This window comes from Hyla sarda, chromosome 6 (assembly GCF_029499605.1).
Source record: "Hyla sarda isolate aHylSar1 chromosome 6, aHylSar1.hap1, whole genome shotgun sequence".
Taxonomy (NCBI): domain Eukaryota; kingdom Metazoa; phylum Chordata; class Amphibia; order Anura; family Hylidae; genus Hyla; species Hyla sarda.
In genome coordinates this window covers 27,165,433-27,237,521 of record NC_079194.1, presented here as the reverse complement: position 1 = coordinate 27,237,521, position 72,089 = coordinate 27,165,433, and the positions used below count along the sequence as shown (strand labels likewise).

The 72,089-nt window shown below is 43.8% G+C and overlaps 1 protein-coding gene and 1 non-coding gene across 7 annotated transcripts in view; both read left to right on the top strand.

The window, feature by feature from the left end:
* Positions 1-31,587, top strand: part of NTNG1 (netrin G1) — a 330,399-nt gene extending 298,812 nt beyond the window's left edge. For all 6 annotated transcript variants that reach the window (XM_056523403.1, XM_056523401.1, XM_056523402.1 and 3 more), the window contains one exon: positions 30,050-31,587. In XM_056523403.1, the coding sequence (XP_056379378.1) occupies positions 30,050-30,273 (224 nt within the window). In that variant the 3' untranslated portion in view covers positions 30,274-31,587. The remainder of the gene's footprint in view (positions 1-30,049) is intronic.
* A 19,089-nt stretch (positions 31,588-50,676) lies between these two features.
* Positions 50,677-50,858, top strand: LOC130277954 (U2 spliceosomal RNA). Its single transcript, XR_008845648.1, has one exon. It is a non-coding gene; the product is annotated as a U2 spliceosomal RNA (small nuclear RNA).
* The last annotated feature ends 21,231 nt before the right edge of the window (positions 50,859-72,089 follow it).

Below are 72,089 nucleotides of genomic sequence, written 5' to 3'. Positions count from 1 at the left end.
AAGATTTTTTTTTAAATAGAAGTAATTTAAAGTAAATAAAAAATAAAAACTGCCCCAGTGTTTGGAACATTTTGTTCCGAATGCTGGGTGCGGGCTGCGGGGATTGTGACATCACGCCCATGCCCTCTCAATGCAAGTCTATGGGAGACCACTGCACCCAGCGTTCGGAACAAAATGTTCCGAACCCTGGGGCAGTGGAGTACCCCTTTAGCATGTTACAATCTAACATACTGAACTTTGTTTCCACTAAAAGCTGACATCAGGGCCGGTTGGATTACTCCATATACCAGTTTTTCCCAACCTGTGGCTCTTCAGCTGTTGGAAAACTACAACTCCTATCATACCCGGACAGCCTTTGGCTGTCTGGGCATACTGGGAGTTGTAGTATTGCAACAGCTGGAAATCCACAAGTTGGAAAAAATTGCTATATGCACTAGATTAAAGGGGTCCTCCGGAGGGGGAAAAAAATGCAAATCAACTGGTGCCAGAAAGTTATACAGATTTGTAACTTACTTCTGTTTAAAAATCTTAATCCTTCCAGTACTTATGAGCTGCTGTATGCTCCAGAGGAAGTTGTGTAGTTCTTTCCAGTCTGACCACAGTGCTCTCTGCTAGCAGCTCTGTCCGTGTCAGTAACTGTCCAGAGTAGGAGCAAATCCCCATAACAAACTTATCTTGCTTTGGATAGTTCCTGACACGGACAGAGGTGGTGGCAAAGAGCACTGTGATCAGACAGGAAAGAACTACCCAACTTCCTGTGGAGCATACAGCAGCTGATAAGTACTGGGAGGATTAAGATTTTTAAATAGAAAAATTTTAAAAATCTGTATAACTTTCTATCAGTAGTTGATTGTTTTGAAATTTCCTTCGGAGAACCCCTTTAATGTCTTTTTTTTTTGTTTCTTTTTTATTAGCTAGGACTCTAAATGATATGTAGGTAACAATGTCTGAAACTGTGACATACAGTTACAGATGTGTCCACATTTCCCATTTTCCAAATTAGGAGAATTCAAGATTTTAAGTTTTTCCCAATGCAAATTCAATATATTTCTGTGAAACACCAGCTAAATTCTATAGGCTGCAATTCTCTTCACAACCACCAGGTGATTACATAAAGACATATTGCATTAACAACTCCTGACAGAGTATTCAGAAGATGTAAGTTGGTGATCCGACGCCATTTATCTTTGTTTATGTGGATTCAGGAGGAAGTATAAGGAAGGAGGCTTGTGTATCACATATGGATGGCCGGCTAATTTTAGCCATTCATCACAGGACACTGAAACTAAAATGGGGCTTTGATCTAAATATTTTGTCAAACTTGATTTGGCATCATTCCGACCAATGTGTCCTTCTTTACCTTTCCTCTCGGCTCAACCTATCCTGCAATGATGAGTTCTGAAGAAGATTTTGCAATATCCTGTCTGGAGTTGTTTATGCTATATAATGTATTGGTCTATAGGTTGCCACCCAGTGGTTGTAATGTGAATTGCAACCTATTTTTATTAATTTTATTTTGTTTTACAGCCAGGTTTTACTCCCATATCTCAACGTATGGATTTTTAATGAGGAAAATTGGAGTCTGTCACAAAATTTGTCAAAAAAAAAAAAAATTAGGGTGGAAGGATCTGTACGTATGTACAATTTCTACATCTGTATGTGTTACAGTGTATATAGACTTTACAAAGGGAATAGTAATTGCAGTTGTTGTTCATCTGCCCTTATTGTGGTACCATAATAGAATTTAGGCAGGGCTGAAGACCAGTGCTTTTTAAAGAGGGTGCCTCCAGCTGTTGCAAAAACTACAACTCCCAGCCCTAATTGTGGTACCATAATAGCATTTAGGCAGAGCTATAGATCAGTGAATCTCAAAGAGTGTGCCTCCAGCTGTTGCAAAACTACAACTCCCAGCATGCCCGGACAGCCAAAGGCTGTCCGGGCATGCTGGGAGTTTTGGTTTTGCAACAGCTGGAGGCACACTGATTGATAAAACATTGCAATAAACCTTTTTTTTAAGGGTGCAATTAAAAGGGCACTTCTAGGATTTTTTTTACTATATCAATGTTTATAACCGGAATAAAATGCGCAGGCCGTGATTTTCAGCCTGGTTTAAAAAAAAGAACAAAAAACAAAAAAAAAACGGATACAGCAGGAGGTGGTTTTGAATTTCTCCCTGTATATCAAGCTGCCAGATCCACCCTGTTCTACTATAACTATTATTATTTCTGATCAGTTATCCTTCCTAAAGATCAGTTCTAATGTACGTCTGAAAGTATTCAGAGAATAAAAATATAAAAATACTCCTAAAAACTGAATTAGGCAGAACTCCATTACTTCCTCCATACCAGTCAAAATCAGAAGTGGATCCATAAGGGAGGAGAAGTGTAAGTCCTTCCTTTATACGTCCTATTCCTTTTCAATACACTTCTGGCTTTGACTCATAAACTGCAGTGGCAGAAATCCAAAAACTGCCAGAAAAAAAACCAAGTGGAGACTTATCCTTATGGTGTTATGATGTTTTGCTAAATGCAGTAGGTATCAGATGTCATACACTAAATGTATGAGACATTGGCACGCTCCACAAAATATCACAATGTTACAGCTGGACTGTATGAGAGAGAGGTTTTTTGTGAAAGAATTAACAAATTCTTTGTAAAATGCATTCAATGGGAATGGAGCGATATCACAATATAATAGAATGTGTAGATGCTGCCACCTAGTGCTGGATGGAACAAAATGCATCGCAGTGGAAAGTATAGGAACGTGCAGGTGATAGATAGATAGATAGATAGATAGATAGATAGATAGATTAGATATGAGATAGTTAGATAGATAGAGAGACAGATATGAGAGAGATAGATAGATAGATATGAGATAGATATGAGATAGATATGAGATAGATAGATAGATAGATAGATATGAGAAATGAGATAGATAAGTAGATAGATAGATATGAGAGAGACAGATATGAGATAGATAGATATGAGATAGATAGATAGATAGATAGATAGATAGATAGATATGAGAGAGAGAGATAGATAGATAGATATGAGATAGATATGAGAGATAGATAGATATGAGATAGATATGAGATAGATATGAGATAGATATGAGATAGATAGATAGATAGATATGAGAAATGAGATAGATAAGTAGATAGATAGATATGAGAGAGACAGATATGAGATAGATAGATATGAGATAGATAGATAGATAGATAGATATGAGATAGATAGATAGATAGATAGATAGATAGATAGATATGAGATAGATAGATAGATAGATAGATATGAGATAGATAGATAGATAGATAGATAGATATGAGATAGATAGATAGATAGATAGATAGATATGAGATAGATAGAAGATAGATAGATAGATAGATATGAGATAGATAGAAGATAGATAGATAGATAGATAGATATGAGAGAGACAGATATGAGATAGATAGATATGAGATTGATAAATCGATAGATAGAAGATAGATATGAGATAGATAGATAGCTATGAGATAGATATGAGATAGATAGATAGATAGATATGAGATAGAAGATAGATAGATATGAGAGATATGAGATAGATAAGTAGATAGATAGATATGAGAGAGATAGATATGAGATAGATAGATAGATAGATATGAGATAGATAGATAGATAGATAGATAGTTATGAGATAGATAGAAGATAGATAGATAGATAGATAGATAGATATGAGAGATAGATAGAGATGAGAGACAGATATGAGATAGATAGATAGATAGATAGATATGAGATAGATAGATAGATATGAGATAGATAGATATGAGATAGATAGATAGATATGAGATAAATAGATATGAGATATATAGATAGATATGAGATTGATAGATATGAGATAGAGAGATATGAAAGAGAGATAGATAGATAGATAGATAGATAGATAGATAGATAGATAGATGGATAGATAGAAGAGAGATGAGAGATGATAGATATGAGATAAATAAATAGATAGATAGATATGAGATAGATAAATAAATAAATAAATAGATAGAAAGATAGATATGAGATAGGTAGATGGATATGAGATAGATAGATAGATATGAGATCGATAGATAGATAGATAGATATGAGATAGATAGATAGATAGATATATGGATGATAGATAGATATGAGATAGATAGATATGAGATAGGTAGATATATGGATGATAGATAGATATGAGATAGGTAGATATATGGATGATAGATTGATCACAGACAGATGAAGTCTGATCATTTGATACTGCAGCATATTACAATGTATCCTCTGTGTTTCTTTGCAGACGTCACTGAAATAGCTAAATATATAGGTTTTTTGTTTTGTTTCCAGTAGTAATGCTTTGATCTGTTTTGGAGCATATGGCGCAGTCACAGACACATCACATCCATAAGTGACTAACTCTTCCATTACTATAATTGTTTCTCCTGTATTGCAAAGATTATAATAGGATTTGTGAGAAAATAATCCTTTTCCATAAGAGCTTTAGACAGCGCTACAAAAAAATAAATAAATGTGGAATGCCCAAAGGAGAAAAAAAAGTGTAGCTGTGACGTCATATTTGGGTAATAAATTGCAACTTTATTCTCTTCTCTTGCAACTTTATCTATAGGGAAATACACTGGGGATCAAAAGTTTGGGCACCCCAGGTAAACATTTGTATTAATGTGCATAAAGGAGCCAAGGAAAGATGGAAAAATCTCCAAAAGGCATCAAATTACAGATTAGACATTCTTATAATATGTCACCAAAAGTTAGATTTTATTTCCATCATTTACACAAAATGGCATCTGGGAAAGTTTGGGCTCCCTGCAGAGTTAATATCTTGTACTTCCCCCTTTGGCAAGTATCACAGCTTGTAAACGCTTTTTGTAGCCAGCCAAGAGTCTTTGAATTCTTGTTTGAGGTATCTTTGCCAATTCTTCCTTACAAAAGTCTTCCAGTTCTTTGAGATTTCTGGGCTGTCTGTCACGCTCTGCTCTTTTAAGGTCTATCCATAGATTTTCAATTATTATGAGGTCAGGAGATTGTGAAGGCCATGGCAAAATCTTCAGTTTATGCCTCTTGATGTAATCCCCGTGAATTTCGAGGTGTGTTTAGGATCATTATCCATTTGTAGAAGCCATCCTCTCTTTAACTTCAGCTTTTTCACAGATGGCATCAAGTTAGCATCCAAAATTTGCTGAAATTTTATTGAATCCATTTTTCCTTCTACTCGTGAGATGTTCCCTGTGCCACTGGCTGCAATACAACCCCAAAGCATGATTGATCCACTCCCCATGCTTAACAGTTGGACAGAGGTTCTTTTCATTAAATTCTGTTCCCCTTCTTCTCCAAACGTACCTTTGCTCATTCCGGTCAAAAAGTTCAATTTTAGCCTCATCGGTCCACAGAACTTGTTTCCAAAATGCATTAGGCTTGTCTATATGTTCATTTGCAAAGTTCAAACGCTGATTTTTGTGGTGAGGCCATGGAAGAGGTTTTCTTCTGATGACTCTTCCATGAAGACCATATTTGTACAAGTATCTCTTTATAGTGGAATAGTGTACCACAACTCCAGTGTCTGCCAGATCTTTCTGGAGGGATTGTGCAGTCAAACGTGGGTTTTGAATTGTTTTTCTCACAATCCTGTGAGCTATTCTGTCTGATATTTTTCTTGGTCTTCCAGCTCTTGCTTTAACTTTCACTGTTCCTGATGACTGCCATTTCTTAATTAGATTCCGTACAGAGGATATTGACATCTGAAAATGTTTTGCTATCTTCTTATAGCCTTCTCCAGCTTTGTGAGCGTCAACTATTTTCAGTTTCAGATTTCTAGACAACTGCTTAGAAGAACCCATGGTGCTGATTGTTGGGGCAAGGTCAGATGAGTCTGGGCATTTAATACCTTTGAGATTGACATTACCTGGTCTTCCCAGATGATGATTGAGAACAATCCATGACACTGGCAGGTCTCAGCTATGCAATGGGGGCAGTGCATGCTATAAATTCTGCAGGGTGCCCAAACTTTTGCAAATGCCATTTTTTTGTTTTCTGTCATTTTCAAAATGTAAATGATGGAAATAAAATCTAACTTTTGTTTACATATTATAAGAATGTCTAATCTGTAATTTGATGCCTTTTGGAGATTTTTCCATCTTTCCTTTGCTTCATTATGCACATTAATGCAAATTTTTACCTGGAGTGCCCAAACTTTTGATCCCCACTGTAGGAGACAAAAGGAGTGAGCACCCTGATCACAAGAGCTTACAATCTATGAGGAGGAGACAAGAGGAGCGAGGGCCCTGATCACAAGAGCTTTCATAATATTCCTTGTTCATGGTTGAAGGTTTGGTAAAGAGACTTCTATGACTTGTACAAGTGCAGACTCCAGTAGGTGGCACCAGAGAGTAAGCAAATTAGCATAGTTTTTCCCCAGAGGGGCCCTACACGGCCTATATTACTCCACATGCTGTATTGTAATCACCTCAAAGAGAAACATTTCCCCCTTCAGACCACTATGGTAGCAAATATTGCAATAGCATAGATTACTCCCCCCCCCCCCCATAGCAACAGTGTATCATATCTGTACATTAATCAATAAATCTGTTACAATATATCTAACACTTTTATGACAATGTGATAACTTTCTGTCATAGCAGACAGTTTATCCAGTGTTCCTGAGCGCTAAATAAGTGAGCGCACAAGCGAGAATAAACATATACGCCGCTCCGCACAAACCATGTTAGAGGAGATTTATTTTGTTCCGTAACTTGATTTTAGCTGTAAATATCAGGTGTCATTTCTCTCCTAATGGTGCCAGGGAGCAAAAACATTCTTTCATTCTTTCACACTATTATAACAGTGATCTTCAAACTGTGGACCACCTGTTGCAAAACTACAACTCCCAGCAATGGCTTTTCAGCAATTCTAGTATGGTAGCAGGGACTACTATCAAAGACAGGAGTCCCTGCTCCTATGCTTACTGAACAGCCAGACACATGTTGTATGCCTGACTGCTCAGCCCCTAGGTCAGTGTTTCCAAGCCAGTGTGCTTCAAGCAGGTGCAAAACCACAACTCCCAGCAATTGCTTTAGCAATTCTAGTACAGGATCAAGGAATCCTATCAAAGACAGGAGTCTCTGCTTCTATGCTTACTGAATGGCCAGGCATATGCTGTATGCCTGACTGATCAGCCCCTAGGTCAGTGTTTCCCAGCCAGTGTGCCTCAAGCAGGTGCAAAACCACAACTCCCAGCAATTACTTTAGCAATTCTAGTACAGGATCAGGGACTCCTATCAAAGACAGGAGTCTCTGCTCCTATGCTTACTGAATGGCCAGGCATATGCTGTATGCCTGACTGATCAGCCCCTAGGTCAGTGTATCCCACCCAGTGTGCCTCCAGCTGTTGCGAAAATACAACTCCCCAGCATGCTCAGACAGCCGAAGGCTGGGAGTTGTAGTTTTGCAACAGCTGGAGGTCTACATCTTTGGAGACAACTGTATTATATCAGCGGGTACGAAGTGGATGGGCAAAATGTACTGAACCAATGTTTCCTAAGCAGCACAAATCTGCAGGTGCTAATTTGCATATGCTTAAAAAAAAAGCACCGCAGTATTAATTACTGAATCGTTTCTATATAGTCATCTTAAACCTACTTCGAGGTCCATACAACCAGTTTGCAGCTGGGGAGCCGTAATACGGGAGCAGAAGTGTCATTGAGAATAGTAGGGGAGCCGGCGCGGGGACATTTACGTATAGAGTGAGAAACATAAAAACTGGAGCCTCGAAGCAAAAAAAGCTTAATTAACAAGCATGAATATAAAACTAATGAAGTAAGATAGGTCAGCGTCCAATAGGCTGAGCTCATTCATGGTTATAATTGCAATATGACGATCGTCGGCAGAGAAGTCCATTGAAAATTAGGCCTTAGGGGGAGTGTAAAATCGTGGTAGAATTTATCTGGAATCAATTAATAAAGAATGTGATGGGTTAGTGTAGGGTAAGTACAGACCGCAGAGGTGGCAGCCGGGGGTTAATATCATGTTAAGGTTTTAAAGGTGTGAAATAAGCTATATATAGACATAGATACAGATGCGTTTCCACAAATATCATTAAGAAATCCAATTACCCGCAAATGCAAATTTAACCCCTTAAGGAGGAAGGTACTTTTTCTTATTTTTGCACTTTTGTGTTTTTTTTTTCCTCCTCCCCTTCTAATAGCCATAATGCTTTCCATTTTCCACTTACAGACCTATAGGAGGGCTTGTTTTTTGAGCCACCAATTGTACTTTGTAATGACATCACTCATTGTACCTCAAAATCCATGGCAAAATTGAAAAAAGAAAATGCTTTTTTTGCTAATTTCGGGTGCTTCCATTTCTACGCAGTGCACTTTATGGTAATTTTTTTTTTTTTTTTTTTTTTTTCCCTCCTTCTCTTTTCCTCTTTTTCTCTTTTTCTGGTTTTGTCCCCCCGGGACAAATTGGATGGCCCCTCATTTAACATCCGTAGGGATGTTTCTGAATCAGGAAGCAGGGGTCCACAATATATGTACCTCAGACACCAGGGCGCATGGTACTCGTGTTGGATTACATTACGGGCTACATGGTTGTTAATTATCACTTGGTATATTTAATATTTGTCAGAAGAAATGTTTTATGGTGTGTTTATTATTTTAAGAATTTTGAATGAATACACGAATAATCACGTGGAATATTAGGGGGTTGGGGGATCAAGTTAAAAGATTAATGGTAATGAATGCTGTAAAAAAATATTTACCTGGGATTGTGGGTCTTTTAGAGACACATTTTACAAATGATAGTAAAAATATTTTGAATAGGAATCGGTGGTCACACTGTTACCACTCAGTCTTTATTTCACATTCAAGAGGTGTATCGGTTTTTATTCACAGGAAGGTGAAGTGGGAAACATTGGATACATTTATAGATGCATATGGCAGATTTGTCGTTTTACATGGGAGAGTGGAGGGGTTAGTGTGCATTTTAGCTTTCGTATATGTCCCGCCCCCGTTTTCACCTAGGGTTCTAGAGGTGATATATGAGTACTGTTTGAGTAGGGAGAATTGTCCGGTTTTCATCCAGGGTGACTTCAACTGTGTTATGGAAGAAAGTATGGACAGATTAAGAAGGGGGAGTAAAGTAGTAAGAGGTATGGGGTCTCCTTTGGCAAAACTGTGTAGGGAAATGGGGTTTGTGGACCTCTGGAGGATTAGAAACCAAGGGAAAAAGATTTTTTCGTGCTGGAACAAATCATTCCACACTCTGTCAAGAATTGATTTGGGTTTGGGGAACAGAGAAAGTGTTAATAAAATAAAAAAAATTAGGGATCTGACTAGACGTATCTCGGATCACTCCCCACTAGAAATTATAATTGGGCTAAATAAGGGTTTAGACACGAAAATGCGAAAAATTAATCCGTATTGGTTGGAGTTGATAGACACCAGCAGTATTGAGAAGCGGATGGAGGAATTTTTTTGTATTAACTGGGACTCTGCACCAGATCAGATTGTATGGGATACTGCTAAATCATTTCTCAGGGGAGAACTGTTATGGGCCATATCGAAGAAGAGAAAAGAATTTAAAATAAAGGAAGAGTCGTTAGTAGAAGAGGTGGCAGTATTGGCAGTAATAGTTTTATTAGGAACCCTACAAATGACGAGCTGGAGGAGAAGTGGAAAAGTGCCCAAGATAGATTAAATAGATATTTAAGGGAGAAAAGCAAAAATAAGATGAATTTCTATGGGCAGCAGCGAGTGAAAGAACTAGGGAAACCCAATAAAATATTAATGAATATTATCCGGAATCAACAAAAAAATAATCATATTTCTGAAATAAAAGGTAGACAGGGTAATATGTGCAGGGAGCCTGAGGAGATTAGGAGGGAATTTGCTTTATTTTATTAAAAAAAACTCTATACATCAGAATTAATAAGGTCAAAGGAAGACATAGGAAAGTATTTGGAGAACATAGCCCTCCCAAAAGTGTCAGAAGAATGTCAAATTTCTTTAGAAGAACCACTGACCCTAAGGGAGCTCGAGTTGGCACTAGATTCAGTTAGGGGAAATACTTCCCCCGGGGGGGATGGATTTCCATTTGAAATCTACAGGAAATTCAGAAAAGTTCTGCTCCCCGCACTGCTGAGAACCATTAAAACTGCTGGTAGAGAGGGGAAACTCCCTAGATCTATGAGGGATGCAGAAATAATCCTATTACTGAAGGTAAATAAGGATAAAACCTTAATGGAGTCTTACAGGCCCATTTCACTGTTAAATACGGATACAAAGATTTTAGCCAAGACCCTTGCGTTGAGACTACAGAAGGTGATCACCGGACTGGTTCATGAGGACCAGTGTGGTTTTATACCAGGTAGGATGACAAAACACAATATTCACAGGGTGTTTTCCAATATTCTGCTTGGGGGAGGTGCAGGATCCCACTTCATCCTGTCATTAGACGCCGTAAAAGCGTTTGACAGGGTGGAGTGGGATTTTCTTTGGGGAGTTCTTGCTAGGATGGGTTTTGGGAGTGGGTATATAGATTTGGTTAAGTTACTGTATTCGGGAGCAGAGGCCAAGATATGGGTGGGGGGTGGTGTCTCGGAGAGCTTTGTCCTGTCACGTGGAACCAGACAGGGCTGTCCCCTCTCGCCCCTGCTATTTGCACTGGTGATTGAACCTTTGGCTTCTAAAATAAGATCTGATCGCCAGGTGGAGGGTTTCGGAGCTGGGGGGAGTGGGGACAAGATTTCTTTATACGCTGACGACATTTTGTTGTTCTTAAAGAAACCTGAGGTGGGGTTAGATAGAGTGATAGGGATAATTGAAGATTATGGTTCATACGCAGGACTGGCTATAAATTGGGGTAAATCGGTAATGTTGCCCATAGGAGGTAGGGAAGTTGACCCCACTCAAGTAGTCAGGGTATTAGAAAGGGGGGATAAATTTAATTATTTGGGTATACAAGTATCAGGAAATATAGTAGATTATCATAAATTGAACACCAAGCCACTGATCATCAAATTTAAAAAAAAGCTGAAATTTGGAACAATATGAGACTCTCTAGGGCAGAAAAAATTATTATTATTAAATCAGTTATGCTTCCGAAAATTTTGTATGTGTTCGGTTCCTCACCTGTATGGTGAGAGGGAAATGCCTTTAGGAAAATTATTGCAATATTTAATGCACTCATCTGGGGGAGGAAGAGGACACGGATAAAGGCCGAATATCTTTATCAGGCAAAAGACAGGGGCGGTATTGATTTACCAGATGTACACAGGTACTTTATAGCCAGCCAAATGTACTTTCTAGTGGAGTGGAAAAAGTTTGGCCTGTTTAGGCTTATCTTGGATAACACGAAAGGCAGATACGCAGACATCTTCCAGGTATTGGAGTCAGGGCAGCTTAAGGAGAAAAAATGGGGGAAGTATCCAATGATTAGAGGTCTGGATAGGACGTGGAACAAGTATAAAAAAGAACTAGGATTAGAAGGGATTCTTGACTCTGCCCCAGTCTGGTGGAACATAGAACTGAGGGGGTTGGGGAAAAACAGGTTATCATTATTTGGATGTAACAGAATAAGTGATTTTTGGGTAGATGGTAAAGTTAAAAAATGGGAAGTGCTAAAAGTGGAATTCGGATTGTTTGACTCTATGTGGCTGGAGTATTTAAGCGTAAAGAAGTCCATAGAAACCATGCTGAGGGAGGGGGGAAATGTAATAAGAACAAGTACCGCAGAATTTAAGAAATTAGAATTAGGTTTAATAAAGAGACGGGTAATGGCTTATTGTTATAAATTAATGAAACATAATAACCAAGGATTTTTAGAACATAAAAGTTTACGTCAGTGGCAGGCGGAATTGGGCGAAGTAAATAAATGCATTTGGAGCAAAATATTTAAGAATGTGAGATATGCCTCCCCTAATGCTGACCATCAAATCATTCAGCTGAATATTATTTATAGGCTCTACTTCACTCCAAAATTTCTGTTTAAAATAGGTAGACGTAAAGATAGTAGATGTCCGAGATGCAGTATGGAGGACGCAGGTTTCCTGCATATTATGTGGGACTGTGCATTAATACAATTATATTGGAGTCAAATAATTTCAGAGGTGGAGGAAAAAGGGAAATACAAGCTAAATGATAACTTGGCCCCGGCTCTTATGGGGGATGACAGTAATGTAAACCTGCCAAAGGGGGAAAAGAGGAAATTGTTGTCCAGGTTTTTTTCTGCCAGATTACTAATTATTCGAAAATGGTTAGCCCCTGATACTCCATCCATATACGAATGGAGGGAAGTAATTAAAAACACAGTGTAGGTCTGGTAGTATTGAGGGGAGGAGGAAATATTAAAAATTTTTATTTATTTATTTTTTTTTTCTTTTCTTGGGGGGGGGGTTAGGGTTGGGTATATTTATAGGCTTTATTAATTGGTATATAAGGCTGAACTTGTAGTCTATTTTGTAATTGAATGTTTTGTAAATTGATATATTTGAAATAAATAAAAAAAATGACAACTAATGTTTATTCTGTAGGTTCATACAATTACTTATATAGGTTTTGTTTTATTTTACTACTTTTGAAAGATTATAACCTTTTTGCACAAAAATAAGTATGCTGAAAATTGTCCTCTTCTGAACCCTATAACTTTTTTTATTTAAAGTGTACGGGGCTGTATGAGGGCCTATTTTTACATTGTGATCATTGGTATTTATGGGTACAATTTTAGTTTGATAGCACTTTTCGATCACTTTTTATGAATTTTTTTCAGGTATATGAAGTAAGCAAAAATCAGAAATTCTGGATTTTTTCCAGTTTTTTCAGTCCGGACATTTCCGCATGTGACGATATCACATATATTTATTTTGTTTACATTATTTTATTAGAAAAATTGGAAAAGGGGGGTGATACAAACTTTTATTGGGGAAGGAGCTTATTTACATTTTATTAATATTTTTCTTTACATTTAGGACTGTTCGGAAATGCGCCGTCTCATAGACAGCAATGCATATCCTTGCGGACTCTGCAGAAAGATGTCTATCCGTAAACAGGATTTCCGTATCAGAAACATCTTCCGTGAAAAGTCCGCTGTGTGCATAGCACAGCAGTATCTCATTAAAATCAATGGGGCCCTGCTGCTGCGGAATTCCTCAGAACAAATGTGTGAATATACCCTTACATGCATGCATCTTATGATTGCAATCACTGAACAATGCTGTGCCATAGCACAGCATCGATCAGCATTATCAGTGCTCCATTAGTACAGACTGCTGCCTGCAGTGTTGGAGTGCCGATTGCATAGACGGAAGCCAGGAGAGACCTCCGTCTGTGCTCTCAGCTGATCGGGACCCTGCTATTTGGTCGGGGTGGTTCCAATCATCTCCCGGAGCTAACCGGCAGCTATTTATAACACTTTTAGGCGCCACAATCTATTTTCCCATCTAATGTGAAACCGATCACTGGATTTTATGCTGTGCTCCATGTTCACAGGTCTAATCTTAAAGGGGTACTTCGCCCCTAGACATCTTATCCCCTATCGAAAGGATAGGGTATAAGATGTCAGATCGCGGGGGTCCCGCCGCTGTGGACCCCCGGGATCTCGGCTGCAGCACCCACCAGTTTCGGCTTCTGGCAGCGCTGGAGGCTCTCATCCTAACGCCTCCCGACCACGATGACGGGAGATTGTGACGTCACGACTCCGCCCCCGTGTGACGACACGCCCCACCCCCTCAATGCAAGTCTATGGGAGGGGGCGTGACGGCTGTCACGCCCCCTCCCATAGACTTGCATTGAGGGGCGGGACGTGACGTCACGATCTCCCGTCACCGTGGTCGGGAGCCGAAGCCTCCAGCGTTTCCAGAAGCAGCAACAGGTGGGTGCTGCAGCCGAGATCCCGGGAGTCCACAGCGGCGGGACCCCCGCGATCTGACATCTTATCCCCTATCCTTTGGATAGGGGATAAGATGTCTAGGGGCAGAGTACCCCTTTAATACAGGGATGGTCCAATTGTGTAAGGGCAGAGGGACATTCAATATATAACTAGATATTTAACTTTTTTTGAAAATTCTTTTCAAAATATATATATATTTTTTTTGATCAATATTGTGTTGCGTCTACTAGTAAGCTCAGCCCTTTGGGTTCTACAATGGATGAAGGAGCGAACGTCTGACATTCTATTGGGTAAATTAAGTTTTAATGAAAGGAAGGATGCCCCCCAGACCAGATATTAGAATAAAAGATACAGAAATACAGAAATATTGAGCAAGATGAGTAATAAACCAATATGGGGTCTAGGCTTAGATCTGCACTGAAAGCTGTTATAGTTTAGCCCCGGGGCCGCTGGAGCCCATAAACCATCATCCCTATACATCACTCTGCTGTCATATTATGAAATAATATAAATAATAAAGGACCTTTAACAGGTTTCATTGTGAATCTAAGGAAAGACACATTCAGCTGCATTGGTTGTACCAGTGTTTCCCAACCAGGATGCCTCTACAAATCCTTAACCCAGAAATAGTCATCCTTTAGCTCACGGAAGTGGAAAAACCAATGTTAAAGAAACCTCTAGGGCATTTTTTTCGAATCAGTGTGTTGCAAAACCACAACTCCCAGTTCTAGTACGGGAGCAGGGACTCCTATCAAAGACATAAGTCACTGCTCCTATGTTAACTGAAAGGCAAGGCATATGATGTATGCCTGACTGCTCAGCCCCAGGTCAGTGTTTCCCAACCAATGTGCCTCCAGCTGTTGGAAAACTACAACTCCCAGCATCCCCGGACAGCAACGGCAAATCCTCAACTCACAAATAGTCATCCTTCAGCACACAGAAAAGGAAAACCCCTGTGAAAGAAACCTCTAGGGCAGTGTTTTCTGAAGGCTATCCGGACATGCTTAGAGTTGGGAAAACACTGGGTTGGAGGGTACCAGCTCTAACCTGACAAAGTAGCTTTAGGATCAGTGAAGAGCAAGAGGCGTGGCAAGGACACTGGTAAGGAACGGAGATAGGAAAACCCCTTTAAATTTAGGTTAGTGACATGATATTGTACAGGACAAGTTCTCCCAGGGTTCGGAGAATCAAGATAAGTCCTGCTGCATCTGTACCTTTAATGTTCTCCCTATAGGCAAAATAGGCAGCCGCCTAGAGTGCCCTCTTGATGGGGCGCCACTCTGCACGCTGCAAGAAAGTTAGTAGCCAGACAACAGCCGAAGCACACGACCAGCCAGAACCACCCTTGTGTCACACTAGAAGTAAGGTGATTACATGAGGAGAGGGTTTGCTACAGTGTGTCACCCCAGTAGTAATGAGATTACATGAGGAGGAGGTTTGTTACAGTGTGTCACCCCAGTAGTAAGGAGATTACATGAGGAGGAGGTTTGTTACAGTGTGTCACACTAGAAGTAAGGTGATTACATGAGGAGGAGGTTTGTTACACTGTGTCACCCCAGTAGTAAGGAGATTACATGAGGAGGAGGTTTGTTACAGTGTGTCACTCCAGTAGTAAGGAGATTACATGAGGAGGAGGTTTGTTACAGTGTGTCACCCCAGTAGTAAGGAGATTACATGAGGAGGAGGTTTGTTACAGTGTGTCACTCCAGTAGTAAGGTGATTACATGAGGAGGAGGTTTGTTACAGTGTGTCACACTAGAAGTAAGGTGATTACATGAGGAGGAGGTTTGTTACACTGTGTCACCCCAGTAGTAAGGAGATTACATGAGGAGGAGGTTTGTTACAGTGTGTCACTCCAGTAGTAAGGTGATTACATGAGGAGGGGGTTGTTACAGTGTGTCACCCGAGTAGTAAGGAGATTACATGAGGAGGAGGTTTGTTACAGTGTGTCACCCGAGTAGTAAGGAGATTACATGAGGAGGAGGTTTGTTACAGTGTGTCACCCCAGTAGTAAGGAGATTACATGAGGAGGGGGTTTTATTACAGTGTGCCACCCCAGTAGTAAGGAGATTACATGAGGAGGAGGTTTGTTACAGTGTGTCACCTCAGTAGTAAGGAGATTACATGAGGAGGGGGTTTGTTACAGTGTGTCACCCCAGTAGTAAGGAGATTACATGAGGAGGGGGTTTGTTACAGTGTGTCACCCCAGTAGTAAGGAGATTACATGAGGAGGAGGTTTATTACAGTGTGTCACCCCAGTAGTAAGGAGATTACATGAGGAGGGGGTTTGTTACAGTGTGTCACCCCAGTAGTAAGGAGATTATATGAGGAGGAGGTTTGTTACAGTGTGTCACCCCAGTAGTAAGGAGATTACATGAGGAGGAGGTTTGTTACAGTGTGTCACCCCAGTATTAAATTGATTACAAGACAAGGAGGTTTGTTACACTGTGTCACCCTAGTGGTGTGTCAAAGGGCGGAGCCAATGGGCGGGGTCAAGGGGCAGCAAAATTAACTTTCGCCTAGGGTGGCAAAAGTCTTTGCACTGGCCCTGGTTAGCTCCCAATAAAGTATTACGTGTTAGATTTCGGCAATTAGAAATACGATCTTACAGGAAACAACAATTTTGTGTATCTTAGATACGTGTCTCAGGGTGGAGGCTATGCCCTTGAAAAACAAGTGTTAAGCACCACTAATTCACCGGCAGCTCGCAGCCGCTGTTTGATATTCCTGTCCGTATTGGAAATCCATCGGCGGCGCTTGCGTTCGCCCTCATTAAAGAGAGACAGAGAAAAAAAAAATGAAAATAATAAATAAAGAACACCAAATGCCACGAGAGAATATTCAGCGGGGAGCAGCCCTAATGAGGAGATAGAGGGAAACCAGATTCAATGCATAATTATTTTTAAATGAATGCTTTGCGGGGTCTCCATGTGTGAAAAAGAAGACGAAACGTGTTTGAACTGGGATGCCGATGCTGAACCTTGTCTCACAAGGAGCTGGAGGAGGTCGGGGGTTGGGGCAGGTGGGGGTGTTGTATCCACAACCTTGTTCTCTGTCACAAGGGATGGGGTCTTTTCATTGGACCCACACAGTAGCAGGGCACCTTGGGTATTCTGTCGGTCTAAAAGATGGTGCAACGAGGTCAATAATAAGATCATTTTCAGCTATAAGATAGTGAGAATGTCAGCGTAGCTTTCCCTCGTATACGAGAGGACACAGCTACATGTGTACCGCAGTGATCTCCAAATTGTTAGTGGTGCCATGGTGGGTGCTAGGAATACCTGATCACTTCGTGACGCCAGGGCACTGTTAGCCTATACACGTTCCAAGGTTGGAGACAGCTTCTCCTGGGCCAGACACAGGGAGTAAATGAGCAGACCGATGTCAGGTTATGGATGTCTGTCTTTAGATGGTCTTACATGCCAACAGTATGGTGCAGAGTCGAGAACAACCAGTCCTTTAGTGGGCCCAACATCTGTGCCGCAGGTCTGCCTGAGGAAGTCCGAAGCCCACAGGACATCCTTTGGTGCTGGGACACCACATGTGGACCTCCAACTGTTGCAAAACTACAACTCCCCGCATGCCGGGACAGCCGTCGGCTGTCCCGGCATGCGGAGAGTTGCAGTTTTGCAACAGCTAGAGGTCCACAGTTTGGAGATCACTGGTCTATAGCCTATTCTTAGTATCAACAAGATGGTGATCATTGGGGGCCCGGAACTAATGGCACATATGGCCAGCACTCCATTCATTCTCTAGGGGCCGCCAAAAAATTGTCAAGCACTGATGTCGGCAATGTTTTCTGTTTATGTTAAAGGGGTATTCCCATTTTATGAAGAAGTTTAGGCCTTTTTTTCCATATGCTGTATATGTTTTTTTTTTTTAGTTCAGCCCACATTTGCCATGATGAAGAAAGACTAAATGATCCAGCACTTGGAATATTTGCAGATTTTTTTTGTAAATCCTCTTTAAAATGGCATGGAACAACTTTAACACTTCACAAGGTCTGACACAACTTGACGCATTTCGAGCGCATGTGCTCTTTGTCAAAAGATATGTTCAATGGTTGCTAGCACATAGAAATAGATGGTTCCACAGATGAATCCAATGAATTAAAATGTCACACTGCTTGAAAGTCAAGCAGCCTCAATGTGAATTAAAACCAAATAGAACATATGTATCCATTCAAGTAACCCGATTCCGTTAGAGTGGCATAATAAAAAAAAATGTGTTTTACAATACAATAGGAGAGTTTGTCTGGGGATCCGTGCATGGGATGTAGCAGGTGAGCGGGACTTTCCTATATTTTCCCACATTTGCCATGATGTCTCTAGCTTTGCAGAGACAGGGGGAGTGGAGTCTCATCACTGCTCTTGATTTGAGTCCTATCTAAGTGCAGCTAGTGATAGATCGGTGACATAGAACCTATGTTCCCTCAATACCACTATAGAGTATCATATGAGATGCAGCTTCTGCTTCTTCTATTCTCCCTGTTTGCCCGGGAACTAATGCTGGAGGCTGTACTCAATTTATCCTCTATGGGGCCGCCAAACATTGCCGAGCACTGGCCTCAGTAATGTTTACTGTTTATGCTCAAATTAAAGGGGTATTACTATCATCAAGAAGAAGTTCAAGATTTTTTTTATATATATGTTTTTTATTTCAGCCCACATTTCCCATAATGCCTCTAGCTTTGCAGAGACAGAGGGGGTGGAGTCTCATCACTGCACTTGCTCTGAGTCCTATGTAAGTGCAGCAAGTGATAAATCAGTGACATATAGGCCATATTAGGACATCATCAGGCGTCAGCCAAATAGCCATCATTCCTCCTCCCTCATCCTCAAAATCCGTCCTCCATCAGAGTAATCTCACCTCCTCCGTCGTACATCATGTTAACCTCTGTCATTCCTCAGCCAAATCTTTCTCTCCTCCTTCAGGCATAAACAAAATCCTCCCACATTACACCCCAGCTTGACCTCCCTCATCCCTCAAACCCCAGACAAACCTCCATCATACCTCATACAAACCTCCGTCACACCTCAGACAAACCTCCGTCATACCTCAGACAAACCTCCGTCATACCTCAGACAAACCTCCGTCACACCTCAGACAAACTTCCGTCACACCTCAGACAAACCTCCGTCATACCTCAGACAAACCTCCGTCATACCTCAGACAAACCTCCGTCACACCTCAGACAAACCTCCGCCACATCTCAGACAAACCTCCATCATACCTCAGACAAGCCTCCGCCACATCTCAGATAAACTTCCGTCATAACTCAGACAAACCACCGTCACACCTAAGAAAAACCCTCCCTAAGCTCACAGCCAAACCTCCATCATGCCTCAGACGTCAGCCGAACAGCTGTTAATGTTTTCCTCGATTTGTAGAAATCTGAGAGTGCATGTGCAGCACTCTCCTGGCAGTGTAGGTCTAACGTTGGCAGCTTTAGGAGCGTAATTGTTCAGAGTAGTCTGTAGAAAACTCTGTGCGCATGTGTACATGGTTAGAGTAGGTAGCAGGCAGGGAGAGAGATAAACCATCATAGGGTTAGCGTAGTTTAACATTGTAATGTAGTTAGCATAGCTTAGGTTTTATAGTGAAAGGAGGTAGGTTATAGGTTTTGAAGTAAAGAGACTACAACTCCCAGCACGACCAGTGAATCCTTTCACTTTTTGTTAGCACAAAGCCTCAACAAAAATTGAAAAACGTGAAAGGATCTGAAGACTTTGCGAATGCATTGTAGTTATATTATCATTTTACTTTATGCGCCATGACTAACTTTTCAGAAATATTAGTCTATCTTTAGCTCCATAACTTTGTTTCGGACCTAATTTCCAATGCTATGTCATCCGTTACACCATTAGAGGGAGATCAATGCGGAGTTTGCCTTCGCTGATGAATTAAGAACTCGCCCCATAAAATAAACAAAGGAAGATTTTGTTACTGACAACGTCAAGGCTAATTGGGTTTAAGACGTCTTCCAGTAATCACAATTACCTAAGGAGCTGGTAGGGCAGATATTATGTGAATTAGTATAACGCATAATACATATGACAACAAGGTTCACATTCAATCGTTGTAAATTCTGCTTTGCTAATGTCCGCTATAGATTTTCGTGTCATTTTCGGTATTGCTGTGCTTGCAGTTTTTCCAGCCTCCATTAAACACCACAATCTGAAGACTCCGATGTAGATTTTAATTCTTCGATATCATTTTTCTCGAGGCTCAATGCGGTTTTGTCTGGAATGCAGTGATATATATATATATATATGTAAAATTATTTTATTTTTTTTATTCTCAATTGATGGAACATGCAAGCTTTTAAAGAATTATTTTGATTAATTTTGAAGAATTGCTATATTTTTCAATAGTGTTCTATGCGAAATGCGTTTCTGAAAAACAGTAATCCAAGGTACCTGGCAGTGATGGGTCGCTCCGTGCCAGATGACTGATGATTGGTACAGTTGTGGTATTTCGAGAAGTTTCAATTCAAGGCTTTTCACACATAGGGGAAAATGTATCAATCTGCCAAAAGTTTGTGCAAGTTTTAAAGGGGTACTCCGCTCCTAGACATCTTATCCCTTATCCTCTCATAGGGGATAAGATGTCTGATTGCGGGGGTCCCACTGCTGGGGACCACCTTGATCTCCCTACTGCACCCGGTGTTCGTTTAGAGCGTCAGGTACAGTGCCTGGAGGCTTGTGAAGTCATCGTCACGCCCCCTCGATGAAAGTCTATGGGAGGGGGCATGACGGCCATCACGCCCTCTCCCATAGACTTGCATTGAGATCGCGGGGGTCACCAGCAGCAGGACCCCCCGTGATCAGACAGCTTATCAGACAGCTTATCCCCTATCCTTAGGATAGGGTATAAGATGTCTAGGGGGTGACTACCCTTTTAAACGACTTTTAGCAGTCTGCACCACTCACACCAAGGGGGCAGAAAGGGGGTGTTGCTTGGCATGAAGGGGGCATGAAGCGGACATGCAGGGAGCGCTCCCTCATTTATATGTGATTTTAAGAACAAGGGAATATAGCATCAGACAGGGGACACCCCAGCACTCGGCTATCCCCGTACAGTGAGTGAATGAAGCTGTTGAGCATGTACAATTCCTTCTCATTCACTCGAAGAATTAGGGAGCGACCCCCTATCTTGAAATGATTGGGGATCCCAATGGTAGGACCCCAATGATCATGGACCTTCATTGCTTTTCCTGTAGATAGATGATAAGGTATAGCTTTGGGATAACCCCCTTAAGTCTATGGAAAGCCCTTTAATTTACTGTCCATGCCAATGAGCTTATACACTGCTCAAAAAAATAAAGGGAACACTTAAACAACACAATGTAACTCCAAGTCAATGACACTTCTGTGAGATCCCACTGTCCACTCAGGAAGCAACACTGATTTACAATCAATTTCACATGATGTTGTGCAAATGGAACAGACGACAGGTGGAAATTATAGGCAATTAGCAAGACGCCCCCAATAAAGTGGTTCTACAGGTGGTGACCACAGACCACTTCTCAGTTCCTATGCTTCCTGGCTGATGTTTTGGTCCTTTTTGAATGCTGGCGGTGCTTTCACACTAGTGGTAGCATTAGACGGAGTCTACAACCCACACAAGTGGCTCAGGTAGTGGAGCTCATCCATGATTGCACATCAATGCGAGCTGTGGCAAGAAGGTTTGCTGTGTCTGTCAGCGTAGTGTCCAGAACATGGAGACGATACGAGGAGACAGGCCAGTACATCAGGAGATGTGGAGGAGGCCGTAGGAGGGCAGGAGGACTGCTACCTCCGCCTATGTGCAAGGAGGAGCAGGAAAAGCACTGCCAGAGCCCTTCAAAATGACCTCCAGCAGGTCACAAATGTGCATGTGTCCACTCAAACGATCAGAAACAGACTCCATGAGGGTGGTATGAGGGCCGAACGTCCACAGGTGGGGGTTGTCCTTACAGCCCAACACCGTGCAGGACGTTTGTCATTTGCCAGAGAACACCGAGATTGGCAATTTCACCTCTGGCACCCTGTGGTCTTCACAGATCAAAGCAGGTTCACACTGAGCACATGTGACAGTCTGGAGATGCCGTGGAGAACGTTCTACTGGCTGCAACATCCTCCAGCATGAGCGATTTGGCGGGGGGTCACTAATGGTGTGGGGTGGCATTTCTTTGGGGGGCCGCACAGCCCTCCATGTGCTTGCCAGAGGTAGCCTGACTGCCTTTAGGTACCGAGATGAGATCCTCAGACCCCTTGTGAGACCATATGCTGGTGCGGTTCGCCCTCAGTTCCTCCTGATGCAAGACAATGCTAGACCTTATGTGACTGGAGTGTGTCAGCAGTTCCTGTAAGAGGAAGGCATTGATGCTATGGACTGTCCGCCCGTTCCCCAGACCTGGATCCGATTGAGCACATCTGGGACATCATGTCTCGCTCCATCCACCACAGATTGTCCTGGAGTTGGCGGATGCTTTAGTCCAGGTCTGGGAGGACCTCCCTCAGGAGACCATCCTCCACCTCATCAGGATCATGCCCAGGCATTGTAGGGAGGTCATACGGGCACGTGGAGGCCACACACACTACTGAGCCTCATTGTGACTTGTTTTAAGGACATTACATAAAGTTGGATCAGCCTGTAGTGGGGTTTTCCACTTTGATTTTGAGTGTGACTCCATATCCAGACCTCCATGGGTTGATACATTTGATTTCCATTGATAATTTTTGGGTGATTTTGATTTTGTTGTCAGTACATTCAACTATGTAAAGATGAAAGTATTTCATACGATTAGTTCATTCATTCAGATCTAGGATGTGTTATCTTAGTGTTCCCTTTATTTTTTTGAAAGAGAAAGATAGAAGGTGCTCTGTGTGCTCAGGATCAGAGGAGGGGGGAAGGGAACAATCCACAGCCACTTACCAGATTAGGTTGTATGAGCTCACACACAACTATGGATAGTGTATGAAGAAAGTAAGCAAATCGTCCGCAGCCTTCCTGGGAGGTAGTAGGCAAACGAGTGACTGGAAATACAGGATTAAATCGGGCGCTGGACGAGTAATTGCAGGGAAGTAGTAGGAGTACCTGGCTTTAACACCTGCTTCTTCCCTGCAATTACTCGTCCTGCGCCGGATTTAATCCTGTATTTCCAGTCACTCGTTTGCCTTTTATTTTTTGAGCAGTGTATAATAAAATATTGAATCTTTTATTACTTTTAAAAGTCTATTGCTCTTTTTGTGAAGTTGAAAGTTTAGTCTCCAGTAATAGTCTGTGCACAATTTTTTAAGACATCACAATATTTGGAAGAGCTGGAAGAGCTCAGTGCGTATTGAACGTCCCTAACAATTATATATCCATGTGTAACCTGTAGCTGTCTGTCCATCTATCTTATGAAGTTGTAAAGTCCTTCCTCACGGTGCACCCGCAGCTTGCCTTGAATAATTGAGTAAAAGAGAAATCAATTCTCAATTAAATAGTCCTTAATGGACGAGCTGTTTTTTATTTTTTTATTTCACAAGTAGCCAGAAAAACTTTGCATTTTGCAAGTCCTCAATAATAGAAGTAAAACTTCTGTTCGGTGTTTCTAGGCTGATTTGTGATACAACAAATGTCTGAGAACCTGTGGTTGTTTTTTCTCTTAAATTGTTTATTATATAATATATTGGGGGTGGGCCTCTCATTGTGGACCAGTAACAAAGAGCAACTGTAGACTTGGCCGGCCATCCTCTAATAAATTATTAGCCATTCATTCGAAAGCCTGGTTTGTAATTGTCAAGTAGGACAGGGAGTAGTACAGCCCTGAGCTCACCTACAACACCTTTCCCTGCCTATTTGGTGATCCACCCAATGCAACGGATACCCAATTGGGGGACAATCCCTACTCTAAACAAGCGCGGGGCGCATTGAGGTCAAACACAAAACCCAGTCCAGTATGTAGGTCAGGAAGTAAGTCAGTACACAAAGGGTTAATGAAAAAAACAGACCAGGTAACAACAAGCAAATGAACAAACAAAAAAAGCAAGGTCAGTCAGGCCAAGTCAGAACGGGGAAGACGCACAGTACCAAATCACTAAGCAAAGGGGTAGTTAGGGAACAAGCCAAAAGGGCATGAGTTCAAGAAGACAGTATGCAAATGCAGGTACACTGAGCTAGTGCAAGGACAAAACCTCTTTGACATGCCATGTGACTTAAAGAGCTCATGTCAGGAGGGTATGGATGCCAAGGCTGGACACGATTGGCTAGTCGACCATGCCTCCTGATTGGCCTGGACATTATCACAGGCTGCAGATGTGCTTAATGCTGCTGCCAGGACCAAAGGCAGACACGCCTATCACACTTATACTACATTTCTCCTTTGGTGGACACTCCTAGGAAATTGTATGTCTATCTGCAATTACTCTTGGCGATCACTGATGATCACTGGTCGGACATGCAGCAATTCCAGTGAATAAGTTATTCTTGCTATCAAAAGTTTCTAAAAGGCAAAAGGATTCCCAGGCTCTGAACTCACATATGAGCCGGACCAAGTACGACTCTTCATCTATATAAATCCTTGAGTTGCCCTATTCTAAGAAAATTCAAGAACTTACGTTTACTAGACTGGTGATTTTTTTTTGTTTTTTGTTTTTTAAGTGAAACTGTTCTTAATGGACAACATTGCCCTATGGGCTTAAATTCCTGGGGTCGGTGGAGGGGAGTCGGTTGATGTGAGAAAGTTGAGTAACTTTTTATTCCACCAAGCGATTGAAAATTAATATTTTTTTTCTTGTTTTAATAAAAATGTCAAGGAAATATTTTTTCCTTGCCAGGAATCAGATATAAGTAAAGGTCAAATGGATTTCTAACACGCCATTTTAAACACTCATACACTTTGTGCTGCATGGGGGCTGTGCGGATCTGTCGCTCCTGTCACTGCTATTTTTCCCAATGGCATGGACTTGACAAATCGCTTGTCAGGGAAAGGTCTGAACCTCTGGGAAAGCAGCGTATTAGGAACTATTCATCATATGGATTCTGCCACAGCATTAACCATTAGAATACCCCAACCAGAAGAAAAAGTTACCCTTGCATCATCTGGTTCAGGAGCCATCTGGCAAAAGTGCGCAATAGGGTATTCTAATATATTTTATACTTATCATAGCATTGAGCAGAACATGAGATTTTCAAGAAAGTTTTTTTTCAATAAAATGATAGATAGCTAGATGATAGATTGATATGAGATAGATAGATATGAGAGATAGATAGATAGATATGAGATAGATGTGAGATAGATAGATAGATATGAGATAGATAAGAGATAGATAGATAGATAGATACATATGAGATAGATAGATGTGAGATAGATAGATAGATAGATATGAGATAGATAAGAGATAGATAGATAGATAGATAGATAGATATGAGATAGATAGATAGATATAAAAAAAACTGGAGAATACAACAGCACACTGCTAGCACAAAGATACAGATAAAACATGAAATGCTATATTGCTACAATGCAAAAAATGCAAAAATGAGGGACATAGCTCACAATTTGGCAGCCAAATAGTTTGGACCATCCCACCACGGTAAGGTGACCTCATTGGGACGGACCCTACACTGTGTATATGCCTCTGTGTAATCAGTTTAACAGCCTCGCAAGGTCTGAGACATCCAGCACCTTATACACCACCTAATAGAGGTGGGTGGGGTGCAGGAGCCAACATGGAGGCAGCCAATCCCCCAATGAGGTCACCTTATCTTGGTGGGATGGTCCAAACTATTTGGCTGCCAAATTGTGAGCTAAGTACCTCATTTTTGCATTTTTTGCATTGTAGCAATATAGGATTTCATTTTTTATCTGTATCTTTGTGCTAGCAGTGTGCTGCTGTATTCTCCTGTTTATGTATATTCAGCCTAGCAGCGTGCACCTGTATGCCGGGTCCATGCAATAGTTTGGTATGAGTATGTGCTTATCCTTGTTTTAGATAGATATATAGATAGATATGAGATACATAGATAGATATGAGATAGATAGATAGATGTTAAAAGTTTTGATTGGTCGGGTTTCAGTGCTGATATCCCCACCGATCAAGACAACGAATGTAGAAAAGTGTATAGTAATGCACTTCCCTCCCCTGCTGGCACTGATATACTGTATGTCTTGCTTCACAGGGCATCACCCTTATAAGTCTATGGCTACAAGCCAGGGAGTGAAGTTTCCTTACATGCTTCTCCCCACTCGTTCTTCACCCTCGTTCTTCACCCTGAACGAGCAAAAAGATTTTGTAAATGGCAGGCACACTGAAAGCTAGCCATGTCTAGTGACACTTCTACTCAGACAAGGCTTCCACCAAATGTATTGTGGAGGGACCTCCACCAACCTTAATCTGGCATGATTCAGACATAGAAGTATAGACAAATCCTTTTTTGCTTTCCCAAGATGAGTGGCACTAAAAACATTTTTGTTAAAAAATTTAATTAAAAACACAGTTTTGCGATACTCGGGAACTGTCCAGTGTAGGAGCAAATCCTCATAGCAAACCTATCCTGCTCCGGACAGTTCCTAAAATGGACAGAGGTATCAGCAGAGAGCAGTGTGGTCAGCCAGAAAGGAAATTCAAAAAGAAAAGAACTTCCTGTGGAGCATCCAGCAGATGATAAGTACTGGAAGGATTAAGATTTTTATATAGAACTAATATACAAATCTGTCTAACTTTCTGGCACCAGTTTATTTAAAAATATTTTTTTTCCAGTGGAGTACTCCTTTAATCCCAGTTGTTACTTGATAGTGTATTTTAGCATCATAAATATTTTACTGATCTGAAAATATGACATAAAGTAGAAATCAATGGGATTCCGTTCAGGGTTATTTGCTGCATTTCTGCAGACTGATTAAAGTTCTCCAGAGCAAAAAAATAAAATAAGATTATGACTCGATTAGATGGCTAAAATTCTAGATATAGCGCAATGAGGCATAACTATAGAAAGAAAAAAGAAACCTAAGCAGTATCTATGCCCTGGTGCTGGACCGGACCCATAAGATACCAGAAATGCTATAAATAGGATAGTTGAATGGACCTGGGTATGGTTAGGACAGTGTTTTCTAAGGCTACTTTCTCACTGGCGTTTGTCATTCATCATAGTGAATGGGGTCCATCGGGACCCAATGGCACCCGTTGGGTCCGGTCAGGTAACGGGTCCGTTTTCGGACAAAATTTAAAAATAGAGCCTGACGGACCAGTTAGTGACGGGTGAAAGGAGCCTTAATAGTTTGCCTCCAGCTATTGCCAAACTATGACTCCCAACAACTTTCACCTCCGAATACTCAGGATACTAGTTTGCATATCTCTAGCAAACCTGCTACATCTGTATTGGTGTGTAAATTATAGAAATGGTAACGTAACACTCACCCTTTAGCTGGTATATATGTAGAATCCTTTATTCAGGCATAACAAACGTTGCATAGGCCATAAGGGAAATGAAGAACAAATTCAACGCGGCTCTCCACGAGCCCGTCCCGGGCTCGTGGAGAGCCGCGTTGAATTTGTTCTTCATTTCCCTTATGTCCTGAATAAAGGAATCTACATATATACCAGCTGCAGAGTGAGCCCTACTTTACCATTTGTATACTCTACACTTCAACTGCTTATATCAACGCCGGCACCTCCAATCTCCCTGGGCATACGAAGGTGTACAGCGCTATATGAATATATGACTGCTCTGGTGCCGGGCTCTCTGCATATCTATATGAACTATACATCTGTATTGGGATGATATGGCGGTACTCTTGTGGGGCAGTCTAATTCAACTGAACAAGTTGTCACTGCGAAAAAACAAGGCACCATTCACCATCAAGCCCATCCGAGGTTACTAGAGCAGCTTTCACCTCTGGATACTTAGGGTACTAGTCAGCAAATCTCTAGCAAACCAGTTTGAGCAGTATGAACAGCTGCCTACAGATGGGTGGCTCTTTCTTTTCGTTTGGTGATTTGGCTAGTATGAGATGGCGTTCTTCCTTCTTGAAGAAATACATGTGGATATTGAGGGGATGAACAGAGACTGTTGCCATAGAACTGGGAATCTGCAAAAAACTGTTTCCGCCTAAGGACCCTATTACATTATCGGCCAAACAGGCTTATCTCATCCCGTGTATCTCATCCCGTGTTTATTGCTTGATCAGGTCATTTTGACCCATCCAAAAATGATCGTCCCTAAAGGGATATTCTGGTGAAAAAACTTATATATATATATATATATATATATATATATATATATATATGTGTGTGTGTGTATATATATATATATATATATATATATATATATATATATATATATATACTGGCTCCAGAAAGTCAAACAGATTAAATCACGTCTATTAAAAAATCCTAATCCTTCCAGTACTTATCAGCTGCTGTATGCTCCACAGGAAGTTCTTTTCTTTTTTTAAAATTTATTTTCTATCTGACAACACTGCTCTCTGCTGACATCTGTGTCCATGTCAGGAACTGTCCAGAGCAGGAGAGGTTTGCTGTGGGGATTTGCTGGCAGTTCCTGACATGGACAGAAATGTCAGCAGAGAGTATTGGGGTCAGACAGAAAGAAAATTCAAAAAGAAATTAACTACCTCTGTAGTATACAGCAGTTGATAAGTACTGGAAGGATTAAGATGTTTAAACAGAAGTAATTTACAAATCTGTATTTCTTTCTGGCACCAGTTGATAAAAAAATAAAATTGTTTTCCAGCCGAGTCCCCCTTGGAGACGTACATCCTCTATTATGCAGAGAGGTGTGAGGCTCGAGGAGGGGGGAGTCAATCATTTTTGATGGGCCAAAACAGCCTTTGTTGCCGGCTGCTGAATGAAGCGAAGGGCTGCACAATTACCAGATCGGCGCTTGTTTACTCAGTGGCTCTGGGCGTCTACTCCGGCCATAAGTTTTACGATCATTCTCCAATCAATTCATTTATGACCGGAGAACTCCTTTAAAGGGGTACTCCGGTGAAAACCTTTTTTCTTTTAAATCAACTGGTGCCAGAAAGTTAAACATATTTGTAAATTACTTCTATAAAAAAAATCTTAATCCTTCCTGTACTTATTAGCTGCTGAATACTACAGAGGAAATTCTTTTATTTTTGGAATGCTCTCTGATGACATCACGAGCACAGTTCTCTCTGCTGATGTTATTATAATAATAGTAATAAATCTTTATTTATTGTTGTCCTTAGTGGGATTTGAACCCAAGGCCCCAGCACTGCAAGGCAGCAGTGCTAACCCCTAAGCCACCATGCTGCCCTTAGCATCTGCTATGCACAGTTGCTAAAAGGGACAGAGATGTCAGCAGAGAGCACTGTGCTCGTGATGTCATCAGTGTTCCAAAAAGAAAGGAATTTCCTCTGTAGCATTCAGCAGCTAATAAGTACTGGAAGGATTAAGATTTTTTAATAGAAGTAATTTACAAATATGTTTAACTTTCTGGCAACAGTTGGTTTAAAAGAAAAAAGGTTTTCACCGGAGTACCCCTTTAAGTTTGTTTGCTTTTATTTCTTGAACTAATGAAAAAACATGTATTTCCTTATCCATGCTCCTTGGTTTTGACATTGTTCTCTATCATTTGACTACTGTACATTTTGGCGTATGTGCCAAAGCATTTACTTTAGGGATTGTGCCCCTTCTCTCTCCCCCCCTTCTTCCCCTTGTTGGTACCCCTTGTCTGTATCTTCCCTTGCCCTTTCTCCCTTATCTGAGTTTTATGGGCTGTATTGGATCTTATGGGGTTTCTTGTTTACTTGCTATGCTATGCCTGTTTTGTACTTTTATATACCTGTAAAAATTGATAAATAAAGTTTTGAAAAAAATAAATAAAATAAAAATAAATGTATTTAACCAGCCGGTAATGCTCAGATATGTATTACCTTGACCTTTGATGATCACAACTTCTTATCTTTTTTCTAGTATTTATATTTCTGTCCTTTCCCAAAGGTCCGAAAGTTTTTTTTTTTTGTGTACCATGTTAATATTTCAGCAATTAAAGTGTCATTTTTATTATTATTATTATTATTATTATTTCAATTATTATTATTACAAAACTTGTTGATCTACAATAACTTTCTACTTACGCTAAAGTTACATTACCGCCCATTGACGAACAATCTTTGTTTCTTTCTTCCACAGCCAACATCTGCGACAATGAGCTGCTGCGTTGTCAAAATGGCGGAGTTTGCCACAACAATATGCGATGCCAATGTCTTCCTGGCTTCACGGGCATATGGTGTGAGAAACCGAAGTGCGAGGACACCGGGAGCTGTCCTTCTTCTAAATCTGGACAAGAATCTGTTACCCACCATAACTTCTATCTGACCACCATGATAATTGTAGCCCGGCTCTGCACTTTGTAAAAAAAAAAAAAAAAAAAATTAAAATTAAAAAACGTGAATAACGTACCTGCGATTTCCCATGGAGAACGGAGTGACTATGAGAGACAAAAAGAAACGAAAATATAAAGGAATACATAAATTATATTCAAACTGAGAGGGCCTGACTGTACTAAGCCATATGTACCAATTTGTGAATGAGAGATCCATGACTGTTATGATTCTGGCTGGAAAGATGGCTGCCTCCAGGAGGACTGCCATGGTATCAGAACCGGCTGTAAGGACCTTCAGAACCAAACGAAGGCCTTGGCAACATGGTCACCTCAAGCACAGCTGATGCCATGGAATTGCAGGTTAAAAAAAATTAAAATTTCCGGCAAAAGCCCCCCCAAGTGAGCCGGCTGTCTCGAGCAGGACTGCTACCATGGCAGGATCAACCATGTTATTTATTTGCCCTTCAAAAATTTTGCTCCAAAAGAAAAGGACAACGAGAGCTTGTTTGCCACTTCCACGCGGTCACTGTACCTCTCCGCCCAGTATGTGGACCAATCAAATAGCGTCATTCTTTGCTGCCAGTGCATTGTGGGTAAAGGAAAGCGGCCATATTGGTCCCCTAATACCCTAACACCTGTGCTTTTGTGAATGTCGCTCCGTATACCCTTGTTGGTCGAAAGATTTTATTTGTCCGATGTTAGTGGCGCACATATTTCCCTTTCCTTGGCCCCATATCCTTTAAATGAGAGTAATTTAAGGCTTGTCTATCATGGACACGCCAAACGGAATAAAAATAATAAAAATAATAAAATAAAAAGTATATAAGGAGTATGATATCCATTATGAGAAAAAGGCTAGAGATTAAGCAAAAATAAAATGTATTTATCCTTTTGTATTCAAATGAAGTTATTTTTCTTGAAATAATGTAAAATGTAGATTTTTTGTATTATTGCAAATCCGTGTTTAACAGACAATCTATTAAGTGATTATCATCGAAATATCAAGAAACGATTTATTTTTATTATTTTTTGTTCTTTAGTTCTTTCAATTCTATTTTATTTGCGTTCTTTTTGCGTTGCTCAATTTGTTTTTGTTTTTTTTCCTTTCACAGCGATAGAGGGCTCCGCGTCCCTTCGTTTTTCAGCCGTTAATGGGTGACATGCTCAGAAAAAAAAAAATAATAATAATAATCTTCCGTAGGGAGCATGTGCTGGTGTTATGGAAAGCCACAAGTTTACATTCGAAAGACGTGTAATAATGTTCCACCAAAGGAAATTCTAAATGTTTTCTTGTTGTTTTAAAACACTGGAAGATTTCAAAGGAATAAAACATAAATGAAAACAATTTCCCCATGTAATGCAATTCTTTTCTTTTTTAGAGAAATAAAAAGTGGGAGACACTAAAACAGGGCAAAAAGGGCATCAAAAGCCACGCCCCTGAGGAGCCTGCTTCATGTCTATAAACACGCAGTAGCTCTAGATGACAGTACTTGGAGGTCGTCCAGATGTAGCTTTTTCTTGGGCAAAACCTGTAATAAAGCCACCCAACTAACATGTATCATGTTCCGTTAGTAATACGGTGGTCCCTCAACATACAATAGTAATCCGTTCCAAATGGACCGTTTGTTGAAACCATTGCATGTTGAGGGATCCGTGCAATGCAAAGTATAGGACAGTCATCTACAACCTGCGGACCTCCAGATGTTGCAAAACTACAACATCCAACATGCCCGGACAGCCGTTGGCTGTCCGGGCATGCTGGGTGTTGTAGGTTTGCAAAATATGGAGGTCCGCAGGTTGTAGACCACTGTTAGAGGAAGTTGTACTCACGTGTCCCCGCCACTCTGGACTGTCACCGCTCGTCACCGCTGCCCTGGATGTCGCCTTCCATCGCTGTCGCCGCTCCCCCGGGGTGTCCCCGTCGCTCCGGTAAGGCCTCTTCTTCCCCGGCATCCGCGCTCTCCGTTGCCGCCATCACGTCGCTACGCACGCCGCTCCTATTGGATGACGGGACGGCGTGCGCAGTGACGTGATGACGGCGATGGAGAACGCCGACGATGCACAGGATCCCGAAGAGGACGCGCCGGAGCCCCGAGGACAGGTAAGTGATCGTCAGCGGACCACACGGGGCACCGTAAACGGCTATCCGGTGGCAGCTGAAGCAGTCTGCGCTGCCGGATAGCCCTTTATGCGATGGCCCCGACATACAAAAGCATCGTATGTTGATGCTGCCTCTGAGAGGCCATCGCATGTTGAAATGATCGTATGTCGGGGCCATCGCAGGTCGGGGGGTCACTGTACTGGTGTCTTGCTATGCGACAATCTTTTGGATTCTTAGAATGACAGGGCCTAGTTCCACCTGTTAGAAACGCAAATGTGGGGAGGGCAGCTTTAACTATTAAAAATCACTTACAATTTACTAGAATTAAGCAAAGATTGTTCCCAACAAAGGTAACTACTGACTGGCTGGTGGAATCAGCTCTATTTGTTACTGTTTGTGTGAGTGTGATGTCAGGTCTATCCAGGTAGGGTCACAAAGGGTTACGGTTCTACCTTGGGGGGAATCTTCCTACTAGCGGTTCCTACCTACAGGGGGTAAACTGCAAAAGGGAAAAGGGGGGTGTCAGGTGTGCACCAAAGTAAAAAAAAATTGGATGTGTGCCCCAAGCTAAAAAAAAAAAGGTTGGGGCACATATAATGTGGAAGGGATACTTGTCTACATTGTCAATTACTTGAGGTGTCTTCCCTTCAAACATATATAGTATATATAGTAGTTATACACCTCTCCTCCAGCTCTATCTGTATACTGCCGCTATCTCTATGGGACCAGGATTTATAGTAGTCATATTCCTCCCTTCCAGCTCTATCTGTATACTGCTCTGTGGGATTAGGATTTATAGTAGTTATATATCTCCCCTCCAGCTCTATCTGTATACTATCTCTATGGGATCAAATTTGAAATCTTCATAAAACACCTCAATTGTAATTATAGGTCAAATCACTTTTGCCACATGGAAATATTTTTTATAAAAATAAAAAAAAAACTTTGAATAGGAAAACACATCAAAGCAACATGTAATGTGAATTGAGCCCCAACCCACTTATGAGTCTAATAAGTTCACCTGGGTGACCTCAAGTACCAGCAGCTTGATTAGATGATCAAACACTTGACCCTCAGCCAGAGGATTCATGGGAAGGGTAGACTGAATTACATGACCCATATTATTGTAAATTTGCTAACCAAAATAGAGCATATCCCATGCCTGCCACATCAAAGAAACAGGTAAGTAAAAGGCATACACAAGAACCTGTACAATATTCTCTAAAAATAGCGTACACTGCACTAATAAGCAAAATCGGGATGTGCTTCTTTAATGTTATAATGATTAAAATGTTCCAGATGTATCCTTTTTTAATCCCCAGGTGTCTCGTAGATCAATGGCGCTGCTTATGACATCATCAAGAGGAGACAGTTCGGTTTTTAAAACACTTCAGCTCGTAGGTGTAGACACCCGTCATGTGTCATAAGAGTGCAATTTCCCAGTTGCTATGCTGAGTTTAAAACACAGTATAAGCCGCCCCCCTCGGCTTATACTCGAGTGAACTCTTCGTCTGTCAATCCCTTCTCAGTGGTCTTCAACCTGCGAGCCATCGGCTTTCCGGGCATGCTGGGAGTTATAGTTTTGAAACCTCTGGAGATTCACAGGTTGAAGACCACTGCAGCCTTCGTCATCATCCAGTCCCCCCCCCCCCCCTTTTAGTTTTCTACTCACCTCCCCTCGGCCGGAAATAGGGTGAGCTGGTCCAGGCCATCTATGCTGCAGGGACCGTCCGGTGGGGATGGTTAGTCGTTCCGGGCTGTCCATTTTCACCAGGGGGGGCCCTATTCTCCACGCTCTGGGCCTGCCCCGGACTAGTGACGTTGCCTTGACGATGAAGCACAGGGATGCACATGAACGTCCCTGTGCAGCGTCGTCAAGGCAACGTCACTAGTCCGGGGCAGGCCCGGAGCGTGGAGAATAGGGCCCCCCCTGGTGAAAATGGACAGCCCGGAACGACTAACCATCCCCACCGGACGGTCCCTGCAGCATAGATGGCCCAGACCAGCTCACCCTTCCTTTCCACCGAGGGGAGGTGAGTAGAAAACTAAAAGGGGGGGGGGGGGGGGGTCTGGATGATGACGAAGGCCGCAGTGGTCTTCAACCTGCGGATCTCCAGAGGTTTCAAAACTACAACTCCCAGCATGCCCGGACAGCCGACGGCTGTCCGGGCATGCTGGGAGTTGTAGTTTTGCAACATCTGGAGGTCTGCAGGTTGAAGACCATTAATGAAGGGATTAACAGGCGGTGATGCCGGCAGTTTCACGCATAGGAATGCGCTTCTTCCGGCCGGAAGAAGCGCATTCCTACGTGTGAAACCGCCGGCAGTCGCCTCTGAGCGCCCCACGCTGTCCTGAGAGCCGTGCCGGAGTATCAGCCTCAGATGGAAGTCGTATAACCAGCGTCTAGCGGTGAGTCCAGAGCACCTTTTTGTTTTCTTTGGCAGTCATATTGGTAACACTTACAGTACATGCTAATACCTTCAATATCCACTACACAGTGCCTTGAGATTTTTGCTTCTGCCACCATCCTGATATAAACATAACACTTATTAGGCACTATGAATGGAGATGGGTGTTTTTACCTTTTTGTTCTCTTTTGACACTTTTTGTTCTTAAATAATTATAAATAAATCTTATGTTTTAACCTTAGCACAGCAACTGAGACATTGGTCCTAATTTATTTTTTCTTTAGCATTTAGTATATGGGTTTAGTAAATTGTGATTTTTTTTATGTCCTAATGGTCATGACATCATTGGTGTAATATTGGGCAATGTCGGTGACATTTTAAAGGGAAGAAAGGATATACAAAGCAGGTCTAACATCTTTTTTTCCAAGTGGCTTTCCCTCATATAAGTGGCCCCCGTACATAGTAATGCCCCCTCACATGGCCCCCTTAGAAACATAAAATATAGTAATGCCTCTAAAGAAAAAAAAAAACACTCTCACCTCCGCCTCGTTCCCCCGCAGCTCCTGTTCTCTCCTCTTTTCTCTGCTTCCTGTGCTGACGGCCTCCGCAGAGCCGCTGCCGCACAGGAAGCCCCGGCTGGAGTGACAGGATGGAGCCGTCGGCTCCTTCCTGTTACGTCAGCTGCCAACGCTGTGTGCATCTTAAAGGCGCACTCAGTGTTAAAATCTGCGGTTGCTCGGGGATTCGGGACATTCCGTGGGCACAGCCCCCCCTTCACCTGCTGGCCCAGTCACAGGAGGGCACGATGAGGCCCGCAGGTGAAGGGTCCGGTTATGCACATGCAGGGACCATGCCAGCACCGGTCCCAGCATGTTGCAGCCCTAGGGCCCCAGGCCCCCCCTGGGAGCCTGGACCCCTGACTGGGGTAATGGCTGTACCCCCCTGATGGCGGCCCTAGTTTCCATACATCTTTATGATGATTATGACATTTTTAGGACATAAAAGGGTACCTTTCTTCAAAAAAACTTTTGATATATTATACAGTAGATTCATTTATGAAGAATAACTTTCCAATAGCATATTATTTTAAAAAAAATATGCTTTTTTCTATTTAATTTTCCACTTTAAAAAAAATGACCACTAGGGGTCTCCCTACCAGTCCTGGCCGCAAGCCATTTTTTATAGATTTCAGACTCATGCTGGAGTCCTAAATCTGCCATGGAGCAGTGCTGAGCTTGTCTGTGTCCCGGCTGCAGTCTGAGATTTAGGACTCCAGCATGAGTCTGATATCCATAAAAAAGGCTTGCAGCCAGGACTGGCAGGGAGACCCCTAGTGGTAATTTTTTTAAAGTGGAAAATTAAATAGAAAGAAGCATATTTTTTTTAATAACATGCTATTGGAAAGTTATTCTGCAAACATCAATCTATAATATATCAACATTTTTTAAATGAAAGGTACCCTTTAAGACTCCAGAATGGTTGGGGATGTCATAGGTACAGATATGGTGACATCACAAGAGGTTCTAGCCCTTTAAATTGAAAGAGAGAACCCACAATGGCCAGACAGCTGCAGCATCTGCTCCCACGAGAAGGTTTGCTGCGTCCCAGTAACGCTCCCTAGTGGGTAGTGATTGTCTACCTAGACATCAGCTGGTAGGTTATAAGGCACATTCTTACGTACACGTTACAGACATTATATGAAAGTACATTATATAAACCAACCAGCGGCTTCTCAGTTTGTTTAATTGGTTACAAAGAGTACATTTCTCTACACCATCTCAAGCCATCCCTTTTGGCCTTGATGTGTGTATTGGGCCTATATTGTTTTGAAGGTAAGTATTAGGTGAGCACATACTCTGCTTCTAAAGATACAGATGGAGCAGTGTATGGGGCCATTCTGTACAGAGCCATTGGGCCAGGGGTGCTGACCGTCATGTTGCACCACTGCAATCTTGTTGGCCACTACAGCTGTATGCTATCACCTTACGATTGGTGGACATCCAACCTCTAGGACCATCAAAAATTCTCATAATTAAAGGGGTACTCCGCCCCTAGACATCTTATATTTATAAGATGTCTGATCGCGGTGGTCCCTCCGCTGGGGACCCCACACGATCTCCCTGCTGCACCCGGCATTCGTTTAGAGTGTCGGGTGCAGCACTGAAGCGCCGGAGGCTCGTGACATCATGGCTGCACCCTGCTCATGACATCACGGCCACGCCCCCTCAATGCAAATCTATGGGAGGGGCCGTAACTTCATGAGCGGGGCGTGACCGTGACGTCACAAGCCTCCACCCTGCATCACCAGTCATCCAGCATGGAGCAAAGTTTGCTCCATGCACCGGATGTCTGGGGTGCCGCAGCCGAGATCACGGGAGTCCCCAGCAGCAGGACCCCCGCGTTCAGACATCTTATCCCCTATCCTTTGGATAGGGGATAAGATGTCTAGGGGAGGGAGTACTCCTTTAAGGGACCACAATGATTGAATAGAAATATATTCCTTTTTGGTTTTCCCTGCACAGTATCTCAGTCAAATGACAAGGACAGGCAGCCAGGAGCGACAAAAAACAGGGAGAACTTAGAAGGTGCTGTAGCATTACATCAGAACCCCAGGATCCTCTTCAATCTCAGGATGAATTTGAGTCAAAGCTGGGCATACTTATTTTTCCAATGTCTTCCCCTGATTCCAGGTTAGGTAGATGATATAGGGGCATACAGTGATGGATCAATACAGGGATATCTGCGTTGGTGCACCAGGTAGGGTAAAGCCACAGGTAGAAGAAAGGCAGATAGCTGAGGAAGGCTCCCATGCCGAAACGCGTCCTTGTACTACACTATGGCATAATACATCTTCCCTGTGCATTACTGGTGAGTGCTGGGTATCATCTTTCTTCTACAGTGATGGATCAGGCATGAGGCAATACTCAGATCTACAATGTGAAGGTTATTCAGTCCGATCATTTATCTTCCCTGCATTAACTCCTTTGGGTGACGTATGTGAAAGTACAAGAAGAAAAAAAAGGTGAAATACAGAACTTTAATAGGTAAAGTCAATTATCATTTTTTACAATTTTCGAAGCACGACACCTATTGTACGTAGAGTATATGAGAAGAAGCGCTGTCATTGTTATCGGAGAAGACGTCTCATGAAATGCATACACTGTATAGTCAGCTGCCTCCCGTCTGCGCACAGTTGGTATCTGCTGAAGAAGCTGCTGATCACTGATCCATATGAGAGTCTCTTCTGTCTGTGAAATCTTCTCAACACATTCAACTTTAATGAGCGTTAAAAGGTGGCTCCGCACCAAATCTGTATTAAACATTCCTATTCACAGCTGATAATAAGATGATTTGCAATTTATTACAATTATATCTGCAGATTTCTGACTTTTCTGGCCTGTTTAAGCAGTACTATTTTTAGTTTGCTTGACAATAAATGCATTATATAGAGCAAAGAAGGAAAGAAGCGAGCCCTGATCCCTGAGAAACAGAAATGTCTCATACTGTCAAAGGTAAGTGGATTTAGAGCAACAGTCCTGGATAACCAGCAATGCCTCTCTGTCCTGGATAACCAGCAATGCCTCTCTGTCCTGGTTAACCAGCAGGGCCGGCTCTGCCTATATGCAAAACAGGCAGCTGCCTAGAGCGCCCTCATGATGGGGGCGCTGCTCTGCCTACTGCAATAAAGTTAGCCAGCATCCGAAGCACCCACCCATCCGAAGCACCCACCCATCCGAAGCACCTACCCATCTAGTAAAACCCCGCCACGGACCCCCACCCCACTCATACTATAATAATCAGCTTTTTTCAGTCTGCTGGAGGAGCGCAGCGCCACCTCTGAGGCAGACAGGAGCGATCACTAAGGTCAGGGGCCTCCAACATCCTGACATTGCGCACACGCCTCCATACATCAAAAGGAGCCAATGGGTGGGGTCAAGGGGCGGAAAATGTTTCTTTCGCCCAGAGTGGCAAAAATCCTTGCACAAGGCCTGATTACCAGCCATGCCCCACAGTCCTGGATAACCAGCAATGCCCCACAGTCCTGGATAACCAACCATGCCCCCCATTCCTGGATAACCAGCCATGTCCACAATCCTGAATAACCAACCATGCCCCTGGATAACCAGCCATGTCCCCCAGTCCTGGATAACCAGCGATGCCCCGCAGTCCTGGATAACCAGCCATGCCCCCCAGTCCTGGATAACCAGCCATGCCCTGCAGTCCTGGATAACCAGCCATGCCCCCCAGTCCTGGATAACCAGCCATGCCCCACAGTCCTGGATAACCAACCATGCCCTGCAGTCCTGGATAACCAGCCATGCCCGCAGTCCTGGATAACCAGCCATGCTCCGCAGTACTGGATAACAGAAATGCCCCACAGTCCTAGATAACCAGCAATGCCCCATAGTCCTGGATAACCAGCAATGCCTCCATGTTCTGGATAACCAGCCATGCCCCACAGTCCTGGATAACTAGCAATGCCCCGCTGTTCTGGATACCCAGCCACGCCCAACAGTCCTGGATAACCAGCCATGCCCAACAGTCCTGGATAACCAGCCATGCCCCCCAGTTCTGGATAACCAGCAATGCCCCGTAGTCCTGGATAACCAGCCATACCCCCCAGTCCTGGATAACCAGCCATGCCCCCCAGTCCTGGATAACCAGCAATGCCCCGTAGTCCTGGATATCCAGCCATGCCCCCCAGTCCTGGATAACCAGCCATGCCCACAGTCCTGGATAACCAGCCATACTTCGCAGTACTGGATAACAGCAATGCCCCACAGTCCTGGATAACCAGCCATGTCCCGCTGTCCTGGATAACAATATTTTGAAGTCCTGGAAAACCACCAATGCTCCACTGTTTTGGAAATCTGACAAGACATTTGGGGTCTCAATTTAATAGGGACATTGTGGACAATTTTAGTGCCAGGAAACACATAAACACCATACTTCGCTATGAGAAGGGAGACAGCCCTTAATAAAGTGCATTTCTACACACTGGTTAAAGTATTATGCAGCTAGTAAAACTTATCTACTATCCACAAGACAAGTCTGACCGTGGGGAATCCGACCACTTGTGCGCCCCCCGATCTTCAGAACAGGGCCTGTCTCTTACCTCCAAGTGCTCCAGCCCCCCCTTCTGGAAAGTACTTGTCTCGGCAATGACGTGTCGCTCAGCGAATCACTGGCCGTAGCGGTGTCCTGCCTCAGTAGGGGAATGGCGGAGTGAGCTGTCACTATACTATGTAGAAGAAGAGCGGTGCAGCTGCCCATAGTTACCAATCAGGTCACTTCCTTCATTTTTAAAAAGTTCTCTAAAAATGGAAGAAGCGATCTCATTGGTCGCTTTGGGCAACTGCACCGCTCTTCCTCTACACAGGTTTTTATATAGCTCCACCTAAACAACTATTGCAAGGTAACTGGGGAAAATGTGGGTTTGTGTGATAAAAAGGGGCAAGGAGATGAGTTGTGTGAGAGGGGAGGCCATGAGGAGCTTCTGTTTTTGATGCGGGGAGTCTTTTAGTCTTATCTAAGGTCTGATTTTATTTTGGGGCATAAATTTTGCAGTTTGGTCGGGGGCCCATTATTTTTTTAGTTATTTCCCTGCTGTGAACTTTATCCCAATCCTTAGGCGCTGTTATATATGAAAAATAGTATTTCGAGGAGTTGACCAGCAATGTGGGTACGGAAATGAGGGCACATGGGCACAGTATTGGTGATAGCAGCAGTGGGGTTTTATTAAAGAGTGGCAGGGTTGTGTTGCCAACATTTGTTGACGGCAAAGAGAGACAAGGCGGCGAACGTGTAGCCTTGCCCCTTTCCACACCCGTATAAAATATTCTTTAACTGCTGTTCATAACACAGTGCACACGTGGGGGTCAATCCAGTCATTGTTTATGGAGCAGTCTCTCTCCATACAGAAAGAGAGGAGCATAGGTCCACACCCTTCATGTCAGGGGGGACATTCCTCCTTCATTCTGATGATTGGTGAGTGTCCCAGAGGTCAGACCTGCTGTAAACATCAGATCAGGATAAAATCACTGAAGATGATACAAATGGACCTTTGTTATGGAAAATGCACACTGTTGTTCAGACCAGTGTTTCCCAACCAGGGTGCCTGCAGCTGATGCAAAACTAAAACTCCCAGTATAGCCGGACAGCCAAAGGCTGTCCGGGCATGGTGGGAGTTGTAGTTTTGCAACAGCAGCCCCCTTTAGGTAGTAGTAGTAGCAGTAGCCCCCATGAGGTAGTAGTAGTAGCAGTAGCCCCCATGAGGTAGTAGTAGTAGCAGTAGCCCCCATGAGGTAGTAGTAGTAGCAGTAGCCCCCATAAGGAAGTAGTAGTAGTAGCAGCAGTAGCCCCCATGAGGAAGTAGTAGTAGTAGCAGTAGCCCCCATGAGGTAGTAGTAGTAGCAGTAGCCCCCATGAGGAAGTAGTTGTAGTAGCAGCAGCAGTAGCCCCCATGAGGAAGTAGTAGTAGTAGCAGTAGCCCCCATGAGGTAGTAGTAGTAGCAGTAGCCCCCATGAGGCACCCTCAGGCAGTAACAAGCCCCCTCACGCAGTAACATAGTTCATAATATTGAAAAAAGACAAGAGTCCATCAAGTTCAACATATAACCCTAATGAGTCCCTACTGAGTTGATCCAGAGGATCCAGAGGAAAAAAAACTACATGGACTATTACAAAAAAAAATTATTAGAATTTTTATACCCCACTGCACATCTGGCTTCATCGATTCGATGGGAAAATGAAAGTTAAGTGGCAACTATTTTTTATTTTTTTAAATAAATAAAATATGATTTTACTGCGTACAATTTGAAAAATGTAAAATAAACTACTGTATACGTATTTGGTATCACCACAATTAAAATGACTGGTAGGCTAAAATTATATAATTTGTACTTCTTTAAACTTCTCTGTGCACCTTCTTGTACCCACTCTGAGCTTGCACCATACTCCCTCGTCTGACCCATGCTGTTAATGTACATCATGGGTAAGGAGATGTCACCTCTTTGCTGCCCCCTACGCTACACGTGACCCTACCCTTAGAATATGTTCACACAATGTTTCTGCCATGGAAATCCCAATTCCGGCATCCGCAAAAAAAAATTGACGGGATCTCCGTGCATCCACCCAGCGTTCTGAACATTATGTTCAGAACGCTGGGTTCAGGAGACTGAGGTTGTGACATCACGCCACGCCCCCTCCATTCATGTCTATGGGAGAGGGCGTGACAGCTGTCACGCCCCCTCCCATAGACGTGAATGGAGGGGGCTGGGTGTGATGTCACAGGGGGGTGGTGTTACATCACAGCCACGGCCTCCTGAACCTAGCATTCTGAACATAATGTTCAGAACGCCGGGTGTCTGCACGGAGATCGCGGGGGTCCGACCGCTGGGATAAGAGATAAGATGTATAGTTACGGAGTACCCCTTTAAGTTTTTTTCAGAAAACCCCCATGAGGTTCCTTGACTGCGGTGCTTTCTGTGTTGCATGACCTGTCGTGTGAATGGAGCTGCTCTATAGCAACGCAACGCGTAGAACCCTGTACGTAATAAGACGTAACAACACCGCAGCTTCATGCACATTTATTCCACCGCACATAGTCACACGGATGTGTCCTACCAAGGTAATCCTTATACTATGGATTCACTCAGCCACAAATGATTTTTTTTAATTATCAGAATGTATATTTAGCTGGAAATATTCTGGAATGATAAAATGCTAATGAATTTATCTTACGGATAGAGAAGAAGAATTCACACACCGAGGGGGGATTATTTATAATTAAAGGCGATTCTATTTATTAAAATCAGAATTAGCAAAGCCTTAGATTGTATTGGCTGGGTAATTATTCAACAAAATTAAATGCGCCACATCGGAGCGCGCCGCGCGTTCTGCATAGGTACAGAGATCCCCTGGGTGAAGTGTATGGAGAAGCAGCTCTGATACTCCACAGGATTAGATCCGATATGTCAGTCTTATATGGAAATGACATTTATGTTATTAAAAGGCACCTCACATGGCGTGTGAATATATCAGGCATGGGAGAGTCTCGGAAAGACCGGGTTATGTGTCAAGTTTGGGGGCCCCAGGGCAAGGAGGATATAGACTTAATGCTTGTTTGCCTCCATCTATTTAAGTGGGCACTCTCATTGAAACTAATTTTTGCTATTGCACTCCTTATGGTAAATAAAAAAAAATTAGTTTTCTATATTTTGTGGTTAAAAAAGCTGCCACTAGGTGTCTCCCTACTTGTCCAGAGCACATCCCCCCATCTCTTACACAGACTGCTGGCCTGGCAGAAGTCCAAAATCAGGAAATGCTGAGTGGTGTTTGTGCAGCCTTAGCCAATTATAGCTCATCTCACACTGAACTGCTCTGGGCTGTGTGTAGCAGAGTGAGGGAGGAAGTTCTCCCCTATATGGCTTCCCAGTCTGTGAATATGACTGAGACTGAGCAGAAAATACAGAGCAATATCAAGGTAGGAAACTAACAAATAATAAAAATAAAGGCAGGGGGCGGTTTATCATGATGGGGGCAGTGAACTGGGAGGATTATAAAATTTAACAAGATCATGAGAGGGGAATACTTTGCTCAGGGTGGGGGTAAAAAAATAAAGAAACCTGTAGGCATCCGCCGCTGATCCCCCATCAGTATCAATAACCAACGTCAACCAATCATTGGCTCAGCAGCCTATGGAATTAAGAATGGGAAGCGCTGATGCCAATGATCAGCACCGACAGATCAGCACCAGTGGGGAGATCAGCTGCAGGTGAGTACCTGAGGTTTTCATCACGTATTAAAATAAGGGATGCAAAAAAATATTACTAAGCCCCTTAATCTTGGGAGGCCCATAGAAGTAACATGGGATCCTCCTATGGTCCATATATTAGAAAAGGTAACAACATAGCAATACAGTAGTATAAATGTTGTAGTTAACTACTTTAGTGAATGTAGCAAATGGATCACAACTGCGGCCAACTGTTACCACAGCAATTTGTATATCTATGGAAATGGTATAAGAATGTTAAAGGGGTATTCAGACCTCAGGTAATAAAACATAAAAATGCTGCATATAACATTGCCTTCCTGTCTGCCCCAGTTTTGAATCAATTTGTTTTAGGGGTCTTAGTGCTATACTGCCTGGTTTTACTTCCTGTTTGAGCAGTTGTTCAGTACTACAGTTCCCAGAATGCATTGCTTTCCCTGAATTCTTCATCACAGTACTCCCACCCTTCCCTTCCACAGCACTCCTGCCAGTTCCCCACCAAGAGCTGTTTTGGAACATCTCATTTGACAGCAGACTGTCACACAATCAGTGAGATTGCAGCACCTGCTATGCATTCCCTTTCTGCTCCTTTGCCTGTGGCAATGCTCAGCATAAGAAAGAATGATGTAACCACATCTCATGCTTTCCTAAATGTGCCAATAAAAATGTATATGTATATGAGAGTTATGGTGATGAACGGTCTGGTCAGAGGTGATTACATCACTCAGGGGGCAGAGCTAAAGCTCTGAGACAAGATCCAGTAACCATCCCGAGGATGGTGCATTGTCTCAGGAGAGAGGGAGGAGTCAAGTAGCTGCTGAGACAACACTACACTGATAATGAGAGAACTACACAACTTCTTGTCAGGAAATTGGGAGGAGCTGGGAAGCTGGATACAACACCAAACTGAAAAGACTACACAACTTCTTGACAGAAGAGCTGGAGAAGTTGGGGAGATGCGGAAACAACATCACACTGCCAATGAGAGGACTACACAACTTTCTGTAGGAGGTAAATCACGCAAAAGCATGCTGATTCTAGTACAATCTGTGATAACACTATATTGGTAAATATAATTTTCTGATAGCAAAATACCCCATTAAAAGTCTCTCTAAAATTAGCAATGATGACAACACCAGGTTTTTAGCCGGGCTTGCTAAAACAGTTATAACTGCAGAAACCGACTAGTCCCAGGAGGACTTAGAGCTCAGTCACATTGGTGGGCATAGATCTCAGGGGGTGCAATGGGAGGCTCACAGGTTATACCATGGCAGGGACTGTGCCGGCAATGTCCGCAGCAAAGCAATTACCGGCTGTGTGTCCTGGCCGGGCCCCTTGCTGGTGGCAATGCCAGCATTTGTTTACTGTGCTGCAGCAATGACACGCCTAGAATCCCCAAGTGTAGGCACACCACACGCTGGACCCAGCACAGGAAGGGGGGTATCCAGGGGAATCAACCCAGAAACAGGTCAACAGGTCCAAGTCCAGATCAGACCACTTCAATTCATTACTCCATATTCCAGTCCTGATGCTCACATGGTCATTCTAGATAATTTTGGCATTGCCCATGGGTCAGCTTAGCCACTGAGACTAAGCAGCTACAATGCGCATGTGGATCCTTGGGCACCCTTGACCTTTAACCAATAGTCCTTCCTTCGATTCCTTTTGATAGGTACTAACAACTACACACTGGGAACACCCCATAAGAACAGTCATTTTAAAAATGCTCCAACCCAGTCAACTAACCGTAACAATTCGACCCATGTCAGTGTCGCTCAGATCCTTGTACTTGCCCATTTTTCCTGCTTCCAATGCATCAACTTCATCTGACGTCTTCCTTCTCTGCCTAATATATCAAACTCCAATTGCCGCAAGATAATCCATGCTTTTTTCTTCACCTGTCAATGGTTTTAATGTTATTGCCATATACTTTATTAAGAAGCACCGCGGATCTTCTCCATCGTCTTTATTTGCATATTACGGAAAATCTCTTTTTCTTTTTTCTGCCTTGAAGCGTTCGAGCCATATGTCTGGTAATTGTGGTCTGCAGGTGTACAGCTTGATGTGTTCCAGGAGGACCATCACAACATAATGAACAAAGATCTGTCTGTTTTGTAGCGCGCGTTGGATGCTCTCTTAAGTTTTTAAAGGGAACTCACCGCCTACACCGTACCCTCTCCTAGAGCAGATTATATAGTCGCGTCTATTGCATCTGTCATGTACGTCTATGGCGCCGTTTGGACGAACTTACATTATATTTGTTGCAGCATGCCATGACCACCCATTGATTCTACTGTACACAGAGTTGGTGGGGAAGCCTTAGAACAGTGTTTCCCAACCAGGGTGCCTCAAGCCATTGCAGAACTTTAACTCCCAGCATGCCCGGACAGCCAAAGGCTGTCCTGGCATGCTGGGAGTTAAAGTTTTGGAAGAGCTGGAAGCACCCTGGTTGAGAAACACTGTCTTAAAAGAATGTCAATACCCTGACAAGGTTGAAGGTTTCCACATTGGATAACCATCAGGCTAGAAGTCTTTATAGGTGTGGTAGTCTAGTGAGTCGAATGATGATGAGGGTAGTAGTCCCCGATGTATCACTTGGCCGAGTGGATTCAGTGAACAACTGTAAACTTTACTGAACTCCTGAAGCAGATTAATACGATGCAAATACTTTCAAATGCTGCGTGAATTTTGTACAGTTCTTTGTAGTATAAGTTTTAGGAGAAACAGAATTTGGTCCCTAGTCACTGTGTTGTTTGCAGATTTTTTTGCTCTTTAGCCAATATTTTTCATTAGTGCTTTTGAACGTAGATTTGTACTTGTCTATTGTAGATGTTGATAGCTTTCTGTCCTATGTGGGTGCTTTCTGACAAGGATCTTCATGGGGAGTGTACCATGGTAAACTGAGTGAAACTTCCCTCCACTTACTTCTTTTGGACAATGCTGAGACCTTTGGCACATTCAGTAGAAGTGTCATGTATGGGCAGGGAAAATGTGATGTCCCACACTACACTCGCCCACAACTTCTTTCCCTTACTATTGTGTATCTGTCCTAAATGACGGATCCACAACCACAAGGCTGGTCCCTGCCTATCTACGTGCTGGGACTTCAGAGTCAAAATAACAAACTACAAAAATACCCGGTCACAAGTCAGGGGATTGTCAGGAATACAAAAGGTAAACACACACAGAGGGAGACAAACAAACCAACAGATAAATCAACAAGCCAAAATCAGAACCAGAGAGATGCTGAATCAGAAAGGAAGGGGTTATTCCAGGAAAGTAGAGCCAAAGACGGATACCAGAAAGCAGAATACTATACAGAAAGCTAGCTACAGAAAATACCTTCTTTCATTGGCAAAGGTGCATAGCCAGTGAAGGCTTAAACAGCCCACTAAACAGGTGTGGTCACACTAGATATCTGATAGGTGGGTGAGACAGAACCATGATAGGTCAGGGTGTAACCATAGCAACATAACAAAAAAAAATACAGGAAATGTAAAGAGACACTGCTCCTATAGGATGGTTCTTAACTTATCTGGTTGTCACTAGACCAGAACTTGAGACAAAGCAATGCCCAGTGTATCTTCTCTCCAATGCTACCCCTCTTTCTGTACTTCTTTAGATATATTTCACCCTTGCAGATTGTCTTGGATCTTCCTCGCAGACAGGACTAGGGGACTGTGGCCTTTTTGTTTGAGGTGTCTGACTTTAGCTACACCTAAGGATCCCCAGTGTGATCTCCTCATGAGTGTGCTGCAGAGTAACATGGCTCCTCTTACTTTGTTCAGAACTAGACTAACTAAACTAAAGAGAAGGTTTCACCTTTTCCCAGGCTAAGGGGATGGTGTATGGATGACTCCTGCATTGGACAGGATTTTGGACATGTGACCATATTTTGCTCTCTTCCCATTTTCTGCAAATGCAATGCACAGACTTGCAGAACTTTAAATGGCCACTCTCATTAAAACTATTGTTTTTGCTATTGCACTCCTTATGGTTAATGAAAAATATTTCTAATATACTTTGTTTAAAAAAAATGAAGTTTTCTATGTTTTATTTATGCTCAAAAAAGCTCAAGAGCACATTTTCCCCCCATCTTATACACAGACTTAGGACTGAAGTCCTAACACAGGAAGTGCAGCCTGGAGTGCTGAGGGGGGGGGGTGTCCAGCCAACAGCCTATGGCAGTTAAGTGTGAGAGGAGCTATGATTGGATGAGGCTGAACACACCCCTCAGCACTCCAGGCTGCACTTCCTGTGTTTGGGCTTCGGTCCTAAGTCTGTGTATGAGATGGGGGGAAAGTGCTCTTGAGCTTTTTTTTTTAGCACAAATAGAACATAGAAAACTTCATATTTTTTTTTTAAACAAAGTGTATTAGAAATATTTTTTTTTTCCATAAGGATTCAAATAGCAAAAAAATTTTTTAATGAGAGTTACCCTTTAACTTTCTGCATGCTTCAGGAAACTCACTGTATACGTTGTACCACAAAAATACAACAATGTGCCACCCGAGTCAAGTCTGACCTAGCAGCTGCCACCACATAGGCAGTTTCAATGGTGTAGAGAGCAACCGTCAGTGCAATGAGCATGGCCGGCTGTGCCAATAGTGTAACTTACCATACAAATAGCATGGCACTCCACCAATCACTTTACCGGCCATTGCATCTGTATGTGCCACCTTGAGTTGGGGAGGTGTGACTCGGGAATATGCATCAGAGTGCTGCCTGTTTAAAGGGGTACTCCATTCCTAGACATCTTATTCTCCTATCCAAAGGATAGGAGATAAGATGTCTGATCTCGGGGGTCCCCCCGATCGGACCCCTGCAATCTCTGTGCAGCACCCGGCCGGCGTTCTAAGCAATATGCTTAGAACACTGGGTTCTGGCAGCGGTTGACATGAAATCTCGCCACACCCCCTTCATTCATGTCCCATAGAAATTAATGGAGGGGACGTGACGTGACATCATGAGAGGGCGTAGCATGGCGTGATGTCATGAGTGGGCGTGGCATGGTGTGACATCACGACCACAGCCCCGAACCCAGCATTTGGAAAGAAAAGTTCAGAATGCCAGGCTGGCGTGCAGGAGATCACAGGGGTTCCAGGCAGTGGGACCCCCGCGATCAGATATCCTATCCTTTGGATAGAGGATAGGATGTCTAGGAGCGGAGTGCCCCTTTAATGCCCTTATTAACCCAAAAGGTACGGCAATAAACAGCCGTAAACTGGGCCACACAAACAAAATCAACCAACACAAAAAGCACCGGTTACAAAGAAATCAAAAATATTAACACATTTTCAATGATAACAGATATAAAGGGCACGAGACTCTACTCACAGAGGACTAGATGGTGGTAACAGCCCAGATAACATGGACATGTACAGGATATAATGTTACACAAAGTATAATATCGGATGTAGCATAAGATATCCCAAGGTCCATTTCTCACTAAGGCTTTGTAACGCCCCCTGATGAAGCCTTAGTACGAAACGTACCTTGGGGTATGCAGGTAGTTTGGTCTCAGGCAGGGTGCATGGAAGGTATTCATATGTTTTCTATGCTACCTAAGTTTATTTACTTATGTTTGCAGTTTGTATATCCACTATAGTCAGTTTTACTATGTGTCTTTGTATCTAGTGACCATTTATCCAATACCATATGTTTAGTATTTCATAGTGATGCTACTAACAAGGCAATCTTATGTTACATCTGATATTATACTTTATGTGATACTATATCCTGTACATAACATATGCTGTTACCACCATCTCGTCCTCTATAAGTGCAGCCCCGATCCCTATCCTTCTTCTATGCTTTTATCTATTATTATACGTCTGTTATCAATAACATTTGTTTACCGTATATACTCGAGTATAAGCCCACCCGAATATAAGCCGAGGCCTCTAATTTCACCCCAAAAACCCAGGAAAAGTTATTGACTCAACTATAAGCCTAGGGTGGGAAATACATCATCCCCCCTGTCATCATCCAGACCCCGTCATTAACACCCTCATCATCATCACCCTGTCATCATCCCCCCTTCATCACCCCCCCTTCATTATCACCACCTGTCATCACCCCCCCCCCACCTTCATCTCATCACCCTGTCATCATCCCCCTATCATCATCCCACACCCCCCTTCATCATCACCGCCTGTCATCATCCCCCTATCATCATCCCACACACCCCTTCATCATCACCACCTGTCATCACCCCCCCCCACCTTCATCTCATCACCCTGTCATCATCCCCCTATCATCATCCCACACCCCCCTTCATCATCACCGCCTGTCATCATCCCCCTATCATCATCCCACACACCCCTTCATCATCACCACCTGTCATCATCCCACTGCCCCCCTTCATCATCACCGCTTGTCAATGTCTGAATAGTGCAGAATAAACCTGCAGACCTCCAGATGTTTCAAAAGCCATCGGCTGTCCGGGCATGCTGGGAGTTGTAGTTTTGAAAAATCTGGAGGTCTGCAGCTTGAGTTAGTTTTGTACTCACCTCCCCTCGGCGGGAAGTTCAGGCGAGCTGGTCCGGGCCATCTATGCTGCAGGGACCGTCTGGTGGGGAGGGATAGTCATTCCGGGCTGTCCATCTTCACCGGGGGTGCCTCTTCTCCGCACTTCGGGCACGGAATAGTGACGTTGCCTTGACAAGGACACACAGGGACGTTGCGCATGAACGTCCCTGTGCGTCGTCGTCAAGGCAACGCCACTATTCCGGGGCCGGGCCGAAGCCCGGAAAAGAGCCCCCCCCCCCGGTGAAGATGGACAGCCCGGAATGACTATCCCTCTCCACCGGACGGTCATTGCAGCACAGATGGCCCGGTCCAGCTCACCCTAATGTCCCGCCGAGGGGGAGGTGAGTACAAAACTAAAGGGGGGGGGCTGGATGATGACGAAGGCCACAGTGCTCTTCAACCTGCTGACCTCCAGAGGTTTCAAAAATACAACTCCCAGCATGCCCGGACAGCCGATGGCCGTCCGGGCATGCTGGGAATTGTAGTTTTGGAACCTCTGGAGGTCCGCAGGTTGAAGACCACTGAGGGCGGAGAGTTCACTCGAGTATAAGCCGAGGGGGGTGTTTTCAGTACGAAAAATCGTGTTGAAAAACTCGGCTTATACTCGAGTATATACGGTATATTGCTTTTTGACCTTTTGGCTAAGATCAAGTGTAGTATCTGTTCTTATCAGTTTAATATCTGATACATCTCCCATGCGGGGACCATATATTAAATGGATTTTTGAGAACAGAGACCGATTTCTTAAATCGCCCTATGCATTGACCCAGTAAGGCAGTATCTTTGGATGCAGTGCACCAAACGTAAATAAATAAATAATTAAAACAGTTTTATATTTTGGATTTCTTTGTAACCGGTGCCTTTTTTTGTTGGTTGATACTGGTTAAGGTCCTACCAAGGTTTACTCACCATCCCGATCTCCCCCTACTGCAGTTCTGACGGTGCCTGGTTCCCGCTGATCACTACTTTCTGATCTCCGTCCTGATATAAGGCAGTGCCCGCTCAGCCATCTAATACCCACTGTTTGCCCCATCATGATCCCAAATTCTTCTAACTTGGTTCTTGGTCGTAGCTTTGTCACCTGATCATCTGATCACTCAGACCCAGTTCCGTCAGGTGATCTCCGATAAGCCCGATCCTCGCATGGATGTATTCTCGGTTATGTACAGATTGCGCCAAGTAATATTTTCTATCCTCAGTTCAAACTTTTTGATATTCCTTTAATAATTTACAATTTAAACTTATTAATAAGTCTCTCTCAGATTTCAGCAATTGCAAAAGCAATTACATTTGTGATTTGTGATTAATCCGGGGGAGGATTACGCCGAATTGCTCCGAGAATTCTGTTTGCATTTATTCAGAATCAATTAGCCGGAATCTTCATCTTATTGGAATTTCTGTTCTGGCTTTATGTCTTGTTGTCTATTGTGAATGCGTTAAACAAAAAAATAAGTGCAAACATAAATCCCACCAGACGCGCAAAGAAAACGGGTGACATGAAATTCATAACCCTAAATATTAAAACAATCATTAAAGTGAAGTAAGACTAAGCTATGGTCATTTGTAATGGTCAGGCAGGCGGTGGTTTGCATGCTGGACCATTACTCTGTTCTTCTTACTGTTAAAGGGGTATTCTGACTAAAATTGACTTGTCCCGTGGATAGGGGATTAGTGTAAGATTAAGGGAGGTCCAGAAATTGGGCACGTTCCCTGCAATCTCCAGAATGGTGCCCCAACTCCTTTGGTTTGAAACGCGTAGCAGGTCGGCATGCTCCATTCATTATCTGTAGATTTGAGATTTGTAAAAGCCTGTATTTTATTATGTCCTGCAAAGAGTTAAAGGGGTACTCCTCCCCTAGACATCTTATCCCCTATCCAAAGGGGTGATAAGATGTTTGATCGTGGGGGGACCTGCCGCTGGGGAGCGCCGGAGGTTCGCGATGTCACGGCCATGCCCACTTGTGACATCACAGCCATGCCCCCTCAATGCAAGACTATGCACCCCCTCCCATAGACTTGCATTGCAGGGGTGTAGCCGTAATGTCACGCGTGGGGCGTGGCTGTGATGTCACGAACCTCCACCCCCCATTGCCAGTCATCCGGCATGGAGCAAAGTTCGCTCCATGCACTGGGTGTCTACAGCCAGGAACACAATTGATTTGTTGTGTATGAAGCTACATAACCAACTGTGGTAAGTGGCTTTTGGCTTTACCAATTACTGGGCGTGTTTACACTATGGAGCGCTTGTGTCTCTTTTTCTTCTAAAGTACAAAGCTCGACCTTTAGGCAGTTCCCATGGAGTATGAATTGAGGGAGGACGCAAATGTCAACTCACCACTCCATTCAAAACAACGAATCCAGGGCTGCATTCTCGAGTCCAGCGGTTGGATCCCTGTGATCTCCCCATGATATCCCTTTAAGTTAATTTAATTTGAAATATCCCTTTAAAGGGGTACTCCACCCCTAGACATCTTATCCCCTATCCAAAGGACAGGGGATAAGATGTCTGATCGTGGGGGTCCCGCCGCTGGGGACCCCCGCAATATAGCATGCAGCACCCACCTATATCTCCTTCCGGAAGCGCTGGAGGTTCTGGCTTCCGACCACAGGGACGGAAGATCATGATGTCACGACTCCGCCCCCGTGTGACGTCACGGTCTTCCGTCCCCGTGGTCGGGAGCCAGAACCTCCATTCTGGTAAGCAGCCCTGCAAACTGTAGTTTTGTGTACATAATAGCCCGCATTTACTAAGCTAATCCCGTCAATTTTTGTCGGGTTCTGCGACTGAAATTGTGTCGCACACCCCGTACAAAACTTTCTGAGACATATATCCAAAGTAGGCAGAAGAAAGAAGCCGTTCACTCACCTGTCCATTGTTGTGCTCTTTATTAAATAGAGTAGTTACATTGGCAATATACAGTCAGATGGAAGGGCAGGGCAAGAGGAGTTACGGAGCCCCGTCCGAAGCGACGGCGCCGTTTCACGCCCTCTGGGCGTTTCTCCTTTTGCCCTGCCATTCCATCTAACTGTATATTGCCAATGTAACTACTCTATTTAATAAAGAACGCAGCAATCGACACGTGAGTGAACCGCTTCTTTCTTTTGCCTACTTTGGATATATGTTTCATGGAACTTTGCTAGCGTGAACACCACCGTGTGTCCGGTTAAAGTGAAAGCGCACTACTTAGTGACCGCAGTACACATTGCATTCAGTTCCCGGGAGCAGTGCCAGGTGTTCTGTTAACAAGTGTCGTATAGACTTTCTGAGACATATTCTAGTATCATGACCCAACATCACTCGGAGAGATTTGAAAACCCTACAAAAGGGAGTGGTTATTGGAAAAAGGGGCGTGTTCCCGACAAAATTCCCAAAACACTCCGTGTATGGGAGAAAATACTCCACAAAAAATGTGAGTTTGTGAAGAAGAAAACCCTACAGCTCTGGGCAGTCAGGAAAAAGTAAAAATGGAGGGTTTATGTGGCAAAACATGTCCTATGCTGTTTTATATTAGTTAAACAAATGTTTCATACATTTACTTAATCCAATCTGAAAATCTAATTTAATTTAATTTTAAATTTAATTTTAATTTATATATTTATTCTTTTTGGCAAATTTTGTAGAATATATTTTTCATTATTGTTTTTTTAAATCATTATACTAAACTTTATTTTAAGCAATCCAGACACCCTTTTTTGGGGGGAAAATTAGTTTTTTAAGCAAAAATTTACCAAATAATAACATTATTTGGTTTCATAAATAAAAATTATCCATTTTAGGCAATTTCGAGGCTATGCTTACACAGCGGAATGTCTGTGCAGAATTCCTCTGAGCACACAGCAGAATTTCCACGGCAGATATTTCCGCTCTGAATTGCATTGTCATCTCTGAGATATTTCTAATTTCAAAATTTAGCGTGCGACACAATTTCCAGCCCGTGCGACACAAATTTTTTCCTGTGCGACACATTAGTAAATCAGGGAGGAAAATACACGGAGTAAATCAAAACACACTCAGAGATAAACCCGACACTCTTAGTAAATGACGGCTAATGTGTGAAGGTCTAAACCGTTGGGCCCCAACCTAGCATTTTGCATCTATCCTGAGTGTTCTTCCTCCCCTTAGTGTTGGAGTGGACCAGCTTTGATTTTACAATTCTGTCAGGAGATGATGGAGCTATATGTGGCCCAGTGGTTGTATAGGGGTTTGCAGCCTGCCAAGAGTCTAGTTGGCATGTTTTGATAATGTATTAAATTTGTAACAAGAAATTGGAGATATTGATGTCATTTGTGGAAAGATGAAGGTGGACACATCTAAAGGTGATAAATATAAAATCATCTTGTGAATCCAGGTAGAAAAAAACAGACATGGCCGCACATCCACAATTTTGTATATTGATCTACTTGCTTCTCAGCATAATTTCAAAAACTAACAGGTTGTTATACATTTTGATCAAAAGGTACAAGCCCATTCGCCACGTCAAGGCCACCTATTGAGAGTGGGTCCCTAACATAAAATGGCGTAGCACTGGGTGGCGTTTTTTTTCCCACTTGGCCTCCCCACTCCCTCAGCCCAACCTTATATAAGTAGCAGGTAGCTACACATGGCCCTTTCATTTTCTAGCAGCCTCCCAGTCTGACTGGGAGCACATGGTAAGTGAGCTTTTACACCTTGTTCACACTGGTGTAGCGCTGCGCGGCGTCCATTGCTGCCGTGACGCCGTGTCTGTTGGGGGGTGCGACCCGGAGACTGGTTTGAGTGGCATTGGGGCCGCTCTGCCAGTGGGTCGTTCCCCCTATGGGTACTGGTGTCGCGGCGGTGGTGGACGCCGCCCAGTGCTTCGTCATTTTATGCTTGAGACATTAGGGACCCGCTCTCAATAGGTGGCCTTGACGTGGCGAGTGGCTTGTACCTTTTGATCAAAATGTATACTAACAACCTTTTAGTTTTTGAAATCATGCTGAGAAATCATGCTGTTTTTTCTTCCTGGATTTACATATAATATGATCTTGTTTCAAATAAACTGTAGTAATATTGGTCTATGTATGTAAAACTGGTGTATTCAGTCAAAGTATGGTTGCATTCTCCAGTTACAGTATGGTGGTGTTATCCTTTTACTGTATGGTGGTATTATCCAGTCACTGTATGGTGGTGTTCTCCAGTTACTGTATGGTGGTGTTATCCTTTTACTGTATGGTGGTGTTCTTCAGTCACTGTATGGTGGTGTTATCCTTTTACTGTATGGTGATGTTCTCAAGTCACTGTATGGTGGTGTTATCCTTTTACTGTATGGTGGTGTTATCCAGTCACTGTATGGTGGTGTTATCCAGTCACTGTATGTAGTGTTCTCCAGTCACTGTATGGTGGTGTCCTCTAGTCACTGTATGGTGGTGTTCTCCAGTCACTGTATGGTGGTGTTACCCAGTCACTGTATGTAGTGTTCTCCAGTCACTGTATGGTGGTGTTATCCAGTCACTGTATGGTGGTGTCCTCTAGTCACTGTATGGTGGTGTTATCCAGTCACTGTATGGTGGTGTTATCCAGTCACTGTATGGTGGTATTATCCAGTCACTGTATGTAGTGTTCTTCAGTCACTGTATGGTGGTGTCCTCTAGTCACTGTATGGTGGTGTCCTCCAGTCACTGTATCGTGGTGTTCTCCAGTCACTGTATGGTGGTGTTATCCAGTCACTGTATGGTGGTGTTATCCAGTCACTGTATGGTGGTGCTCTCCAGTCACTGTATGGTGGTGTTATCCAGTCACTTTATGGTGGTTTTCTCCAGTCACTGTATGGTGGTGTCCTCCAGTCACTGTATGGTGGTGTCCTCCAGTCACTGTATGGTGGTGTTATCCAATCACTGTATGGTGGTGCTCTCCAGTCACTGTATGGTGGTGTCCTCCAGTCACTGTATGGTGGTGTTATCCAGTCACTGTATTGTGGTGTCCTCCAGTCACTCTATGGTGGTGCTCTCCAGTCACTGTATGGTGGTGTTGTCCAGTCACTGTATGGTGGTTTTCTCCAGTCACTGTATGGTGGTGTCCTCCAGTCACTGTATGGTGGTGCTCTCCAGTCACTGTATGGTGGTATCATCCAGTCACTGTATGGTGCTGTTCTCCAGTCACTGTATGGTGGTATTCTCCAGTCACTGTATGGTGGTGTTATCCAGTCACTGTATGGTGGTGTTCTCCAGTCACTGTATGGTGGTGTCCTCCAGTCACTGTATGGTGGTGCTCTTCAGTCACTGTATGGTGGTGCACTCCAGTCACTGTATGGTGGTGCTATCCAGTCACTGTATGGTGGTGTTCTCCAGTCACTGTATGTAGTGTTATCCAGTCACTGTATGGTGGTGTTCTCCAGTCACTGTATGTAGTGTTATCCAGTCACTGTATGGTGGTGTTCTCCAGTCACTGTATGGTGGTGTTCTCCAGTCACTGTATGGTGGTGTCCTCCAGTCACTGTATGGTGGTGCTCTCCAGTCACTGTATGGTGGTGCTCTCCAGTCACTGTATGGTGGTGTTATCCAGTCACTGTATTGTGGTGTCCTCCAGTCACTGTATGGTGGTGTTCTCCAGTCACTGTATGGTGGTGCTCTCCAGTCACTGTATGGTGGTGTTATCCAGTCACTTTATGGTGGTTTTCTTCAGTCACTGTATGGTGGTGTCCTCCAGTCACTGTATGGTGGTGCTCTCCAGTCACTGTATGGTGGTGTCCTCCAGTCACTGTATGGTCGTGTTATCCAGTCACTGTATTGTGGTGTCCTCCAGTCACTCTATGGTGGTGCTCTCCAGTCACTGTATGGTGGTGTTATCCAGTCACTGTATGGTGGTTTTCTCCAGTCACTGTATGGTGGTGTCCTCCAGTCACTGTATGGTGGTGCTCTCCAGTCACTGTATGGTGGTGTTATTCAGTCACTGTATGGTGGTGTCATCCAGTCACTGTATGGTGGTATTCTCCAGTCACTGTATGGTGGTGTTATCCAGTCACTGTATGGTGGTGTTCTCCAGTCACTGTATGGTGGTGTCCTCCAGTCACTGTATGGTGGTGCTCTCCAGTCACTGTATGGTGGTGCACTCCAGTCACTGTATGGTGGTGCTATCCAGTCACTGTATGGTGGTGTTCTCCAGTCACTGTATGGTGGTGTTCTCCAGTCACTGTATGTAGTGTTATCCAGTCACTGTATGGTGGTGTTCTCCAGTCACTGTATGTAGTGTTATCCAGTCACTGTATGGTGGTGTTCTCCAGTCACTGTATGGTGGTGTTCTCCAGTCACTGTATGGTGGTGTCCTCCAGTCACTGTATGGTGGTGCTCTCCAGTCACTGTATGGTGGTGCTCTCCAGTCACTGTATGGTGGTGTTATCCAGTCACTGTATGGTGGTGTTCTCCAGTCACTGTATGGGGGTGTTATCCAGTCACTGTATGGTGGTGCTCTCCAGTCACTGTATGGTGGTGCTCTCCAGTCACTGTATGGTGGTGTTATCCAGTCACTGTATGGTGGTGTCCTCCAGTCACTGTATGGTGGTGTTCTCCAGTCACTGTATGGTGGCGTTCTCCAGTCACTGTATGGTAGTGTCCTCCAATCACTGTATGGTGGTGTTCTCCAGTCACTGTATGGTGGTGTTCTCCAGTCACTGTATGGTGGTGTTCTCCAGTCACTGTATGGTGGTGTCCTCCAGTCACTGTATGGTGGTGTTCTCCAGTCACTGTATGGTGGTGTTATCCTTTTACTGTATGGTGGTGTTCTCCAGTCACTGTATGTAGTGTTATCCAGTCACTGTATGGTGGTGTTCTCCAGTCACTGTATGGTGGTGTTCTCCAGTCACTGTATGGTGGTGTCCTCCAGTCACTGTATGGTGGTGCTCTCCAGTCACTGTATGGTGGTGTCCTCCAGTCACTGTATGGTGGTGTTATCCAGTCACTGTATGGTGGTTTTCTCCAGTCACTGTATGGTGGTGTCCTCCAGTCACTGTATGGTGGTGCTCTCCAGTCACTGTATGGTGGTGTGATCCAGTCACTGTATGGTGGTGTAATCCAGTCACTGTATGGTGGTGTTCTCCAGTCACTGTATGGTGGTGTCCTCCAGTCACTGTATGGTGGTGCTCTCCAGTCACTGTATGGTGGTGCTCTCCAGTCACTGTATGGTGGTGTTATCCAGTCACTGTATGGTGGTGTTCTCCAGTCACTGTATGGTGGTGTAATCCAGTCACTGTATGGTGGTGTTCTCCAGTCACTGTATGTAGTGTTATCCAGTCACTGTATGGTGGTGTCCTCCAATCACTGTATGGTGGTGTTCTCCAGTCACTGTATGGTGGTGTTCTCCAGTCACTGTATGGTGGTGTTATCCAGTCACTGTATGGTGGTGTTCTCCAGTCACTGTATGTAGTGTTATCCAGTCACTGTATGGTGGTGTCCTCCAGTCACTGTATGGTGGTGCTCTCCAGTCACTGTATGGTGGTGCTCTCCAGTCACTGTATGGTGGTGTTATCCAGTCACTGTATGGTGGTGTTGTCCAGTCACTGTATGGGGGTGTTATCCAGTCACTCTATGGTGGTGTTCTCCAGTCACTGTATGGTGGTGCTCTCCAGTCACTGTATGGTGGTGTTCTCCAGTCACTGTATGGTGGTGTCCTCCAGTCACTATATGGTGGTGTTATCCAGTCACTGTATGGTGGTGTCCTCCAGTCACTGTATGGTGGTGTTCTCCAGTCACTGTATGGTGGTGTTATCCAGTCACTGTATGGTGGTGTTCTCCAGTCACTGTATGGTGGTGTTCTCCAGTCACTGTATGGTGGTGTCCTCCAATCACTGTATGGTGGTGTTCTCCAGTCACTGTATGGTGGTGTCCTCCAGTCACTGTATGGTGGTGTTCTCCAGTCACTGTATGGTGGTGTCCTCCAGTCACTGTATGGTGGTGTTCTCCAGTCACTGTATGGTGGTGTTCTCCAGTCACTGTATGGTGGTGTCCTCCAGTCACTGTATGGTGGTGTTCTCCAGTCACTGTATGGTGGTGTCCTCCAGTCACTGTATGGTGGTGTTCTCCAGTCACTGTATGGTGGTGTCCTCCAGTCACTGTATGGTGGTGTTCTCCAGTCACTGTATGGTGGTGTTATCCTTTTACTGTATGGTGGTGTTCTCCAGTCACTGTATGTAGTGTTATCCAGTCACTGTATGGTGGTGTTCTCCAGTCACTGTATGGTGGTGTTCTCCAGTCACTGTATGGTGGTGTTATCCAGTCACTGTATGGTGGCGTTATCCAGTCACTGTATGGTGGTGTTCTCCAGTTACTGTATGGTGGTGTTATCCAGTCACTGTATGGTGGTGTTCTCCAGTCACTGTATGGTGGTGTTATCCAGTTACTGTATGGTGGTGTTCTCCAGTCACTGTATGGTGGTGTTCTCTAGTCACTGTATGGTGGTGTTATCCAGTTACTGTATGGTGGTGTTATCCAGTTACTGTATGGTGGTGTTATCTAGTCACTGTATGGTGGTGTTATGCAGTTACTGAATGGTGGTGTTATTCAGTTACTGTATGGCGGTGTTCTCCTTTTATTGTAATGGTGGTGTTATCCAGTTATGGTATAGGACTGTTATCCAGTCAATGTATGGGGTGATATCCAGTCATGCTATGGATGTATTATTCAGAGACTGGTATTATCGATTGTATTTATTATTTGGCGGTAGCACTTATATATGTATACTAACCCTAGTATAGCATAGTTTCCTATATATGAGTCTTGGGGAACAGTCTACTCCACTGTGCACCGTACCTGGCTGTGCGCTATGCAGTAATGCTAATTGTAAATATTACTATGAGCAGCATTTACATGTATCCCTCATGTCCCCAATAACAATACTGCCCATCCCAAGGCTGTTGTGAACCTCACACCAGCTAAATGCATTTGCTGACCCAACCACCAACTAATAGGCAATGACTACGTTCTCTTTTGCCCCTACAGTCCATGGTTACGTGCAATTTTTTTTAAAGCGGCCAGGACGTACCCTAGTGGTAGACTAGGAGGCTGCTAAGGGGCCCTTGGAGAGAGATGGGCGCCATCTTGGTTGGTCCCATTGCTTTCTCTCTTTGTAAGAAGCAGTGCAACTGTACGGACACAAGCAGTGATGAATCGGCCCAACATGCCTATAATATATGGGTTATTTATGAACGTCCTCCTGGCCCACTCCTATTTTTTCCAACTTTTTTTTTTATTTTTCAAAAATTACAAATGTTTTCCCCTTGAATCTCCAATCCATCAGTTTAGTCCGGAGTTCTCTCCCTGATGTCCTCCCACTGGCACCATGATGCATGGTTATCTTTCTCCTACCTCCAGCCCTGCCATTAACCACTATATGTTCTAAACAGCCTCATAAATATATATTGCATTTTATTTTCTGACACCCAGCACTTATTTTTCCCCTGCTGTTGGGGGTCTGTTCTAGGGGGGGTCATGTGCCAAACATTTGTTAGAAGACTTTTTTTTTCCTTCCGTACAATTAATTAGTTCATAAATCAATGTCCGCTCTCCGCGTAGATCACCCCGGGGAGAGAACTCACTGGATGGTGCCGAGATTTGCTGAGCTGTTCCAACATTTACCTGTGAGAAAAATGAATCATTAGTGGAGCTGTCCCTGAAAGGGTCCTGGCCTTATCCTTGTTTAACCCAGACATGCAACATGTGTTTGTCACGATGCCGGCTGGCAGGAGGTGGATCCTCTGTGCCAGAGAGGGATTGGCGTGGACCGTGCTAGTGGACCGGTTCTAAGTCAGTACTGGTGTTCACCAGAGCCCGCCGCAAAGCGGGATGGTCTTGCTGCGGCGGTAGTGACCAGGTCGTATCCACTAGCAACGGCTCAACCTCTCTGACTGCTGAAGATAGGCGCGGTACAAGGGAGTAGACAAAGCAAGGTCGGACGTAGCAGAAGGTCGGGGCAGGCAGCAAGAATCGTAGTCAATAAGGAAAAGCAGGAGGTCAAATACACAGTATGGATAAGCACAGTAACGCTTTCACTAGGCTCTAAGGCAACAAGATCCGGCAAGGGAGTGCAGGGACAGAGAACAGATATAGTCTGGGAGCAGGTGGAAGCCAATTAAGCTAATTGGGCCAGGCACCAATCATTGGTGCACTGGCCCTTTAAGTCTCAGGGAGCTGGCGCGCGCGCGCCCTAGAGAGCGGAGCCGCGCGCCAGCACATGACAGCAGGGGACCGGGACGGGTAAGTGACCTGGGATGCGATTCGCGAGCGGGCGCGTCCCGCTGTGCGAATCGCATCCCCGACGGCCATGACAGTGCAGCGCTCCCGGTCAGCGGGACCGACCGGGGCGCTGCGGAGAGAGAGACGCCGTAAGCGCTCCGGGGAGGAGCGGGGACCCGGAGCGCTAGGCGTAACAGTACCCCCCCCCCTTAGGTCTCCCCTTCTCTTTGTCCGGTAACTGCCTCCCCTGGGATGAGGACACCGGGAAAGAATGGAGGGTTTCCTCAACGGCAGGCAGTACAGCAGGAGTGGGAATGGGGAGGGAGGGCAGAGGGCGAGGCCTGGCACGGGGCAGTGTGACACCAGGACGGGGGCCATGGGGAGGCACCGAGGCTTGCCTGACTGGACTGGGAGGGGGGGAGAGGCACTTCTTATGGCAGGCAGAGTCCATAAAGACCTTAGGGAGACCGGTTACAGGGGGAACCACAGGGTCACGGCAGGGAGTACTGGGAACCGGTTTAAGGCAGTCCTTGAAACAAGAGGAACCCCAGCTCTTGATCTCCCCTGTGGACCAATCCAGGGTTGGGGAATGGTGTTGAAGCCAGGGTAGTCCAAGGAGAATTTCGGAAGTGCAATTGGAGAGGACCAAAAACTCAATTTTTTCGTGATGAGGTCCGATGCACATTAGGAGGGGCTCCGTGCGGTAACGCACGGTGCAATCCAACCTGACTCCGTTGACCGCGGAAATGAAGAGTGGCTTCACGAGACGGGTCACCGGAATGCGGAATTTATTCACCAAGGAATCCAGAATGAAATTCCCAGAGGCACCGGAGTCCAAGCAGGCCACGGCTGAGAGGGAGGAGTTGGCTGAAGAAGAAATCCGTACGGGCACCGTGAGACGTGGAGAAGCCGACTTAGCATCAAGAGACGCCACACCCACGAGAGCTGGGTGCGAGTGTGCGTTTCCCAGACGTGGAGGACGGATAGGGCAGTCTACCAGGAAATGTTCGGTACTGGCACAGTACAGACAAAGATCTTTTTCCCTACGGCGATTCCTCTCTTCCTGGGTCAGGCGAGACCGATCCACTTGCATGGCCTCCTCGGCGGGAGGCCTAAGCGTAGATTGCAATGGAGACTGCGGGAGAGGTGCCCAGAGATCTAAGTCTTTTTCCTGGCGGAGCTCTTGATGTCTCTCAGAAAAACGCATGTCAATGCGAGTGGCTAGATAAATGAGTTCATGCAGGTTAGCAGGAATTTCTCGTGCGGCCAGAACATCTTTAATGTTGCTGGATAGGCCTTTTTTAAAGGTCGCGCAGAGGGCCTCATTATTCCAGGATAGTTCAGAAGCAAGAGTACGGAATTGTATGGCGTACTCGCCAACGGAAGAATTACCCTGGACCAGGTTCAGCAGGGCAGTCTCAGCAGAAGAGGCTCGGGCAGGTTCCTCAAAGACACTTCGAATTTCCGAGAAGAAGGAGTGTACAGAGGCAGTGACGGGGTCATTGCGGTCCCAGAGCGGTGTGGCCCAAGACAGAGCTTTCCCAGACAGAAGGCTGACTACGAAAGCCACCTTAGACCTTTCAGTAGGAAACTGGTCCGACATCATCTCCAAGTGCAGGGAACATTGTGAAAGAAAGCCACGGCAAAACTTAGAGTCCCCATCAAATTTGTCCGGCAGGGACAAGCGGAGGCTAGGAGTGGCCACTCGCTGCGGAGGAGGTGCAGGAGCTGGCGGAGGAGATGGTTGTTGCTGCTGTAGCTGAGACTGAAATTGCTGTAGCTGTGACTGAAGCTGCTGTAGCTGCGACTGGAGTTGCTGTGTCATGGTGGTCAAGTACGACAGCTGGTGATCTTGTTGGGCGATCTGTCAGGCTTGCTGGGCGACCAGTGTAGTGAGGTCGGCGACAACTGGCAGAGGAACTTCAGTGGGATCCATGGCCGGATCTACTGTCACGATGCCGGCTGGCAGGAGGTGGATCCTCTGTGCCAGAGAGGGATTGGCGTGGACCGTGCTAGTGGACCGGTTTTAAGTCACTACTGGTGTTCACCAGAGCCCGCCGCAAAGCGGGATGGTCTTGCTGCGGCGGTAGTGACCAGGTCGTATCCACTAGCAACGGCTCAACCTCTCTGACTGCTGAAGATAGGCGCGGTACAAGGGAGTAGACAAAGCAAGGTCGGACGTAGCAGAAGGTCGGGGCAGGCAGCAAGAATCGTAGTCAATAAGGAAAAGCAGGAGGTCAAATACACAGTATGGATAAACACAGTAACGCTTTCACTAGGCTCTAAGGCAACAAGATCCGGCAGGGGAGTGCAGGGACAGAGAACAGATATAGTCTGGGAGCAGGTGGAAGCCAATTAAGCTAATTGGGCCAGGCACCAATCATTGGTGCACTGGCCCTTTAAGTCTCAGGGAGCTGGCGCGCGCGCGCCCTAGAGAGCGGAGCCGCGCACGCCAGCACATGACAGCAGGGGACCGGGACGGGTAAGTGACCTGGGATGCGATTCGCGAGCGGGCGCGTCCCGCTGTGCGAATCGCATCCCCGACGGCCATGACAGTGCAGCGCTCCCGGTCAGCGGGACCGACCGGGGCGCTGCGGAGAGAGAGACGCCGTAAGCGCTCCGGGGAGGAGCGGGGACCCGGAGTGCTAGGAGTAACAGTGTTCTTTACACTGACACAGATCCCATATGTGATATACAGCGTATAGGACAGTGGCCCTTAATCTGCGAACTTCCAGATGTTGCAAAACTACAACTCCCAGCATGCCCAGACAGGCATTTGTGGAGCTGTCCCTGAAAGGGTCCTGGCCTTATCCTTGTTTAACCCAGACATTCAACATGTGTTCTTTACACTGATACAGATCCCGATACTTCCTATACCAGTGGTCTTCAACCTGCGGACCTCCAGATGTTGCAAAACTACAACTCCCAGCATGCCCGGACAGCCGTCTCTAGTGTCCGTACTTGTTCACAGAAACAAAAGGCCCCGCGAAGTAGAGTACCTGAAATCTTAATCTTTATTTCTGTCCATATAAAATCACAGAAGTCCAGAAAACACTGTTAAATCTGACATGTTTCAGTCATCAGTGACCTTAAAGGGTACCTCTCATCAAAAAAACTTTTGATATATTATAGATTAATGTACGCAGAATAACTTTACAATTGCATGTTATTAAAAAATATGCTTCTTTCTATTTAATTTTCCACTTTGAAGAAATGACCACTAGGGGTCTCCCTACCAGTCCTGGCAGCAAGCATTTCAGACTCATGCTGGAGTCCTAAACACTACGAGCTGCCAGTCTGCTTTGTTCACAAAGGAGAACACTCAGAGCTGCCAGCCTGCTTTGTTCACAGCCTGTTTGGCTGTGAACAAAGCAGGCTGGCAGCTCTGAGTGTTTAGGACTCCAGCATGAGTCAGAAATGCTTGCTGACAGGACTGATCGGGAAAAATACAATAGAAAGAAGCATATTTTTCATTAACATGCTATTGGAAAGTTATTCAACATTCATTAATATAAAATATATCAAAAGTTTATTTGATGAGAGGTACCCTTTAATCATAATCATCTATGAGTAAGGTCATTGATGACCGAAACATGTCAGATCTAACAGTGCTGTGTGGACTTCTGTGCTTTTATATGGGCAGAAATAAAAAATAACTTTTAAGGAACTCTACTCTGCTGGACCTTTAGTTTCTGTGTAGAATTACTGCTGTCCTTGCTCCAGGTCGTCCATACAGTTGGCGATTTATCGCTCCATGTCTGAGATCCAGGCTGGAGCAGCAGAGCGCCGATAACACTGATCAATGCTGTGCTATGCTATGGCATAGCATTAAACAGTGTATGCAATCAGAAGATTGCATGTTATAGTCCCCTATGGGGTCTGTAAATGTGTAAAAAAAAAAAAAAAGTATAAAAAAAAAAAAAAGAGTTAATAAGTATAAAGCCCAAAGGGCTGTATTTGTGGGAGGGGCTGTCATTATATAAACCCCCTCATAGCGTTACCTCAGTGCGGATGTTTCGTTTTGCGGTCTTCCTCTGTTGCTGCATGTGAGCTCACTCGTCTCCTCACTTCCGGTTCCAAGGTCCGGTGCTTCTTTTGCTTTGGTGCGGGGTTGGTGTGTAAGTGCCGCCTTGCCGGCGTGTTTATGCAAACTACGGAGCATTGTTCTGTTTAAGTCACAGGGGTAGGGAACGCTTCTGCTGCCCGCATGCTCTGCATTCATTGCTTTAGGTTTGTTTGTTACCAGGTAGGTTTCACTTCCGCTGCCCGCACGCTCTGCATTCACCATTATAGTACATTGTTTGTTACTGGGTAAGGTTTCATTTCCGCTGCCCGCACGTTCTGCATTCATCATTATAGTACATTGTTTGTTACTGGGTAAGGTTTCGCTTCCGCTGTCTGCACGTTCTGCATGTATCATTACAGTATATTGTTGTTACCAGGTAGTTACGTTTCCGCGCCCGCATGCTCGGTATGTATGTTACAACGTCACAGTATATTCACAGACTGCGTCTCCGCTATGCGGGGCGCAGGGTTTGGTTACCCAGGAATCTGAACGTAGATTCTTTGGGTGTCAGGCAGAATGAAAATTCAGGATGCATGCTCTAAGCAGCTTCTTAAATGTCATTCCTCAAGCTGTCTTGGGTCATACACCGATGGGTTGGCCCAGCTGACAGTTTCACAGGTGCTCCTGGGGCATAGTTACATAGTTAGTACGGTTAAAAAAAGACATACGTCCATCAAGTTCAACCAGGGAATTGAAGGGTAGGGGTGTGGCACGATATTGGGGAAGGGATGGGATTTTATATTTTTTCATAAGCATTAATGTTATTTTGTTCCAGGAATGTATCTAACCCTGCTTTAAAGCTGTTAATTGTTCCTGCTGTGACCAGTTCCTGAGGTAGACCGTTCCATAAATTCACAGTCCTCACGGTAAAGAAGGCGTGCCGCCCCTTTAGACTAAACCTTTTCTTCTCCAGACGGAGGGAGTGCCCCCTCGTCCTTTGGGGGGGTTTAACCTGGAACAGTTTTTCTCCATATTTTTTGTATGGGCCATTTATATACTTATATACGTTTATCATATCCCCCCTTAAACGTCTCTTCTCAAGACTAAACAATTGTAACTCATTTAATCGCTCCTCATAGCTAAGATGTTCCATGCCCCACATTAGTTTAGTCGCGCATCTCTGCACCCTTTCCAGCTCCACAGTGTCCCTTTTATGGACTGGTGCCCAAAATTGAACAGCATATTCCAGGTGAGGCCGTACTAATGCTTTATAAAGGGGGAGTATTATGTCCCTGTCCCTCGAGTCAATGCCTCTTTTTATACATGACAATATCCGGCCTTGGAAGCAGCAGACTGACATGCATCATGTTTTGTTGCAGAAATTAGTTTTAATGTAGAATAGTGTTAGTAACCTAATACCACTCAATAAAATAATGAAAAAATAATAAATTCAGTAATAGTTGCGGTTGACGGATTGAAGTTTGGTGTGTCGTAGGAGCTTATTATCGTTGTTAATTGCTCAACAAACTCTATTTAGGGGTAGCTTATTGTGATTTCAGTATGAACGTATATACAGTTCATTACATTGTTGTTACTGACACGTCTTCAGAGCAATGCATTTTATTCACCCGGCTTGTTTCTGACACGTCTTCAGAGGAACGCTGTTTGTCTTACCACTCTTGTTGTTACTGACACGTCTTCAGAGCAACTCGTATGATTTAATTCCGGTTGTTACTGACATGATCACAAATACTGCACGTACACTCACAGCATTTATACTGTACGTACACTCATAGCATTTATAGTGCATGTACATTCAAAGCATTTATACTGCACGTACACACATTGCGTTTATACTGCATGTACACTGATAGCATTTATACTGTACGCACACTCATAGCACTTTTAGCAGTTATACTGTTCACACACTTTAAGCATTTATACTGCTCACTGCACATTTGCTCACAGCTTTTATACGGCACATGCTCATAGCATTGATACTGCACTTACACTTATAGCATTACTGCACTACGCTCATAGCATTTTACTGCACGTACGCTCATAGCATGTATACTGCTCATACGCTCATAGCTTTTATACTGTACATACACTCTTAGTATTTATGCTGCATGTACACTCACTGCATTCATACTGCTTGTTCACTCATAGTATTTATATTGCACATAAGCCCATAGAAGTTATACTGTACTCGCGCACATAGCATTTATACTGCACATACGCTCATAGTATTTATACTGCACATATGCTTATACCATTTATACTGCACATACGCTCATAGCATTTATACTGCATGTACGCTCTTAGCATTCATACTGCCCATACTCTCATAGCATTTGTATTGCACGCACGCTCATAGCATTATACGGCATGTACACTCATAGTTTTATACTGCACATAAGCTCATAGCAGTCATACTGCACACATGCTCATAGCATTTATACTGTACGTACTGCATGTACGCGCAAAGTGCTTGTACTGCACGCAAGTATATAGCATTATACTGCCCGTACACTCATAACCCCCATACTGCACATATGCTCTTAGCATTTATACTGTACATACGCTCATAGCTTGTATATCGCACATATGCCCACAGCATTTTCATGCGCTTATAGTATGGAGCGGTACTTAGGTGCATAGCTTTACACTGGTCAAAAGCTCATAGCATTTATGCCAGGCATACATTTATAGCTTTCATAAGGTTCATATGCTCATGGCAGTCATTCTGTTCATATGCTCATAAAATTTATATTGGTCATATGCTAGTAGGATACGGTACATTCGGTCATAGAATTTAGACTGTACGTACACTCGTAGGGTCCATACGGTACATACACTGGTAGAACTTAGTAATGAGCGAAAGGGGCCTTATTTGAATTTGCAATATTTCGCAAATATATGGACAAATATTTGTCCTATGTTCACGAAATTTGCATATTCGCTATGTTCGTTCTTTTTTCTTCATGAAAAATTATTCACATAAATATTCGCATTAAAAAACACGAATATTCGTCATTATAAGTATATATCACTATATTCTAAATATTCGCGAAATCGGTAAAAATTCGCATTTGGAATATTCGTGCTCAACACTGGTAGAATTATTACTATACATAAGTTTGTTAGCATTCTCACTGTACATGCGCTCATAGCATTCATACGTAGCATTAAAAAAAAAAAATAAAATGTTCATGGTTATAGCAGCATATGTAAGTTTTCTATGCCAAGTACGTTTTCCATAGAATATGTATACATTCATAGCATTTTTTGTGCGAAATGTTCTTGGTAACATGTACGGGAGGTAAACGCTCATAGAATCACAGTGACAAATGTTCATAGTGTATACAGTATACCTTCATTACATCTATAGTACGTATACACTGCATTAGCATTTTTAGCATGTTCATGTTTATAGAATTATACAGTGTTTATATTATAGCGTAGAATGTGCGTAGGTTCATAATTTATTCTGTTCGGCGTATAGGATTTCGGTGTTTAGGTTAGTATAGCTGATATTCTGGTTATGGTACTATAGCTGAGAGTTGCTGCTTCAGGTTGTTATCATTGTTTTTGAAGCCATACATAACTTTAAGCGATATTCAGAGGTTTTGTTGTCATAGACGATAGCATACATGTCATGCCTGTCACACCTGCAGGGGGAGGCACTGCGTAATTATTGTTACTGACACGTCTTCAGAGCAATATCATCATGACTCACAGGCGGTAGTATACCCATTATGCCTGTCATGTCTGCAGGGTGATGCACTGTGTAATTTTTGTTACTGACACGTCTTCAGAGCAATTATAGCACGACTCATAGGCGGTAGTGTACCCTTTATGCCTGCCATGTCTGCAGGGTGATGCAATGCGTAATTATTGTTACTAACACGTCTTCAGAGCAATTATAGCATGACTCATAGGCGGTAGTATACCAGTTGTGCCTGCCACATCTGCAGGGGGATGCACTGCGTAATTATTGTTACTGACACATGCAGAGTAATAAAATCATGACCCATAGGCGGTAGGATACCGGTTATGCCTGCCACGCCTGCAGGGGGATGCACTGCACAATTGTCGTTACTGACACCTTTTCAGAGCAATGATATCACGCCCCATGCGGTAGTATACCTGTTATGTCTGCCACATCTGCAGGGGCATGCACTGCACAGTTATTGTTGCTGACACGTTTTCAGAGCAATAATATCACAACCAATATGGGGTAGTATACCTGTTATGCCTGCCATGTTTGCAGGGAAATGCACTGCATAGTTTGCTACTGACACGGTTTCAGAGCAATAATATCATGACTCATAGGCGGTAGTATACCTGTTATAAGCGGCACACAGAAGCGAGCAGCCGGCACAACTACCCCTAGATTCCTAAGATCGCACTCTCAGCTAGTGCAGCGAAAATGAAAGACGCCCTGAGCTCGGGCTTCACAGTTCCCTTAACAGTGCTGGCAGGCACTGTAACCCTTCGGGTTCCAAGTCCCTAATGAAAAGACATCTTCGTATCAAACATATGTAGAAAGCAGGGACGTCACTCACCGGGGTACTGTGCCGATAATTCTTTATTTCTTTAAGGTGCAAAAACAGACATGGTGCACGGACGTTTCCAAGGACTCAGCTAATCAAAGTAAGACTGGGTGACAGCTGTTGCGCGTGCGCATTCACGCTTCTTCAGACCCTGTCTGTTCCGTGCTGCATCACCTTTTTGAAGCTACTCTCTGGTGACGTGCACAGAACAGGTGCAAACTACTTAATCAAGAACATATATGTTAAAACATTAAAAACATAAGTCAACCGACTTTCTTTATCAAAAGGACACTCTGCAATAAATAGTACCAGAAGGTATATCATAAAAAGACACTGTAATCGACTCTTTCATTCAGCCCCAGGTTTCCAGCAGCATTCAATTTAATTAACCATTTAGCTTCCGCTTGAAGTAAAATTTTTCTTTTATCTGTATTTTCTTTGCTGCGGATCACTTCTAGCCCCTGAAAGAGTAAATCCTTACAGTTCCCTCCATGTACAGAATTCATGTGTTCAATAAAACGGGGAGCACCTTTTTTAGATCTAACTGAATACACATGTTCCCTAAAACGTGTGTTTAATGCACGTTTAGTGCTGCCGATATAGAAGCGGCCACACGGGCAAACCATAGCATAAATAACCCATTGTGTTCTGCAGGTAATGAGATTTTTAATGTAGATTTCTTCGCCACCTATCAACGTAGACTTTCCTGTCTTAATATGGGGACACCAAATGCAAGTCCCACATTTGTGGTTGCCCGTGGGGCCGATTCTTGACAGCCAGTCTGAGGTGTTCGATTTGGAATGAAAGTTGCTACTGGTTACTACATCTTTTAGGTTTTTACTCCGTTTGAAAGCTATCAAAGGTTTTTCATGCACCAGTTTTCCTAAATCTGTATCATTTTTAATCAGAGACCAATTGTTATGAATAGCTGTTTTTATAATTTTTGTCCAAGGGGCTGAATTTAAATGCAAAAGAGAAACGGGGTAGAGTGGTGTTTTGCGACTTTAAATGTGTTTTTTTCCATTTCTTACTCTTCGTGCTGTTATCCAATAGAGTTTTTCTATCTTGTGCAAATGCTCGATTTAATGCCTTCTCAAGGATCTTTTCTGGGTACCCTCGTGCCCCCAATCTCTCCTTCAGCTCACCAGCCTGTACCAAAAATTTCTCATCAGAACTATTTATTCGTCTTAGCCGTAAAAATTGGCCATAGGGCAAAGCAGTCTTAACATGTTCGGGGTGGTAGCTGGTGTACTGAAGGAGAGAATTGGAGGCAGTGGGTTTTCTGTACCCTGACGTCTGTATATCACCTCCATTAATCTCTACCAACACATCGAGAAACTCGATCTGCTTGGCATCGACTTTGTAAGTGAAGCGTAAATTCATTTTGTTTGTTTCGTTCAGAAATTTTACAAAATCCCCGAAGTCCGTCTCGGTGCCATCCCAGGCAATGAACACATCGTCCACAAACCTGAGGTAGCACCGGACGGACTTCAAGAAGGGATTATTAGCTGTAAAGATATGCCTATACTCAAAAGCTGCAACATATAAATTGGCAAGGGTGCAGGCCATGGGGGTGCCCATGGCCACGCCTCCAATTTGTCTGTACCATACGTCATCGAACAAAAACGTGTTATTTTCCAAAATAAACGCCAAAGATTCACATATAAACTGTATTACTTTCTCTGATTTACCTGCATTGATTAATATCTCTTTTATGCAGTCCACTCCCTTCTCCTGTGGTATACTTGTATACAGGCTTTCGATGTCAATCGATGCCAACATCATATTATCGGACCAAGCTAGGTCCTGAATGCAGGTGAGAAATTGGTTAGTATCTTTTACTAACGATGGTACTTCCTGCAGAAGGGGTCGCAGCAACCACTCCAAATACTTGGAAAGTGGCTCTGTGACAGAGCCCCGCCCCGAGACGATGGGTCTCCCGGGGGGGGCATCTAAGGTCTTATGCACCTTCGGCAGGAAGTACCATCGCGGACTGGAAGGGAATGGAGGGATCAATTTTTCGGCTCCACTTTTGGAAATGACATTGTTCTCTACTGCCTTTCGTAATAGGGTTTGGAGTTTGGTTTTAATCTTTGGAACAGGATTATTTGCTAGTTTTTGATAGGTGAGTGGGTTATTAAGTTGACGGAGGGCTTCGCTGGCATAATATTCACTAGTCATGATAACGACGTTACCACCCTTATCCGATTTTTTAAGTACTATATCGTCCATATTTTTAAGACGATCTAACGCCCTTTTCTCACCTAACTTGAGATTACTTGGATCTT